Raw genomic sequence first — 72089 nt, forward strand, 5'->3', positions numbered from 1 at the left:
GTGTTGCATACATAAATGAGGCAGACAGCAGAAGTTTGGTAAAGAGTGATATCAACAGGATCGCCAGGATCATGTAGACTCACGTTCAAACCTGTTTCCATGGGAGTGGCAATAGGTTTTCAATCCTCAAGTCCAAACTTACGTAGCAATGTCTCTATGTAAATTTTTTGACACAAGGAAATACCACCATCACATTGCTTAAACTGTATGCCCAAATAATGATGCAATAACCCCAAATCTTTCATCTTGAAAGTAGCATTCAAATCAGTCTTAAATTCAGCAATATGTCTCTCATTTGGTCGAGTGATCAGCAAATCATCTACATAAAGAGAGAAGTACATCACCCTCATGTTTTACATACAATGTGCTTTCTGTTGGACTGTTACAAAAGCCTTGTTTGACCAAATGAGTGTCAGCTTTCTCATACCAAGCACGAGGAGATTGCTTCAACCCATACAAAGCCTTGTTACATTTGCACACTTTGTCCTCTTGTCCTTTCTTCAAAAAACCGCGAGGCTGCATTACATAAACTTCCTCAAATATGTCACCATTCAAGAAAGCAATAACAATGTCTGATTGATGTACATCCCAACCAAAATCAACTACCAATGCACATAGAAAACACACAGTAGTCCTATGACAAGTGGGAGCAAAGGTCTCTTCATAATCTATGCCTTTTTGTTGTGCATAACCCTTTGCAACAAGTCAAGCCTTATGGCAATCGATCTCACCATCCGGCTTGCGTTTCAACTTGTAGACCCACTTCATACCAATGCTGTGTTTGTGCCATGCTTCATATGGAGTAATAGACTGCAAAGCTTTTGTAGAACACCTGTTTAGTACATAAGTGGCACACATGATGGCCTCAAGCCAAAAAGAATGCGGCAAAGCTTGACTTTTGACCATACATCGTGCCATTTCCGTAGGTGACCTGTTTTTCCTCTCAGCAACACCATTTTGCTAAGGTGTATAAGGCACTGTACATTGGTGTTTTATCCCATGACTAGCCAAAAATGCATTGAATTCATGAGACATATACTCCCCCCCTCGATCGGAACGGAGGGTGCCCATAGTACATTTCGTGACATTTTCAGCCATAGCCAGAAATTTTTTGAAGCACATAAAAACTTTGGACTTTGCTTTAAGCGGAAATACCCATGCATGCCTGGAGTAATCATTAATGAAAGCCAAGAAGTAAAGGTAATTGCCAAAGGATGGAGTTGCATGGGCCCACAAACATCACTATGCACAAGCGGCAACCTGCATGTGGCCCGAACTTAGAATGTTGCATCTTACCCAAAATACAGCCTTCACAAACATGTTTGGAAGGTGCTTCAAGAGGCCGCAAAGAAGCAACCATATCAAATTTCTGCAAACGCAGCAAACTGGAAAAATTCAGATGACCAAAATGTGAATGCCAAAGTTTTGCATCTGAAATAGCCCTTGAATCTGCAATTGCATTTGCAAAATTTTGTCCACACTTGTCATACAAAGTGAGCTTATACAGCCCATGGCACAAAAGCCCAGATGCAACAATTTCATCACCAAAACTGAGATCATGAACTGTACATCTGTCATCCACAAATTTGACTACAAGTTCAAGTCTAGCAAGTGCCGATACATACAAAAGATTCTTCTTGATCTCAGGTACATAAAGTGCATCAACAAGTGTAAAAGAACTGCCAGTAGCAGCAATAAGCACAATCTTTCCAACTCCCTGAACCGGATAAGAGGCATTGTTGGCACAAGTGACTGAATTCCCATGAGGGACAGACTCGAGAGAGGTGAACAATTCATGATGTGAGGTAATGTGCTTTGTAGCACCACTGTCGAAATACCACACATGTGAATCTGCAGCAACTGACAAGCATGCATCATGGACATCAGGATTGTAAGTTCACTCTGCACTAAAAGATCATTCTCCATCAACATTAGCAACAGAGTCTCCTTTCACAGAAGACTCAACAATGGCTGCATTTGTAGTGGGACCATCATTTGCATTGGAACCACCCTCTTTCTTCTTAGCCTCTTTGGCCTTCAACTTAGGACACTGCTTGATCAAGCGATCATTAGCTTTACAATAATGGCAACGCATCTTCTTTTTGCCCTTACCAGAAGCATTAGGAACAGAAGTTTTGCCACTTGCAGCAGAACCATAAGAAGTGGTTGCATTGTTGTTACCACCCTTTCTTTGAGAAGAAATAAAAGCATGTTCAACTGCACACTGTCTAGTCCTGTTTTTTCTGGAAAATGACTCTTGCAACAGCAATGTGCATAATGCATCAAACTTGACAACTTCTGGATTTCCTTGGGTCATAAGTCTCCAACTACTAGCAAAAGTCTAGTAAGAATCTAGTAAGGCATCAAGAGCAGTCTGCACAAGGAAACTGTTTGAAATGACTTCACCTGCAAAAATAAGTTGCTCATTAATATCCTTAACACCAACAAGAAAAGTTTCCATATCATCTTCCTCATGCATAATCTTCGACTCCAGCTCTTTACGCAGCAAAGCAATTTTAGCCTCATTGGCTTGCATAAAGGCCTGCTAGAATATCCCAATCCTATTTTGCAGATTTTGTTGAACGGATGTGAGGAACAATGGTGCGCTTCACGACAACGCAATCAATGCATGAGCCTGCGCATCCTTTACATCCCAACGAGCTTGTTCTGTCGTAGACAAAACAACTCTAATAGCAGCAATCCTTGCAGCAAGACCTACAACATCCTCAACATTTCCTACATCCTCAGAACCAGGATGTACATCAATGCCCTGCACAATATTCCAGATGCCCTTTGACACAAGAACGTGTTGCATCATATAAGCCCACATAGGGTAATTGTCTCCATCCAACCTGTCCTCAGCAGCGAACATCTTGAAAACATCTGTGTTGTTGCCAGCCATGGTAAATGCTACACCTGATGTGAAAACTACCCGAAAATAGGAGAAACGGAGCGGGAACAACATGTGCTATATAGCACAAACCGTAGAAGACTATAAGGCACCTGTTATGCAGAAAATGGCACTAGCAAAAATTTTGTACAAAATGACAAAATTGCATGTGCATACCTGTCTGCAGTGGAAACGGAGGCCGAAATGAGCCCGAATCAGAAATTTGAGCAGACTAAGCTCTACAAGCTTACCCAAAATATTTGTCGACCTGCAAACGCTCGCCAAACCTCACTGTAATCGGAGAAAGTGAGCAGGCGTGTGCTGGAGCAGCTGGCGACTAATCCCGGAGGACGTAACCTACTCTGAAGGTTGCTCTGATACCAATTGTTGGAATTAGGGTTGCAGAGAAACACACACAGCTTGGAGAAGACAAAGGAAGCTCAAGGAGCACAATAGAGAGTGTGTTACTTGGTGTGCAATGGAAAGATAGATAGCCCTAGAGTGAATGGCGTATATACAATGCACGGGGGGGGAAAACCTTCTAAAGAGGGAAAAAATGCCCCAACGGTCCTAGTGTGTTTACACACATCACTACCACATGTAAATGGTAACAAACATTAAGTACAACATCGGCTTTGCTTGTTAGTTCATCAATGCAAACCCCCGCATTCCATGGGCATCCATTGCAATTCCAAAAGCATATTTTCAATTGTAACTTGGCCGCATAGGTCGTGCATCCCTATTTGCTCAAGGGACTTGCCTCCTCCTTGGGCACATTTTCTTTGTGGGATATCTCCTTGTTTTTCTTTTTTTTGTTCTCATATGCCTTGCGACGCATATTTTGCTGCTTAGTAGTACGATCTTCACATACAAAACATTTTGTATCCCTCAAATAGATCCAGCTATTATCGAGGATAATCTTTATTTTGGTCTCATCTGGCATGGTGCATACAATTGGCCATTCTCCCGAGCAAGGAGCTCCTTGCTTATCCACTCTATGTGCTCCATGACCATAACTCCGAACATGCCAAAGTGGGTTCTAAAGAGATCTTTGATAACAATGGCAAGAGAAGGAGTTCTCTTTGAGAATTTCACGAGTAACAATGTTCTTGGAACGTCGCTCCCGTTCCTTCAACTCCTCCACGTCCACATCCTCAACATTCTTTGTTTGAGCCATAGCTTGCATGAGGGAGGAATTAGGAACCACATTGCTACCACGCACATAAGTCCAAGACTTGTTTGTGCATACATTTTTCATGTCGCATATATCCCGGCATATGGTATCAAATTTCTCCTCTTTCAATACATGGTCATGCTCTACTTTTCTCATGCACTCCTTCAAAGAATTCAAGTCCACAAGAGAGTGTTTACATATAAGTGGTTGTGTTGCTATCTTCACACTTAGGATATTTTGGATCATTCTCCACAATGGTTGTGGACCTTGTTGAAGAAGAAGAACCCTTGCGAGTGCCGGAAGACATTGTATGTAAAATAAGAGATGAGAGTCAACTTTCTAGAACATGTTCACTTCAAAAATGCTACTACAGAAATGCCTTCCTTAACTATGAAAGTTTTTGTCTTTACATCAATGTGTAGAGAGAGAGAGAGAGGAACTGATAAATAACTAATTGCTAAGGTATAGAACCTAAAATAGTGTCACATATGACTAACGTGGATGCAAATGAGAAGGTTTTGCTTGCATTAAATAGCATGACCGTAATGTAAACACGAATAAAGGATTGAAGAAAATCTCATAGCATGAATGCTAACAACCCATGGAGCCCAATGTGGAATACATGAAGACCAAGGCATTGAGAAACTTCATGCATTATGAATAAAGAGCATGCAATCCTTATCCTTATCCTTCTCTCTCTCTCTCTCTCTCTCTCTCTCTCTCTCTCTCTCTCTCTCTCTCTCTCTCTCTCTCTCTCTCTCTCTCTCTCTCTCTCTCTCTCTCTCTCTCTCTCTCTCTCTCTCTCTCTCTCTCTCTCTCTCTCTCTCTCACACACACACACACACACACACAATCGTGGGGAATAAACATCCAAATTTTGTGATCACCAACATTAAAATCTGTGTGGAAGATTATGCACTCTATCCTAAGAGACATCTCTATGCAAGCAATCAACCGCAAGAAATTTTCAGTGACTAAACTGTAGTAGTACTTCACCTAGGAGTGTTACAACAATGAGCAAATGGTGAGGATTAATGTCTGCTAATTTTTTCTAAGTTGTGGACTATGAAAATTAACCTGCAAAAAGGATAAGACAAAAATAGTTAAGAGTAGATCTCTTAAAAGATCGGTATTTTTGTGCACATGTTTGCGATTTACGTCCAATAGGTTACCATTCTAATGGTAAAAGGAGATAAATACCTATATATATATATATATATATATATAGAGAGAGAGAGAGAGAGAGAGAGAGAGAGAGAGAGAGAGAGAGAGAAAGAGAGAGAGAGAGAGAGAGAGAAAGAGAGAGAGAGAGAGAGAGAGAGAGAGAGATGAATCTGTGTGTAGACATACATGCAAGCTTTCACATGTATCTAAAGAAAATACTCTTCTAACCAACACAGCACCATGCATGTTTTCCTTGCAATAGGAAACCCCCACTACGATGAATGGTTGAATTTATCACAAAGGGTTCCATCTTTTGCGCTTCATTTCTCTTGGATTCAAGGACATTATCATAAGATGGTTACTTGTCTTGATATGTAGACTTTCAGGCGTTGATTTTGCATCAGCCCCATTCAAAACACTCACCATGAAGTACGGGACTATTTCATGACCATCTTTGTCACAAAACTATCTTGTTGGCTTGGTCTCATTTATGCACACACCTAAGGTAGCCAAAATATGTTCCCACCCAAAAGGTTCTAATTCTTCTAAAAAGGTTCTAGAACATAATAGTCATCCTCTATGGCTCTACCTAGGATACATTCCTCTCTCTTCAAAATACTGCAATTTGATCCCCCGTCGCATGTCCATAGATATTTAGGTTTAGTCAACCATGTTGTAGTGGTTTATACTTGTAGTGGTATCTTAATGCCTTAGGTAGATATCATTATAACCCCAATCTTGGACTATCTTAAGTTGCCTTATAAAAGGCCTTCCAAGAATGATATCAAGATTATTCTTCTTTCCAAAGTCAACAATGGAAATGTATGTTCATATTCAATGTCACATGATTCAACCACTCTCTAGAGGTCTCGCAATGCATCCATATGCCAATTGCAATTTCATCCACATGGCTCTAATGGCAGGTATCCCCCATTTTATCCATATGTTTTTGGCAACGGCGACTTCAGCACCGCTATCAAGCATAGCTATGGTTCTTATGCCTTGATACTCTATTGGCAATGTTGTATTACCATATTCTCCCTCGCAATATTTGCCTACTTTGTTTATTAGGATGGCTTTGCATCGTTCACAAGGGTTGATCTTTGTATTTGATCTCTTCTTGAATCCTTGCCACCATTGGGTTTCTCACACCAGATTTCTCTAGACATCTTCCTACTTCTGTCCACATGTGTGGTCTAAGCCTTTGAAATTCTGCTAATGTGATCATACAATTCACAGGTGTAGAAAGGATATATGTGAGTCCTTTTGTATCCATGAAGTTTGGATTACCAAGTCTCTAAGATGGCACCATTATGACATCTGATTTTGCTTCATCCTCACCTATGAATGCTGGTACGGTTCTCAAGGAAGATGGTCAACTATCTTCTCATGCCATTGACCCTATGTCACCATAATGTGATTGTAAATCCAAGTTTTTTGGTGATCCTTCCGTAATCTCATGAATTTGAGGTGAACGAATCTTCATACTCCCCTCTTTTGCTTCTCTCACAACTCTCCATAAATCCTCTGAACATCCATCCTCTACGGCAGGATCATAAGGAGGAATAGTGCCTATAGATGTATTTGTTGTATTAGGCACTATTCTAGGAGATTTTTTTTGTATCCGTTCCTTGCTCATTGGTTCATCTACTACCTTTGGTTCCTCAACTATGATTTCTAGGGTTGGTTGTTTCCTTGAAGGTTCTTGTATCACAACTAGTTCTGGTACCTGCATTGGTCTTTCTATAACAGGATCTAGCACTGGTCTTTCTAATGGTTTGACAACTGTAGTTGGCCATGGAGATGGTCATTCTATGAGAGCTTCTGCTTTCTCAATCATTTGTCTGCACATCTCAAGCCTCTCTTTTTCTAGCTCCGTATATGGATTTGTCAACCATCTATGTTCTTGGGTTTGGTTCTGCTTTAACCTAGTCTCATAAGCTTGCAAGATCCTATCTATTGTCTCATGTACCTTTTTCACTAAGATTGATCCCCCTAAACTAGATTTTCTCAGCTTCTCAGCTTTTTTTTAGCCTTTGTTTCTTTGTTAGCTTCTACTTCTTGGTGCTATTTCCATTTCTCTTGAGCTAATTCTAGCTCAGTTGTTACAGTCTTTTGCTCCCTTTCACGTCTAGCCTTGATTCTTGCCTTTCTTGGTTTCTAGGAATTCCTATGGAATGTACTACTCTTTGTCTTTTGGCTAGTGAGTCCTTCATTGATCTTTTGCCCAATTTTGGCTCTTTGAGTTGTTTCTTTGCTTGTGCTCTTGTGACTATGTTCACTGACACTGTTGGCTCACTTTTCACTTTTTTCTCTCTCTGCATTTCCCATTTGGGAGCTGTTGTTCATTCTTTCTCAGACTCGATTGTAGAACGAAATGTCACATGCCTGTGCTTTTCTCTTCCTTACTGGATTCCTAGGACAATCTTGAAACAAGTGTTTGACTCCACAATCATTACATTGCCCAACTATCTTAACCATACGACAATCCTTTGTGGAATGATCTTTACCACATTCATCACAAGGAGTTCTTGATTGTTGTGTTATCTTAGTTTGGTCTAAGATGACAAGAGTCCTCTTTGGGCAAAGAACATCAATGTTCTACCATTCATCATGTAAGTCTCATTTTCAGGACCACTTTCCACTAGTGCATATCTTGTAGCGACTACTTTCTCTCTTGGTAAGGATTGTGATGGTCCAACCATTGGTTGTATTCTACATGGAACAACATGATCAAACCTTGGTGGTGGTCTCATAGGCATATTATAAGGACATACATGTGTCAGATGATCCCCTCTGCATGTCATGCATGTGCTTGGAGATTCTCTCTCTTGGTCTAGCCTCACTCGCCTCATCACTTCCTCGATAATTTTCTGATGGTTCAAGTTGTTTTTCACTTTTGATCTAGTAGATCTTGATGAGTCATCTGAGACACCCTCTTGATAGATGTCACAGTTATCCACCAGGTAAATGGCTTGCTTGATAGCCTCATCTCAAGTAGAAGGATTCTTCATGTGAAGATCTTTCTTCAGCTATATTTTTGTCAAACCATTGATAAAAATGAATACAACGTGCTTTGTGTAGGCAGCTCGTTGTTGGGGCAATCGTTGATGTATCTCTTAAATTGTCTAGATGCCTTGGATATTGTTTCTCTCTCATTCCGCTTGAAAGTGAAGATTTGGGAAACAACATTATGTGATATTCCTCTCTTGGAGACTCTTCTATGAATTCCTCATACAGGTCCATAATTGCTGTAAAATCTCCTTTATCTAGGCTCTCAAACCACGTAGAGGCATCGTCCTCAAGTGTCAATCCAAATCCTTCATAAAGCGTGTCAAAGTCCGTAATATTCTCAGCTCTAACAACTCTATTGAATTGTTGGACATGAACTCGTGGGTCGTCATCCTCTTTAAATTTCTAGACATGTGAATTGCATAAACATGGTGGATCTACAAGATTACAAACAAGCCGCATAGATGATGTCTACATCCCTCCACATAGTTGTGAGCAAGTGATCTACTTACCAAGTAATTATGAATCAAGGTATTGGCTTGTGATACAAGTCACATCAAACAAGGTGTATATTAGATGATGATCCAAACAAAGAGACTATAGAGGACAAATATAACGATAGTAAAGAAGAAAAACCAAAAAGTGAAGAACCTCCACCACTACGCTTGATAAGGATTTTGATCAGGAAGAACAAACTAATATGAAAGATGAAGACAAGGATGATGAGCTTGAAGAGGAAGATGATGATGTGCTTGAAGAAGAAGATGATGATGAGGATGAACCTCTCAATTCCTATGCTGACTTTGATGAGCCTGGACTCCACTTAGACCACATCATGGCTATGGAACTAGTAGTTGATGATGTAGTGGTTTGTCAAATAAAGCTTTGACCTCTCTTGGTGTGTTCCTATGACATTAAAACCTCTCTCTCTCTCTCTCTCTCTCTCTCTCTCTCTCTCTAGCTTCAAGTCTTGGCCAAATGATTCTTTGAAGTTCTTTGTAATTCTTTCTTTTTTGGTGGGTTGGAATTCTTTTTCTTCTTCTTCTTCTTCTTCTTCTTCTTCTTCTTCTCTCTCTCTCTCTCTCTCTCTCTCTCTCTCTCTCTCTCTCTCTCTAGCTTCAAGTCTTGGCCAAATGATTCTTTGAAGTTCTTTGTAATTCTTTCTTTTTTGGTGGGTTGGAATTCTTTTTCTTCTTCTTCTTCTTATTCTTCTTCTTCTTCTTCTTCTTCTTCTTCTCTCTCTCTCTCTCTCTCTCTCTCTCTCTCTCTCTCTCTCTCTCTCTCTCTCACACACACACACACACATAGGAATTCAAGCCCTCGATTACCCTTTCTATCTTCGTCCATCGATCTTTATCTCCCTGTGGGAAAATGCAAGCTCATGGGGAGCTGCAATTATTTGTGTGTGTGTGTGTGTGTTCCAGTAACAATATAACATAAACACCAAATAATTCTTTCCAGTTACAAAAGACACTAGAAACTATGTCAATGAAAAGGTGGTATAATTCCCATTCATAGTACAAAACAGACTTCATACACAAGTACAAGAGAATCAAGAGCCTGAAGATATATAAATCTATCATCTTTAAGCCAAGGAACTTTGAAAGCCATATTGAAAAGGTAACCCTCGCCTGCACCCATGAAAACAACACAACTTTTAGTTAGCACTGGCACTATATGCAGGTGATGCATGGGTATCCCACATGTTATAGATGTTACCCAACTAGATTGCTTTCAAAGATATATGATAAGAAAGGTAAAGCTACTCATATATTCAGAGATGGTTTCATTTACAAGGGGGGAAAACATTTGGAGCCCCTTTTGCTTTGCAAGCTCTCATGAGATAAGGCCGGAGACGAGTTTTATGAGGCAATTTAGCCGAAGTGGGCCACATATACTTGTTTCTTGACTTTATAGAGTTTGGAATTAATTTTCACTATTTTTTTTGGGTCAGTGACAGTGCTCATACGTGCAGTCAATCTATTGGAGTCACCTGTAACATAAAAAGATGTTAGTAAGTAAGTCCTACACCTCCCTAGACGGAGTCAAAACCACATGTAAGGTAGTAAGCATGAGTGCTAATCCCCTAAATCATACTACCTATAGATGGGATATTCCATAGTTCCACATTTGTTCCAAAATCTAGGGGAGTGAGCCTCCAAGGCCCATAACTTCGATGCAATAAGAAACCATTTTACGGCCTCATGAGCAGCCCATTTACAACCTTATATCATATTCGACAACCCTACACAACCAAATTCGGCCACAATCAATTTTAACCCTTTTCTCACAACCAACCATTTATGACCATATTTGGCCAAGTTGAGCCCAGATCTATATGCACAACACTAAAATGGCATAGACCGTATCTGAGCAAGAATGGTACGCTCGATAACAAACCCAGAGGCACATTATCAGTAGAATAACCACTACGACAGCCTTAACAAAATATATCAGATTGTTGTTTTACACCCCACAAGTAGGTCAACCCTATCATATAGGGTCATTCACCAAGTATTAAGAAGAACTTCTATCATTACTTCTTAGTTAAAAACGAAATTCAAGGCAAAATTTATCCAATATTGAAAGATGATACCACCTTTCAATGAGTTTTTTTATACATTCCTATGACAAGATCGTAGATATGCATTGACGAATATCCCTAAACTTGAAAGGGAATTTCAAAACTAAAGCCACAGATACTAAAAGAGTGCTCATATACATGCTTATGAAAAGTTATTCATAAATTGAGAGTATTTCCTAAACTCAAAAGGCGAGTGAAAAAACAGTGTCGTAGATACAAAAGGTTCAGTAGAAGTTTCCATTCATGTACGCATTCCGGTATATGCATGAGGAATATTACTATAACAACAAGTGCCACAACACATCTAAACAGTTCGAGTAGTAGTCCATATCAATGCCATAAGTCATTGAGATTGAGTTGGAGCAGCAAGCTCCACAATAGCCTACTCTACTTCGATATGAGATGAGATGCCATCGTCCAAGATTATTCAATATGAGTGAAAAAGTTATTAGACATGAGTTATAGGATTAATGTCAAAGATTATAATGTTGAGCTAAAGTATTTCGTCAAAAGATTTTATGATATGAGCTCAATGTCACCATCAAAGATTACCAAGTCTGGTTCAAAGATCTATTGGACACGAGCAGTATTATTGTTATTGTTTCATCTATAGTTAATATGAGCTCAATGTTCAGTGTCAAAAGATTTTCGTGCACGTATGCTATGTGTTTGACATGTTGCTTGTGTTTGTATTGGATATGCTATGCAATTGGTGTTTAGTACATTCATTGTGTCTCTATGTCCCCTTCAAAGAAGGACATTGAGAACTCTCTCTTGAGACATTGTACTCATGCTTCTTTTTTTTTAACAAATATATCTTATGTTTGTAATGTTTCCAAGTCAAAATTTGCAACGAACTTCACCAATATTGGCATGATTCAAATCTCCAATAAAAGCTCACTCACTACAAACTTCTCATTATTTGAATCTTTTACAAGTGTTTTGAGGCCATCATTGTAAAAATGGAGTGTTGTAGATCCTCTATCAAATTCTCTAGTTTCTATGATAGTTTAAAATCACAGTATAGATTTACATATATTGCTATGGGTTTTCTCCCAATCCACAAGGATTTTCAAATTTACAATAAGGGACACACACCTATTTGAGCAAGGAAGTTGGAGCTATGTGTAGAGCACCGCCATATAACCTACTACAATGCATATCAATTACAGGCATTCTACAAATTTTGGGGTTCCAATATCATGGTCACAACTTTCTCTTCATCTCCTCCCCCATCATCTTAACACGCTTTGTTTGCCAAACATGCCGAACCTCTTCGAATGACCTCGTATTTCCTTGTTGGAATGTGAAGTCGTGCTTCAAAGAATTAAATCTGAAAGCATGTTACAAGCCCCTTAATAATGTATCTCGGTACCAGACTTCTATACTATATCATTCTTCCAAGAATAATGTGTGCTTTGTATGGTTTTGAGTTGTAGGGGTTGAGAACATGACCTACATACCTTTTCTGTAACTAGAAACACCTATAATAACATCAAAACCCTTTCATACAGGTCTTCTTTCACAGAAAGGTGAGGCTTTGAGAATGGTGGATATAAACAAGTGTTCTATTTGCACCCAATTTGTGCTCATCTCAGTATGCCTTGTTAATGCTTGAACATTTGTTGTTCCAATGTTCCTTTTACCCTTTCTTTTTTGTATCTAACCCTTTCATAAAGAGCTTGTTCCATAGAAAGGTGAAGCTCTGAGGATGGTGTAATCTAAACAAGTGTTATAATTGCACCCAATCCTAGTACTTTGTGCTTATCGTGGTATGCCTTGTTAATGCTTGAGCATTTGTTATTCCAATGTTTCCTTTACCCTTTGATAAAGGTCCATATGCATGAACCCATCAAAGGCACGATATCAACTTTCGTGTTTATTTGCTTAGAAGTGTTGGCCCTGCTGGGTTTCAACAAAGGATAGAATTAGCCTACAAGTAACGAAGGTTTAGAACAACATGGTCACATCCATCAGTTCAGCTTTATGGGATCCTATTCACATTTTCCTGTCGACAGTCTTTTGCTAATGTCTCAAAAACTAATCCAATTTGTGGTACATGAACAAGCTCTCTCACATATCCTAACAACTTCCTCCATTTCATTCCACTCTCACAAGCATGTGCTTGCTGGGCATTGCCCACAACAAACTCTTGCAACTTCCCATGATGGGCATAACCTGACATTAAAGAGCACCAAGATACAAGGTCTCTTCTATGCAAGCCTTTGAACACAATGTGAGCTTCCTTGAGATGGCCATACTTAGCGTAAATATTAATAAGTGAATCAGATTCAAATCCACTTTTGATTATCTCATTGCAGAGCTTCCTACCCTCTTTTATTGTCTGCAACGTGTCCATGCCTAATATACATCAAAACAAGTGCAGTACCCATTAAGAAGTCCGAATCAAGTTCAAATAATGTAGCATGGTAGTGCACATTTTGGCCATGTGCTAAGGTGTTGCATGCTTCCAAAACATGAACTAATGTAGACCTCTTTGGAGAAATACTTTCGTGATGCATGTCACCAAATAGCTCAAAAGTAAGGGCTGCCTTGCCACAATGGACATAGCCAACAACCGTTGTGTCATATATGATGCTAAATGCCATTGTGGCAATCCATCAAATATCTCACGTGCATCTTTGAGACAGCCACATTTAGTGTACATATCAATCACAGCATTACCAATGATGCAATCCCTCTCCTTGGCAATGAAATATTGTGAATGTAATGCTACTCCCCGATCTAAGGCCCCTTATAGCCCCACAAGCTCTCAAAGCACATGCAACAATCACTGGATAACCCGAGTGTCCCACAAGCTCTCAAAGCACATACAACAATCACTAGATAACCCGTGTGCTATACTTTGAATAGTGGCAAGTATTGGCAAAGCCCCTCTCCCAGTGGGGATCAACGGTGGGCATGTAAGGTGCATCCAGAGCCGTCCGATGGGCAAGGGGAATAATTTAAGATTCTAAGGAATCTTTTTGGCCTTAGAAAGACAAAAACACCACCCAGGTGAGTCACTAGGTTTCGAACTCACCACTTTGAGCTCTCCAATCCAATGCCTTACCATTAAGCTATTTGTCACGAGCTGAAAGGGAATGCATAAATGAAACATATAAAGAATATATTGGATTTTGATGTTTTGTTGATCACAAAAAAATCACATCTAGATCACGTTAGGATCACATCCTATGCGTAGCTCGCATGGTGATCACATTTAGATTATAGCAAAATCACATTGTGATCACATCATGTAATGATCACGTTGTGATCACAATTGAGCACAACCGCGATCCAATGGCGTTGATGAGCATTGCCCGTGCCTTTTGACATGGACTATTGATCCCTCCTGGGGAGGTCCATGTCAATTAGTCCTGAGGGTGGCAAAGGGATACTGCCTCGAAACCACTCGCCATGGTCCCACTGCAGTTGAGCTAGCGTTTGAGCTCCAAAAGCCCATAAATGCTAGTCCCCACTGACTGCCTCCTCCACTCGGTCTGGAATCTAGATCAAGCAACCACTAACGTCCATGTGAGGCAAGCAAACCAGTCCTACCACATCCGCCTTGCACTAAAGGAGGGACAATCGACCCTCCCCCCTGCATTTCAAAGAAATAGGACTCCCTCCTCCTTCGTGCGCGCTCTGTGAGAAGGAGCTCCTTCCAAGGCTTGCACATGAAGGAGACCACAAACATTTGTGCTTCTCTAGTAGGGCTTCTCAATGAGGCTGAATCAATGAGCCCGAGAACCCTTAGCTGTGGGTAGTGTGATGACCAACAACATGTGTGCCAGATCATAAGAATTTCATGATAAGTTGTTGATGCAGGAGCTCGAAAAGATCCCCAACAAGGCCGTCACTAACTTGCCAACGACGGCACTGCCTGTGTGTGTGTGTGTGTGTGTGTGTGTGTGTGTGTGTGTGTGTGTGTGTGTGTGTGTGTGTGTGTGTGTGTGTGTGTGTGTGTGTGTGTGTGTGTGTGTGAGAGAGAGAGAGAGAGAGTGTGTGTGTGTGTGCGTGTGTGTGTGAGAGAGAGAGAGTGTGTGTGTGTGTGTCAGAGAGAGATTTTTTTCTCAATGTGTTGCCTTGGTGTGTGTGTGTGTGTGCATCCCCATAGCTGAGCTATGTGTATTGTGTGTTTTCTTCTTCATGTGTGGCCTTGGGGTGTGTGCACGCGCGCGGGGATCGCAATAGGTTACCTGTAGCGTGTTATGTGTGGTTAGGGTTTTTTGTGGAACCCGGCCCTTTGCGTCTAGGGTTTTCTACAACGAGAACAAGTCCGTGCTGTGTATATCCTGCCGACACAAACCCTAGCTGTGTTTTCCCATCTAAAATTATTTTACGCACTTCTGTGTGCGCTTGTGGAGTGTCAATGCTTTTGGACTCATTTTTAGTTGTGTACAGCCTTTGCTGGCACTGCATTTCGGCAGAAAGGGAGGGTATATGCAGAGTGAGTTTCAACCCGCGTACAACGAAGCACCCTTCAAAGTTTGAAATGGATGTTTTATTTTTCTCCTCTTTAATCTATGGTCTCTCTTCTTCTTCTTCTCCCCCCTTCCCCCCCCCCCCCCCCTCCCTTCGTCACTAATTGACACCTCCCTAGGGAGGTGGGATCAATGGCCCACAGTAGGCGTCGCGAGGTGGGTGCAATCTGGGCCGTCCGATTGCCGTGTGAAAAAGGTGTGAACTAAGAGTGAACTCAGGAGGTATGTGCACCACACCAAATTTGGTGTGAACTCAACATGAACAAAGTGTGATCTTGATGTGAAGTGAGAAGGGTCTGCACACCACACCAAATTTGGTGTGAACTCAATGTGAACTCGGGTATGAACTAGGTGTGAACTTGTCCGTCGCTACGCCTTGATCTAGAAACTTACCACACACACACCTTTCAACGAAGGCGCGATAGCCTAGTGGTTAGAGTCAATTTCGTGGGGGAGAGGGTAGTGAGTCAAGCCCCGGATCCGAAAAAGTGGGAATCTTTTGCATTCCATAGGAAATCCAACGGTCAAGATCAACCGGTGATTGTGAGCCATTGATCCCACCTCCCAAAAAGAGGTGTTAATTCGTAACGAGCCCCCCCCCCCCTTCTCTTTCTCTCTCCGAAGTGAAAGGCACTACCAACGTCTATCTCCTAACACTTTGTTTTTTGACTTTCTATAAGAAGCCTTAGAGAAGTGTTGGGTTAGGCATACTTTCAATGTTTTCAGTGATGATTGAGACTCACCTTAAATGTTATTTTGGTTCTAAAGTATTAAATGGATATTTTTAATTCTCCTTTCATTTCATTTCTTGACTTCTCTTGCATTCTATTCTTTTAGAATGATAAAATGAAGCTAAACCTTGCATAATTTTAGTAAGTCACATAATATAAATAAGTAAATATATAATATATGTTAATGAATTTTATTTATTATACATATAAATTTATTTATTTATTATCTATTTATATATACACATACACATACACATTTATCATGGTAAAGAGAAGAAAAACCGGTGCAATGATGTCAAAACTTAGTTTAAAAATTCTACAAAATTTTAAAAATTTTGCTGGTACTTTGGGTTTGCTTCGCAAAGGAGGACATTCGATCGCTTAATAAAAGAGACATTCTCGAACAGTGCTTCACCTTATATACATAAAACTAAACATAGTGATGTCACTTTCTTATTGTTTTAGAAAGCCATTGTGACTCGTTTTTTTTTGTAGCTCTGTAGTCTTGAAGAGTTTGCAGGTGAGAGTAAGTGGGCATGAAACGTAGTTGCATAGCTTGCTTCGAGTGGTGACATAGTGCTTCTTCTAGAGCTGTTGCACTTTCATGACGAAAAACCCCTGCATTTATAAAAGGCGCAAAGCGATGGACTCCTCATCGGCCGATGCGGATGTCCCTCATCAAGGAATGCTTACATGGTCACCATGTTCGGGGCCAACCCTTGGATATGAGATAGAGCATGACAACTTTGGGAATGTGAGAGAGAGAGAGAGACTTCATTTGGGAGCTGATTAGTAGCCTTGGCCAGTTGTTTGTATGGCGGGCCCGCTGCTTTAGAGTGTTTGAGGCCAAACTTGGGCCTCCAGCAGTAACAGTTGGTTGCTCTCCAACACCGGTATGATAGGATTTAGGGCAGCTCAAAGGCTTTCATCAAGCTACGGCGGCCAAGGCCTTTCTTTACGGTGGGCTAGGGCATTCAATGGCATTCTCAGTCACCTGTGTGGCTCTTCCCCCACAACCCACAAAAGAAAAAATATGGGAGGCATCTGGGAATCTTCTACATAGATCAAAAATGTTCAAAATGCAACATAGATGTGAAAAATTGAGGGACTATATAACATAAGGTAGCACTTTTCCTGGTGCGTTATTATAAGAAAAGCTAGGTTCCTAATTATCCCCTCAGGTTATGAGAGAGGCCAACCTGAATCTTAACAAACCTTTAAGAATCGCGTTTCACTCAAAACATCACCAAACTTAAAGTTTATGATGGATACACTGCTATTGTGAGTTGAAGGCCTTTGAATGCAAACAAGCAGTGAAGTTTCAGATACTTATTGTCAGATTGTTCCTAACAACATAAAATAAAGCCCAATACATTGCCGCCGGCATTCGAACGTAAAGTGGAGATCAGCTTGGCACAATTTCAACTACAAAGATCATAAAAGAAATGAGCTATTAAAAACAACACATTGCATTGTTGGTTGGATACTCATTCTCAGATGGTTTCTCAAGAGCTTTACTTAAGCCCAGAAGATTGCCATAGGCATTCAATTGAAAAAATGGAGATCAGCTTGGAGCAATTACAACTCCAAATATCCCCAAAGAAATGAGTTCAAATATCCTGTGATCCAATTCCAAGGCCATGTGTGTGGTCTCTTAGGCCACCAGAGAGGCAGACTATCCTTTAATAAAAAACGCTTTGATACAACTTCACACATTACATGCCACAGCCTCATTGCCTTTTGTTGTCAATCCAATACATTGCATGGTATCATAAATCCACAACCTTCGACTCCTACCTCTTCTTTCATGGATTAGCAGGTCAGGGAAAAAGCTGAAGCTTAAGCTGACAAAGTGAACTCTCTCAAAGTGAGCACCCTCACCACAAGAGCTGCCGAATCGCTGCCTTGGCAACAACATGTGCAGAAACAGGGCATTTGCCTGAGCTTCTGATACAAAGAACCAAGTCATCATTCGAAGGCACAAGATCCTTCCATTATACACCATCAACATATGGCATTCTGACGCGCTTCCCTTGTGAGATGTGCACCGCTTCCTCCCTTCCTCTGGCAATACCATGCATTTCAACCCATTCTTCAAAGGGTATCCACAAACCAACGACAAGCTACCTTCATCAAATTCACATGTAAGCTTCTTCGCACCACTATCATTACAGGCGTGACCCACTGCAGAATGCTTCCTTATCGAAGAAGCATTCCTTATCGAAGAAAATTCGTTAGCAATACCCCTGCCATCTACCCCATTTACACTAGGCTTCCTTAGTTGGTCTAAGACGTCGCCTCATTCCTTTATGCGCCTCACATCGTTTCCTCCCTGGTGGGGGTATACTTCTGCAGATGTTACCACTGCCATCCATGATCCCACACACAACGTTCTTACTATGTGCGCAACCATCGTACTTCTCACTACAGATTAGCTCAGAAGAAGGCAAGTTCTTCTCCATTGTTCCTTTCTTTTTCAAACATATTGGCAGTACTTTGAACATTTGTACAGTGTTTTTATCAGGAGATGAAACGCTTGTTGCTTGATTATCCAGTTGTTCACGCAACTTCTGCAGTTTGTTGATCCATTTGAACAGATTATACCAGCTCCTTGCTTTGCTGACGTATTGCAGTTTTTCAAATGCATCCCCAGGTCTTCGATTTCCATTGTTCCCTTTATTCCAAGCATAGTCATAGCTCTGCAGTAAGCATGCCTCCAAAGCTGCAGCATCAAATTTACTTTTTGTCTGGAAATAGGTTAAAAAAATTAACTCTCTCTCTTCTCTCTCTCTCTCTCTCTCTCTCTCTCTCTCTCAAGGAGAAACATACCCAGCTATATCTTCTCCAAGCTGTGAAGAAGAAAAGAATCTCTCTCTCTCTCTCTCTCTCTCTCTCTCTCTCTCTCTCTCTCTCTCTCTCGTGTACCTGTTGCTGCACCACCCCGCGTACCTGTTGCTGCTGCTGTAGGTTCGCGACCAACTGCAGCTCCCTCCCGCGTACCTGCTGCTGCTCCACCCCGCGTACCTGCTGCCTTTCCCCACCCGCTGCTGCTGCAATCCCACGACCTGCTGCTGCTGCAATTGGCCCCTGCTGTACTGCTGCCCACTGCCTACGTGCGTGCTGCTGATAGCTACAGTGCAGTGCACACAGAGCAAGAGAAAGTGCATAGAGAAATACATATAGAGAGACACTCACAGAAGATACCAGCCGTGATTCAGCTGAAGTGAAGGACACAAGGAAGTGAAACAAACAAGCAAGAAACATAGCGGCGCACTTCATGGTCACAAGCAAGAGGATGACAGCCATTGAAAGATAGTTGAAAGAATGCAAAGTGCACATGGAAGAGTGGAAGAAAGAGAAGAGTTCACTTCTTGAATGGAAAGAGGGAGGAAAAGGCGAGGGAACTAGAGCGCAAAGAGTTCCGGGCTGAAATTCAAGCTCTAAAAGGTAACATCTCAGCCCTTCGGAAGGAACTTGCCGAAACTAAAGAGAGAGGACGCCTTAAAGATAAAGAAATTCAGCCATCAATGATAGATGAGCTGAATATTACACGAGCGCAAGTCAAAGAGATAAAGGAGAAAGGAGAAAAGAAGACCTCATGGGTGGAGGTTCTCTCCAAAACACAAAAGAAGGTGGAAGAGGCTGAAAAGTGGATTGAAGTTGTCAAGAAGGGGAAGGGCAAGGACATTCCGGCTACACCCGACATCATCAACAAGACACTTGAAGAGGAACAACGAAGAAGGGTACGCGCTCTACACGTGAGAGTGACCGACCTAAAAGATTCAAATAAGGTAGACCAAGAGGTGAAGAGCCTCATGTCAATGATGGGGGTGGAGAAGCCCTCACACACACAAGCTTGGAGAGTGGGCAAGAAGAATGAAGATAATGGGGTGTAAGGTGCAGTGGAAGTGAATGTTGAACTTTGCTCAAGATGAGTGCTCCGAACTGTGCTCAAGGATTCCTTTCACTTACGGAAGGGAGAGCCTTCCGTTCCTTTCGTGAGAGAATGCAATGGACACAAACAAAGTGGATGAACACTGTGAATGAAGGTGTTGAGACTGAGAGATAGAGAGAGAAGAATATGACACCAGAATGTTGTCAAACCCTCCTCCGAAGGCCCCACTCTCTATGGCGAAAGCGATCTACTATTGATTGCACAAATCTCTACAATGCTTGGACTTGCCGACGATGAGGACGACGACGAGACGGGCTGAAATCTAAGAATGCTAAGGACTGAAATCTGCAAATCTTTATCTGCTGAATTCTGACTCTATGTCGGTTACAATGTCGATGGCGACGACGCGCTGAAAACGCAGATGCTGAAATCTGCATTTTCCAGGCTGAAATTGTAAACTTTGATGGATCCCACCGTGCGGCGAGGAACTGCTGCGGGAAGGTAAGATCTGCGAGGTTCGAAACTTCTTCTGCGATATGTGACTGCTGAAAACTGAAAACTGAAAACGTTGAGTTTAGGGCTGAATCTGTCGCGATGGAATTGCAAAACGCTAAATGTCCTGCTGCTCCAAAAACGCTAGGGCTGAATTCTGATGTCGCTATGGAGTCTGCTAACGCTAGGGCTGATATGCTATCTGCGGGGGAATCTGCTAACGCTAGGGCTGATATGAGGTTGTATTGTCGCAGAGAATCTGCAAGTGCAAAAACGCTGGCTGATCTGATGCAAAAACGCTAGGCCTTCTGGTGAGTGAAAACGCTAGAGTTGTCGGGGGGGGGGGGGGGGGGGAGTGGGGAGGGAGTCTTGCTGAGAAGTTGCATGATGAACAAATTGTTCTTGCTGCCTCTTCTGCCCATAAGTTCTAGCGCTAGGTTTCTTGATATACTTGCTTAGCAGAATTGCCCTACCTAGTTTCCAACAAAAGTCACTTAAAATTAATAAGTGAAAAATGTCAAAAATAGGAAAAATAGGTCTATGCACTGTAAAAATGCTTTTTTACTACTGATGGGTTCTGATGGAAATCTGATGATCATGCTGTGTGCAACCACAGGATATGCATCTAATCTAAGCGTCTAGACATGCATGGTCTGCGAACAGACTCACAAAAGTGCGAGATCACTTCCTATTCTAGACTTGACTGATTGAACTGAACCCATGTCTTAAGGTAGCTTGTCCACGTACACATAGGGTTAGATGTGCACGTGACATCCCCTCCTTTTCAAAGTGAGGTACTGATACCGAATTGTATGGCGTCAAGGGAGATCGCCAGCAGCGTCTGGCATCTTGGAAAAGACTCTTCGCCGGCCCACTCTGATGTGTGGGTCATGCGATACTTGAACTTCATAAAGGTCTGCAAGGCTTGCTTCTTTGGGCTGCGCCGAAAGCGACACAGTCTTTTGTGGCTCCTTCAATGCTTCAACTTCGTCAAGAGTCATGCGTTTACCTTCTTCAAGAATCTCCGAGGCTGAGAATTCCTGAAACCACTTCCAACACAAAAACATGAACATACCCATTCCATGTAAAGTGACTGGAAAAATTCTAATCTTCTTTAAAGACTGTGCATGCAATGTAGATGAACATATAGACGGAGTGCCAAACCGTTCATCAGACACACACAAACAATGAGGTCAAATCTTGACTTTCTGATCTAAATCAATCAACTCACAATGAAAATGCCTATGCCTGATGCTCAATCTTTCTTGTGCTCTTTCAGATACTGTGGCATGCCAAGGAAGAGACATGGAATGTGAGTTCCTTACGTGCAAACATTTCAGCTTTTCATGAGTAATCCACATACATCCGTGCTCATTCGTGAGTGAATCGTGTTCAACGTACAATATGTCATGCCTATGAAAAGGGATCACATAAAGACGGTGACTAAAATACAACAAAGCATCACGAATGAAACACTCGAACAATGCGTGCTGACTAATCATGCGAACACATAGTACTTCCTGTGGGGGCTCTTTGGACCTAGGCTCGAGAGCCAAGATCGGTTCTTCGTGTTTGATTGAATTTTCCTGTGGAGGTTCTGTGGACCTCGACTCGAAAGCCAAGAACGGTTCTTCGTGATTGATCGAATCTGTAACGAGGTTAGCTTCACTAGAAAAAGTATCTACTAACACATCATCCTTGTGAACAATCACATCATCTTTATGCAAATCATCATTCTTGTCATTATCAGGCAATTCATCATGCTTATCATGTCATTCAAATCATCATGCTTATCATAATCATACAAATCGTGTGTGTCATGCTTGGGAGAAGAAGAAACGGAAGGAGTCTCCTTTTCCCGAAACTCTTGCATCTGTGCCTGCACTTGAGAAAAGAATCGCAACATCTCTTTCATGTGTCGGTTGTTCATTGCTTTTCTTGCTTTGTTCTCGCGATCAAATTCTGCTTCTCTTTCTTCGCGCTTGCGATCAAATTCGGCTTGTCTTACTTTGGCTTCCAAGCGTGCTTGCTCGCGCTCACGCGCTATAGCTGCCATTCTTTCTTCGTACTTACGATCAATTTCTGCTTCTCTTTCTGTTGTTCTTGCTTCGCGTTCTAACTTCCTTGCTTCGCATTCTAACTTGCTATCGATAAACATCTGCTCCAACTCCTCCATAGGAGTTAATGCAATCCTTGACGTAGATGGGGAAGATGGAGGGTCAGAAAAACCTCCTGGTGGGGAAAATTCTTCTGCGCCAACTCCATGCTCATCACCTTCATGCAAAGTATCCATTCTGCTTCGGGTGATGACCATCCACTGAAGTCTTGGGTCTTAAGTTCACGAGGAACTTGGGTTCTTGTGGGCCTTGGGTTCTTGAGGTTCTTGTGGTTCTTCTTTCGCTTGCAGTCTGTGTTAGAGAAGGATCTTCTCTTCACCCGAGTTCTTCTCTTTCCCGCGGGGGCACCCCTGAGCGGCCTTCCGCTCACACCAAGGTTGCTTTTTCCCACCTAACGTCGATTGGCCGGCCGCTAAGTGCACGGTCCGCTCTCAATGAGTGAAAAGAGGCACAAGGGGAGGCTGGACAAGCCCTTCTTTCTTGGGATTCCTGTCACTCTTCAAAAACACGATTAGGAATCGACACGCCCAAGAGGACTTGGGTTACGTGCGACCGCAACAAGCAAAAAAGAAATATGTGGTTCTTGTGGTTCTTTCCTTGAGTGATACAGAACACTGCCAAAGCTCTGATACCAATGTAAGGTGCAGCGGAAGTGAATGTTGAACTTTGCTCAAGATGAGTGTTTCGAACTGTGCTCAAGGGTTCCTTTTACTTACGAAAGGGAGAGCCTTCCGTTCCTTTAGTGAGAGAATGCAATGGACACAAACAAAGTGGATGAACACTGTGAATGAAGGTGCTAAGACTGAGAGATAGAGAGAGAAGAATACGACACCAGAATGTTGGCAAACCCTCCTCCGAAGGCCCCACTCTCTATGGCGAGAGCGGTCTAATATTGATTGCACAAATCTCTACAATGCTTGGACTTGCCGACAATGAGGACGACGACGAGACGGGCTGAAATCTGAGAATGCTAAGGGCTGAAATCTGCAAATCTTTATCTATTGAATTCTGACTCTATGTCGGTGACGATGTCGATGGCGACGACGACGCGCTGAAAATGCAGATGCTGAAATCTGCGGGCTGAAACTGTAAACTTCGATGGATCCCACCGTGCGGCGAGGAACTGCTGCGGGAAGGTGAGATCTGCGAGGTTCGGAACTTCTTCTACAATGTGTGACTGCTGAAAATTGAAAACGTTGAGTCTAGGGTTGAATCTGTCGCGATGGAATTGCAAAACGCTGAATGTCCTGTGGCTCCAAAAATGCTAGGGCTGAATTCTATTGTCGCTGTGGAGTCTGCTAACGCTAGGGCTGATCTGCAATCTGCGAGGGAATCTACTAACTCTAGGGCTGATCTGAGGTTGTACTGTCGCCGAGAATCTGCAAGTACAAAAACGTTGGCTGATCTGATGCAAAAACGCTAGGCCTTCTGGTGAGTGAAAACGCTAGAGTTGTCGCGAGGAGGGGAGTCTTGCTGAGAAGTTGCTTGATGAACAAACTGTTCCTGCTGCCTCTTCTGCCCATAAGTGCTAGCGCTAGGTTTCTTGATATACTTGCTTAGCAAAATTGCCCTACCTAGTTCCCAACAAAAGTAACTTAAAAATAATAAGGGAAAAATGTCAAAAATAGGAAAAATAGGTCTATGCATTGTAAAAATGCTTTTTTACTACTGATGGGTTCTGATGGAAATCTGATGATTATGTTGTGTGCAACCAGAGGATATGCATCTAATCTAAGTGTCTGGACATGCACGGTCTGCGAACAGACTCACAAAAGTGCCAGATCACTTCCTATTCTATACTTGACTGACTGAATTGAACCCATGTCTTGAAGTAGCTTGTCCACGTACACATAGGGTTAAATGTGAAAGTGACATGGGGAGAGTTCAAAAGAACGGGCGACTTTTTAAAGAAGAGGCCAACCCTCAAGAAAACAGGTATCTTTTTAGAAGATGACCTTACCCTCTCACAGCTTGCACATATGAGAGAGGTCACGCCGGAGATTAGAGCAACAAGGGAGAAGGGAAAGTTAGCCTTTTACAGAGATGGGCGAGTAGTTATTACAGAGCACCGCTCTACATGACGATGCGAGATCTATGGGACCACTCTCAGGATAACGGTTTGGAACTATAATGGTTCATATAGACTTGATGTGGGGGCCTTTGAGGACAACTTCAGAGACAGTGACATTGTTTTCTACTTAGAGACTCATCAGGCTCCAAGACAATTGATGCCGCATATATCAGGATACAGATGGGAGACAGCTTGCCGAACATGCACCAAATCTGAGCATGGGGCTAGTGGATCAGGAGGTGTAGCAGTTCTTTTCAGAGAGGAGCTCCAGCCACTACTGCACATAGTTCGGAGAGATGATCAAGCCAGATACATGTGGGTGAGGCTGAGGGCAGAGACTGGACGTTTCTTGTACATCGCCATATGCTATTTTCCTCCCAGCACTTCAATATATGCTTCACCCAGAGAACAGTCTCCTTACTCTGTACTTGATGATGATATTTGGGAGTTCTCCAAGGATGGAGACATCATACTATTGGGGGATTTCAATGCCCGTACAGGCATTTCACAATGTCACAAGACGGGCACCACGTGTCAATAGAAAAGAACAAACTGAACAGACTTTTAGCACTTCAATAACAACTGAACTAAAAGAAAGAGAGACGACACGCGACACAGAGTGGCGGAATTCCACCCCAGAGAGTATTGGCCCCAAACCCTGGTGCCCCTTTCGGTATTTCTTTATATTGCATCAACACAATACAAGCCGGTACTCCAGACTCTGCACCTTCTCCAGGAAGCATGCCAGAGAATGAGCCCTAACCTCATATTTAAAGGCCCTTGGCCTAAAAAGCAATCACAGTGGAAAGCCTTCAAAACTCAAAAGCATCTGGTCCAAAAGCAATGCTCAAAAGCTATCAGCATAAAATCCGGAATTCCGTACAGCTGCCACGTCAACAATCAACGCAAAATGCGGAAATCCATACAGCATGCCACGTCATCTGCTAGCGTGATTTTCGGAAATCTGCCACATCATCAACAGCTACGCAATCTTGTGTGTGTGTGTGTGGGTCTTGCTTTATTTCCTTCATGTCACTTGGGGCCCCATCGGACAGGGTCCCCATAAGTTGGGAGGACTTCTTCTTCTGTTACTTGTTCTTCTTAGGGTTTAGGCCCCTCGGCCAGCATCTGCAAGTTGGCTCCCTTCTTTAGGGCTTTGACACGTCAGCAGTTTGTGACATCTCCCCTTCTTGAAAGAGAGTAATGGTCCGCGATTACAGCATATCTGCAAAACAACTCAAGTTAGCTCAAAAAAAGTTTCCGAGGGACAATCAGTTTGCTCTTTTTGTTAAGGAGTTAGCTTCTCCTTTTGGCTCTTTCGATCAAGGAGTTAGCTTCTCCTTTCGTCCAGATCGGAACTCTTGATATTCCGGCGTAGTAAAATTAGCCATCACACCCAGACCGCACTGATCTTCCATGGGTGTCTTGATGCACTAAAATTACATACCCAGGCAATCTCATCCAATTAGGAATATTCAGTAGTTGGCACATCACAATGCAACACAAATGCTCACATATGCATGTTACAAGACATAGAAACATAAAGTCGCCGATGAACACTCCTCCCGCATAACCTAACAAGGTCCGGGCCGGGAGATATTCAACGACTCCCTCATCACTCCTCCCGCATAACCTAAAAAGGTCCGGGCCAGGAGATATAGAGGCCTTTTACAACCAAACGTCCCCCAAACCGTAGCCTACGTCGTTTGGAGGTGCTAAGAGTAACCACTGCTCAGACTTCTTAATACTCCTCCCGCATAACCATCCAGGTCCGGGCCGGGAGTCACAACAACAATTATTTTACAAGCATACAACCAAACACTCCCCAAGCATCGGCCTGCGTCGTTTCGAGGTTCAAACAATACCGAAACAATATTTCTCACGTCTCCACCCGGGAGTAAAATCACCAATCATTGAAACCAGTATTAAAACCAGAGTCAAATCGATACCAAGACAAGTTTAAAACAGATAGCATCCATTTCAAACAAATTTCAAACAACACTTTCTCAAACAATGTTCAAAAGTATCTAACTAGAAAACAACTAGAGAGGTCATTCAGGGTTTTGTTCGGACAACCGAACTTTGAGGACAACGGGCTTGCCCTTCTGCATCACGATGATGGTTCAGTTCCGGACCTGGAGAGTTGTATCATTCTTGTCGTGCCAGGGCATGCTCAAGAGAACATCGCAATTGTCCAACTTCATAATGTGGAAATCGGCTTTTCCATGATAATTTTTTATAGTCACTAGAAGTGCACCAATGAGCAGTACCACTTTCTGAGTTTGGCCCGTGGCTAGCTCAACTTCAATTTCTCCACCCTTTGCATCATAATCAAAGTGCATCTGCTTTAAAAATTCTGGATGAATGAAGTTCTTTGTAGCTCCGGGGTCAAAGAAAATAAGGACTTTGAAGCCATTGACTTTGCCATATGCTCGACACAATTCATTTGTACTCTCAAGGCGTATGCCATAAATATCACGAACTAGTCCAATAGCGGGTCTAGCTCTCTTGGCAGGAAGTGTCGCTGGGGTTCTGTCGACCGTTGGTGCGGGCGTCAGCTCCTCTGGTCTATCAATGTGTTTGGGACAATTAGAATGATTATGCCCTGTTTGAAAGCAACCAAAGCATCGGCCTTCTTGTAGTAAGGTGTCTCGTTGTTGGGGCGTCAAACGAGGCCTTTGTGGTTGACTTTCACGAGACTCGAGAATTTGTTCTTTGTTGGCGAGAGTTGTGGTTCGTGGCCAGCGATTCTTCTGTGGTAAACTCTAGCTTTCCCTTCATCAGTTTGTAGCCGACCGCGACATGGTCCATAAGTTCTTGCATGGTAGAGACTTGCTTGGATAGACAATATTCCTGCAATGGTGATGGTAGTCCAATGGTGTATCACTCGCATTGGGCCTCCAAGGGAACAGATCTAAAGAAGGAGACCGGAAGGTACACGTCGAGAAACCTTTGGTTATATTCGTCCATGGTTTCGGTGGCAAGCATTTTCAAGTTGCCCCACTCTGCCAAAATCCGGACTTCAAACATAGAAGTCATGTAACTACGTGCAAAAACTGTCTTAAAAGCTTGCCAAGTCCTTAGAGCATGCGGTTGTGTTGCGATTGAACTCCACCATTGCATAGCATTATCTTTAAGAAATCCGCTGCTCGAGAAATCTTGGATTCTTTTGTATAGTTTTCTAAAGCATAGATGTTGTCGAATTGTTGTAGAACTGCAATGCTTTCTTGTGATCTTTCACCCCAGAAAAAGTGAAAAATTTGACTGTCGTGCCGCCATCTTTGAAATCTTTGGGTTGGTTAGGCACATATCCCGGGTATGGATAATAAGGGTATCCATATGGGCTCCAACCATTGTAGCCTGGTGGTGGTGGTGGTGGTGGAGGTGGAGGCAATGGCGGTGGCAAAGGCGGTTGCACTGGATCAAGGTCAGATGGCTGCACCATATTCCTAAAGACTCTCCCAATCGGAAAAGACGGCTGAGAAGTTTGCCAGTTGGAAGCTCTCGTACTTTCTGTTGCCAGAGGAGGAGGTATCACCCGGGGCATCACAGGGGGTAACATGTAGTTCAAAAATTGTTGAAAACTTTGCAGCATCGAAAGATTCTGCTGAGGATGCCGCGAAAGAATGTCATGGAATTCGTTGAGCAAAAACTGCAAATATTCTGCTGAATCCATGAATACCAAGTCTTGGGTTCTTTATGGCTTATGCTCTGTCAGACATGAGCGGTGAAGACGGCGAGAGCGCGCCCAATGCGCGATGAAGTAAGGGTGGAAGTGGCTAATAAGTCCGGGTTGGAGGGCGAAGATACCTCAAATAAAGCTTTGTCTGCTCTTTTGTGGGACCGGTATGCTTTCAGAAAAGCTCACACCTGATGCTTTGATACCACTATCACAAGACGGGCACCACGTGCCAATAGAAAAGAACAAACTAAACAGACTTTTAGCACTTCAATAACAACTGAACTGAAAGAGAGAGAGAGAGAGAGAGAGAGAGAGAGAGAGACGACACGCAACACGGAGTGGCGGAATTCCACCCCAGAGAGTGTTGGCCCCAAACCCTGGCGCCCCTTTCGGTATTTCTTTATATTGCATCAACACATTACAAGCCGATACTCCAGACTCTGCACCTTCTCCAAGAAGCATGCCAGAGAATGAGCCCTAACCTCATATTTAAAGGCCCTTGGCCTAAAAAGCAATTACAGTGAAAAGCCTTCAAAACTCAAAAGCATCTGGTCCAAAAGCAATGCTCAAGAGCTGCCAGCATAAAATCCGGAATTCCGTACAGCTGCCACGTCAACAGTCAGTGCAAAACGCGAAAATCCGTACAGCATGCCACGTCATCTGCCAGTGTGATTTTCGAAAATCTGCCACGTCATCAACAGCTACGCAATCTTGTGTGTGTGTGTGTGTGGGTCCTGCTTTATTTTCTTTATGTCACTTGGGGCCCCATCGGACGGGGTCCCCATAAGTTGGGGAGGACTTCTTCTTCTGTTACTTGTTCTTCTTAGGGTTTAGGCCCCTCGGCCAGCATCTGCAAGTTGGCTCCCTTCTTTAGGGCTTTGACACGTCAGCATTTTGTGACACACAGACGGTTTTCTATGACACCTCAGAGGAGATGCTCAGAGAGCTAGAGCCAAAGGAGATGGGACTTGAGAGATGCTCATTCGACAGAGTGCATAGAGAGTATGGGAGATACCTCAAGGAGATGACAACTACTCACAGTTTAGCCATACTGAATGGCTTACCGACCTTCCCATCATCTACAGGTTTTACTTGTTTTCCAATCAGACATGGGGCCAATATTGTAGATTATGTTCTAACACATCCGAGCTTTATCTCTCACATTCAGGATTTTACAGTCGAGCCCAGGCTTGTTGGGATAGCAGTAGATCATGCACTTATGACATCATCAGTCTCCTTTGAATACAATACATCTCAGGCCTCACGGGGTGGTAGACATCCACGCTATACTTTTACACCAGAGACTGACTCAGTCTATGCGGAGGAGATACATAGACTTTTATTCACATCAGAGCCAGTATACACAGTGGAGGAGATCATCGTCTATGCTGACAGTGACATTACATGGAGCAACAATAGAGGCATACCCACACACTCAGCATGGTCAGAGACGTAGTTCTGGGCACATGTCACAGAGGAGAGCTCAGATCCAGCGGGAGCTTGCATTGGGAGTGATCACCTATAGACAGTCTCGTTATTGCTACACAACGACTAGTACGACGGAAGAAGCGAGCTTTCTTGGTCCAGATGGAGCAAGGTTTATATCAACTCTTCCTTAGTAGAGATTCAAGAGAGGCTTGGCGTCTATTCCATGAGCAATCTCCCCACCAGTGATTACTTCTACGGAGATTTGGGGGCAATATGCAACATCATTAAACATTGCACCTAGACAGCCACCACTATCGGATCCACCACAGCCATGTCCGGCTACGAGCACCTTCTTTACCACTGAGATGGTAAAGGAGGCCATTGACAAGATGAAGACCAGACGGGCACAGGATCATGAGGGTTTGGTAGCAGAGCACATTATACATGTTGGGACTTGTTGGCAGAGATGCTTGCACGTTTGTTCAACCGTGTCATGTGTGAGGGCTTTCCTGAGTCTTGGAGATTGTCTACTATTGTACCGATCTTCAAGACAGAAGACCCCACAGTGCCGCGGAATTACCGTACTATCATAGTAGGACACACATTGGCACGGTTGTATGCATCCATCCTTGAGCATAGGTTGAGCAGTTGGGCAAAGACTATGGGCATACGGGCACCTGGACAGACTGGTTTCAGGAGGGGTTTTTCCACATTGGATCATGTCTTTACACTCAAAGCTATCATTGAGGAGGGTCGAGCACATGGTAGACGGATATATTGCAGCTTTGTGGACTTCCGCAAAGCTTTTGACTCAGTACCGAGGGCCAGATTGATGTGCCGAATTATGGAATTAGGGGTACCCACAGAGCTAATACGGGGGATTCTGGCATTGTACAGTTCAGTGATGGGTCATGTACGCACCCCAGAGGGGATATTTGACATAGTTCACTCCACTATCGGAGTGAAACGGGGATGCCCATTGTCCTCTACTTTATTTGATATGTATGTTGATGAGGTATCTGATTATATTGACAGAGGAGGAGATAGAGGTGCTCAGCTTGCAGGGACATGGATCCCTCTTTTATTGTATGCTGACGATATCGTGTTGATATCAGACTCACGAGAGGGTATGCAGAGACATTTGGACGCATTGCATAGTTTTGCAGGGGATAGTGGATTGTCTGTCAACCTTGGTAAAACCAAGATCATGGTATTTAATACCACGCCACAGTGGGTCAAGAGATCAGCACCTACATTCACATATGGTCAAGACAATATGGAGTACACTGATGCATACACATATCTTGGGGTGGTCTTTAGTGGACGGAGGTTCACACTGAGAGCAGCAGCAGACACTAGATTGACTCGTGCCTATGCAGCCCTACGCGGTTTAGAGAGGATTTGTTCGCAGGTTCAGTTCCAGGAACCTCGAACAAAGCTTTGGCTCTTCGACACTTTGGTCACTTCAGTTATGCACTATGGGGTTCAGGTTTGGGGACCATCTTTGACAGTGCTGGATGGAGTAATATGGAGAGGCCCTTGGTATCTATGATTTCTAGGCTGATTAGAGCCAAGGCCTCAGTTCCACATGACATCATACGAGTGGAGCTGGCTGCCCCACCGATGGAGATTGAAGCACTTACCAGATCAGTATCATCTATACACAGCTTATGGGACACCACCAGGGATAGATATGCTAGGCTTGCTCTTGAGTCGTCCAGACAGCTGGCATTACAAGGAGATACATCATGTTGGTATGCACAGATGAGCTCATGGTTTCAGAGGCATGGTTTCAGGATGGACAGGCTGCCCCCTTTCCAGTATTCTCTCTTGATGCACCATCTTTGGCTCTTACACGGATGGAGATTACTAGTCATTCGGTAGGATCTTATCCAGCTTGATACTAGGAGGACATGGATAGAGCCATCACGGGAGTTGGGTACGAAGAGGGCTTTCTATAGAGAACATCTTCTCCAACTCATGACAAACGGATTTGTCACACGGCCCGGCTACATGGACACACAACTATCTCATGGGTTACGATGTGCCATAGGCCAGATACGCACATCTTCACACCAGCTTGGGATTGAGACAGGTAGATTCAGAGGTATACCAGCAGACAATAGGATATGTCAATTATGCCATGCGGAGCCAGAGACAGAGCTTCACTACATATGTCACTGCACAATCTACTATGACATACAGGGACGCTTTCACTGCTTATTCAGAGATGGTTTTGACTCGTTAGATAGAGTCATGAGATATCAGGATCAGAGATGTCTCGGATTATTTCTACTTGAGATACAGAGACACAGACTCTCTATTGAGAGGGCATAGACAGAGACAGTCCCAGAGACGCATCTCAAATTTCTTCAGTCCAAGTACCACATAGGCAGAGGGGCCACCACCACCACAGAGTTCGGTTCCCACCCATACACTCACTAGTGGTACTCTCATTGACCGAGCTATAGAGTTGGGGAGATTGAGACGACCACGACTGAGGAGGGGAGCCACACAGCACCGACGGAGATTGCGGCAGAGGATCCACAAGATTCTAGCACGACACCCAGAGTGTCGATCAAGATAGACTTCATGCTATTGCTATATTGTATCATGGTGACACTTATCCCCATTTTGTACCTTTGTGGCATTATACCAATGCTCAGCTTACCAGCCACCCATAGGAGTCGGTAGCACTCCTATCTCAGTTTCTAGTTTGTAGTTTTCTTTGTTTGTACCCAGACTTGGTACTAGACTCACCTTGTAATCAGTTTGGTCTCATAGGTCATTTTGGCCTTTTGTAGACGTTAATATATCATTTCATTTCTGCAAAAAAGTGGGGCTTTGACCCTTTGCATTACATGAAAATCGACCATAGGTCCATATACTATCATATACAAGAGGTGGAAAACCCTTCTCATACTCTGTAATCAACACAGCAAAAGGAATATTATCTCTTGTATAACAATCTAAAGGGGAGATGAGAGGAAGGAGGTAAAACGTCTGAAGAAGAGTGTGCCTGAGAAGGATCTGGAATCGTATGAGTGGAATCCCTACGCCTGTAAACCTTAGTAACTTGAGGCACCTTTGACTGCCTCTGTCTCTTGCATCTCCTGCCTCTTCTTCTGGATCTCTCTGCCTCTGATCTGACTCGGTGGTAAGTACCTGCAGCAGAAGACTCCTCGAAGCCTCCTGCCGCTCTCCGTGCTCAATGCACTATCCTACGAGTGCAAGTTATAATTTATTGCCATGAGACCAGGTCTCCCATAAGCAAAACAATATCCAGGAAGCCCAATCAGGCTTGACACGTCCGAGCTTTCGATGCTAGTATAGTCCCATGTTAGTCCAGTACGAAATGGACTAAGCCAAAGCCAGTATGAGACGTACAATAAAAGAAAGAGTCTCTAGAAAAAGCTTAGGATACCAAAGTTGAAAGGCCCAAATGGCATCTTCGCAGCACATGAGTCTTGAACTTTATCCCCACACCCTTGAGCCTTCGACCTTGGACCATTGACAATACTGGCCTAAAAGGATCAAAATTTGCCCAAAACAACAGCTGGTCAGTGAACGGTCAACCTGATCAAAAAACAGCTGTCCCCAAGTTCTGCAAGACATTGTTTGCGCTTCATCCACTTTTATCACATCACAATGCTGTAAATGGCTCATTGTGGAGGACATTTGTAAACATATCCTTTACAAGAATGTTCTTGGATCCAAGAACCAAAACAACAATGAATTCCTCAATGATAGTACATGAAATCCATCAGCTGTATGTGAATACAGATGGTGGATCCAAGAATCAAAGCAACGATGATTCCTCAACAATAATACATAAAATCCACCAGCTGTATGCGAATACAAATTGAATGTGATCCAAGAAAGAGACTACTTACAGGTGTCCAACGAAATGCAATGGAATATCCTTCATCAAAAGATCTCGTCAATAAGCGGGGGGAGGAGCAGAGTTCTTGATTGGAAGTAACAACGATTCTCTCCAAAGATCCAAGATTAGTCTGGTACACAGTTATGTGAGGATTTTTACATTGCTGACACTTCCTGTTGGCATGTGGGCACTCCAAGTGAGACCCATCGCGTCCATAATCTTGAAGTCTTGCTCGAACATTCTCAGTGTGCCCAACATAGACAGGCACAACACGGGCACCCTTCTTGATGGAGCGAGAGGTGCTTTTCTCAAGATAAAGTGCGAGTTCATACACTCCGGAATGAAAACAATTTTTTGTCGGAAGGTTGTGCAGTTTGTATCTTTCTGCCCCTTCTTGGCCATCATAGTAATTTTGCCAGTCATCAGGTCCCAATAGCACCTGCAAGACATATACCGCCATGAAAGTATGCTCTTGAAACAAAAGCTTCATCTTAATTTTCTCTCAGATCTCACTTAAGCAAGCACATCTCCAATTTTGACTTGATAGAGGTATCTGCATCTAGTCACATGCATGTGTGTGCGCGCATGCGCGTGTGCATGCATATAAGAGGGTGTGACGATGTGTACATTCTGGCTGTCTTTGTAGGACTGCATAGACGTGGAAATATACTTTGTGCATTTTACATGTGACATTTTCAGATTGCAGCAAAAACTATTCGTTCATGCTCAGGAAGAATGGCGAATGAGGATGGGTCTCATTGTTGAATGGACCTACAAAGGCAACTCCACACTTAATAGCAGAGAAAATGAAATGAAAACTTGCCTTCCATTCCGAGAAGAGCTTGTCAAGAGACGTGGGTAGGTTGAGGTCTTCTCTGCGTTGACGAGATTCGAAACCCTTTCTCAAATCTCTTCCATCTGTTGGTGCAGAGATAACTCCCATCTACAGTGTGGCTCTCTCTCTCTCTCTCTCTCTCTCTCTCTAAAATACGCGGACATTTTATTTTGAACGAGAGTTAATTGGATTGCATTCACAATGTGTCCGGACAGATCTCTCTCTCTCTCTCTCTCTCTCTCTCAGAACTGAATAGGGTTTGAGCAAATGCTATGAAAGACCACTCCCACATGATCCAACACTAGAATGTAAGTGGGAAGATTTCAAGCAAGTCATTTGCTCTTGTGTGGAGAAATCTGTTGCCTTGAAGCGCACGTCTTTGTGACTCAAAGAAGAAATGGTTTCATACCAATGTAAAGAAGTCCGAAAGTACTTGATGAGTTTAGTTGCTAACAAAGATAAGGAAGACTATATAAAGCATGCACATACATACAAGGTAACTCAAGCAAGTCATTTTCTCTTGTGTGGAGGAATGGGTTGCCTTGAAGTGCACGTCTCACAAAGACGACCAGAAAGGTAACTCAAAGAAGAAATGGTTTCATACGAATGTAAAGAAGTCCAAAAGTACTTGATGAGTTTAGTTGCTAACAAAGATAAGGAAGACTATCAAAAGCATGTATATACATACAAAGGATTTCATCAATAAAAGAAAAAAAGGTATGCATTCAATCCATAATTTTTTCAAGCTCAAGAGAATGTTGGGTATATGGCCTTTGGCATGTGCTCCAATAAATGGTGTGTGCCTTCCACAGTTTAGTCACTATCTTAATTGGCAGCTTATCATGTGACTTCTTTGTGAGCAGAAACCCATCCAAGCAAGTATGGCATTTCCTTTGGGAAGACTGTCGGGTTTCAAGGGCACAGTTTAGTGCGGTGAGCAATAAGCTCCTTGGCAAAGGGAACTCCAAAGGGAAGGCCGAAGCAAGTCCTAGAATACCTGAGTGTCTGACCTAAGGAACTTGGTCACTGTCATGCCCATAACTTTCAGCGATGTGGATCTCTCAAGGGCTCTGCTCTAAGAGAGTATATAATCCTGGCCTCTTGGGGAGATGAGTCCTCACGTAGTCTAGGGGAGACTAATGACAAAACTAGACTATATAATCCTCGCCTCTTGGTAAAATGAGTCCTCACGTAATCTAGAAGAAACTGGTGACAAAAGTGTCTGCCCTAGGAGTATGGGTGCAATTAAAGTCTTTGTCATCTCTTTCCCTTTCGTTTAATTTGTATATACATCTTTTTTTGTTTTGTTTTGGGGAGACAATCCGTCCACGACTCCTAAAACAAAAACTTGTATGTGATGTGTGTGACATGTACTAGCATCTAAATGAGTTATACAATACATGAGTCTAAACCTCCTCCCTAACCTCATGGGTGTCATTCTCATATTTGTAGGGCCAATTTGAGGGTGAGTAGGAGTGCTTCCTAGGGTCAAATTCATTCACACTGCTACATTGTATTACACTAAGTACTTCTACTTAAGTATCTCATCTTGTCATGCTTCTAGTGTGAATCTATGGTCAATAATCTAATTCATTTTTAGTTTTCTATGACTTGTTTGTTGTGCAATTGATCATTACTAAATTATCATTATGCATGTTACACTTATCAAACCTCCCTAATCCTAGCAACTAGTATTAGAGCCATGAGATGTAATTAAAATTTTTATTGTAGCATTTTAGCTAGTAGCTATTCTCACTAACCAGGCATTTGATTAATCATGTGTGGGCATGCTCTTGGAAGACCCAAGTGAGCCACTATTGTTAGGCCTACGGTAAGACCAGACAAGACAAGGGCTAGGATATACATGCAGTAAAGGGGTCTTATAAATAGCATGGCCAAGGGCCAGGACAAGCATGCAGTAAAGGGGGTCCTATAAATACCATAGCCAAGGGCCTATATAGGGTATGGTTGGGTGGTGATTTGCATGTGCTAGTCCCCATAGTCTTAGATTGGTATCAGAGCTCAGGGGAGAACGTGATGGAGGAGGGGAAAGAGAATGAAAGGTGCGTCGAAGCTTCATGGACGCTTGCCTTATCTCTCTCTCTCTCTCTCTCTCTCTCTCTCTCTCTCTCTCTCTCTCTCTCTCTCTCTCTCTCTCTCGCCATGAACTCTCTCTTGCCATGAAGACAAAGGTAGGACATTGGAGATGATGGGTCGGGAGTGGCTACGTGCGGCGGTTCATAGCCGAAGGATGTGGGAACGATTGCTTGCAAAGAGAAGAGGCCATGGAGCCAAAGGGTGCGATGCGGGAACAGCTGCATATGGAGAGAAGAGGCCATGGTGGACCTGCATGGTTTGTGGCCAGTTTTGCAAGACCCATGGGAACTTCCTAAGAGATTCTTCGCCATGCCACCCATTATATAGGGCCTTGGCCATCTTCTATAGAATCCCTTGTCCACACCTATCAGCTGGCCCTTGGGCTAGGTTCGTGACCCCCTGGGTTTTCCCTTGGCATTACATTATTCCCCCCTTGGAGAAGCATTTTTGTCCTCTAAAACAAAAGTGGTTGTATCTTCATAAGAGCACTAATGTTTTCCATAGTGGCATTCTCCAGGGATCCAATTGTCCAGTTGATCAGAACACGGTTTAGTAGAAGGTTTCATGAAATCAAGAATAAGATCTTGATTTGCCACATTGTTGTCCCTTTGCAACCATTTTGTGTAAGCGGCCCATATCTAACCTAGCGTATAAACGCTCTTTAGAACTCACTTGAGTATGTAAAATGAGTTATCACAACTAAGATGTACCCCAAAGAGTACCTCTTTTTACTTTCCATGAAAGTAATTGGCCAATGTAACCCACCAACAAAGTATAAGTCCTTGACTTGTTATCATTTTTCATCAGTAAACAACCCCACCATAACTAGTGTTCAAAGTTGAGAACTTGACTTAAACATGAAGAGACTAAACCTAGTCACAAACATGCTTCCTTATGGTAAGAAAACTCCAACTAGAGCAATACATGCTTTCTAATTGGATTGCTTGGTGCTAACGTATGCGTTTCACATATCCTTTAGCACAAGATTACACTTGTAATGTGTGCATCCTCTTTGGATAAATGATAGTATTGAGGTGTGTTTTCTCACCGTTTACAAACAGTCTTCCAGAATGACTTGTAAATAGGGATCGCACTGCCTTACAATATTGTTAAGGAATCAACAATGCTATGAACAACCATCTTGGTTAACTTGAAAGATCCACAAGCACCCAAACCGAGCCATGACCTCTATTGGTGATTGATATATCAAAAATTATCCCATAAATATAATGCATAAAGTGCAAGATGCATAGAGTGCAAGATGCTTCATAAGCGGCTAATGTCATGAATTTGCCTGCCGCTCTAATTCAGCCTTTACTAAACACTAGGGCCCATAACACGTAGTGTGCATGCATTTAGCAAAAACAAAATTCAAACCCGCATATCCATGAACCTACTTGCCAATGCTTATGGCTAACGTTATCCTCATAGCTCACAAGGAAAGAACTAAATACTTTCCATGGGAGAGCCATGTGAACATATTTGGACCATTGTAGAATGTGAAAATGGATCACAAACTAGGTACCAAATGAAACATGTTCATTAACGAAACATAGTTTGGCTACATGTATAAACAACCATCCATTAAAGTTGTTTAACAACACCTGTACATTAACAAGTCTGACTAGGTATCCGATAATGTATGGCCACTGAAATTGTTCCTAATATGATGAGCTCAAAATGGTCTAATAAACAGATTGGACCAGCACCCAGGGACTTTGTCGCGACACATAATTCTAATAAACGGATTGGACCAGCACCCAGGGACTTTGTCGCGACACATAATTCAAATAAAGGGCACCAGTGTTAGTCCCAAAGACTCATATTCTCCAGATGTGGAATATGTCTCGCATAAGGATGTCTGAAAGAAGAACATCCTTCAAGTACGAGATGTAATTGTAAACTCTCTGCAACATGAGTGAGAGGGACCCTCATTAACCTTGCTCCACACTAACTAAACCGAAATCCTTGAGTTCCTAGACCATGTTGTATCCCATGTGACAACATGTGGCAAAGAAAACCCTACATATAGATCCATAACTGCATAATGCAGAAATGTATATTAGGACATTGTGGCCCAAAATTCTTTGCTCTTACATGACCTTATCATGTCTCTGAAGAGCCAAATGAATGAAATCATTAAGCTTATTCGTCCGACTTTGGAAAAGTCAAGCAAAGCATATTCAAAAATCAAATAAACCCAAATCATATGCGTATTTGGAGGTTGAACACAACGTTCACTTATCCATAGTCCCATTCACTTTGCAAACGGAAAAGGTACAAGTGGAAAGGTGCCTTACAATAAAACCAGCCTTAAAGAGGTAGTATATTAGTGACTTGTTGAACACTAAATGAAAGATTAGTGAAAAGCAAGCATTAGAAACTAGTAACCCTGGGTGTTGCCTTTGCAATCCAAACCCCTTGGTTAGCTTCAACAATGTCAAACCGTTTGGTTAGACTTTGCATGAAAACTGCTCAACCTAGCAGCCAACGGTGACGAACACAGTCTATCGTGGTCAAAAATGTTTGGAATCAACTGGGAAAGTTGAATTTTTCCACTATCCCTTGGTAGATTACAGACTTCATGGACGCTTGCCTTCTCTCTCTCTCTCTCTCTCTCTCTCTCTCTCTCTCTCTCTCTCTCTCTCTCTCTCGCCATGAACTCTCTCTTGCCATGAAGACAAAGGTAGGACATTGGAGATGATGGGTCGGGAGTGGCTACGTGCGGCGGTTCATAGCCGAAGGATGTGGGAACGATTGCTTGCAGAGAGAAGAGGCCATGGAGCCAAAGGGTGCGATGCGGGAACATCTGCATATGGAGAGAAGAGGCCATGGTGGACCTGCATGGTTTGTGGCCAGTTTTGCAAGACCCATGGGAACTTCCTAAGAGATTCTTCGCCATGCCACCTATTATATAGGGCCTTGGCCATCTTCTATAGAATCCCTTGTCCACACCTATCAGCTGGCCCTTGGGCTAGTTTCGTGACCCCCTGGGTTTTCCCTTGGCATTATATTATTCCCCCCTTGGAGAAGCATTTTTGTCCTCCAAAACAAAAGTGGTTGTATCTTCATAAGAACACTAATGTTTTCCACAGTGGCATTCTCCAGGGATCCAACTGTCCAATTGATCAGAACACGGTTTAGTAGAAGGTTTCATGAAATCAAGAATAAGATCTTGATTTGCCACATTGTTGTCCCTTTGCAACCATTTTGTGTAACCGGCCCATATCTAACCTAGCGTATAAACGCTCTTTAGAACTCACTTGAGTATGCAAAATGAGTTATCACAACTAAGATGTAACCCAAAGAGAACCTCTTTTTACTTTCCATGAAAGTAATTGGCCAATGTAACCCACCAACAAAGTATAAGTCCTTGACTTGTTATCATTTTTCATCAGTAAACAACCCCACCATAACTAGTGTTCAGAGTTGAGAACTTGACTTAAACATGAAGAGACTAAACCTAGTCACAAACATGCTTCCTTATGGTAAGAAAACTCCAACTAGAGCAATACATGCTTTCTAATTGGATTGCTTGGTGCTAACGTATGCGTTTCACATATCCTTTAGCACAAGATTACACTTGTAATGTGTGCATCCTCTTTGGATAAATGATAGTATTGAGGTGTGTTTTCTCACCGTTTACAAACAGTCTTCCAGAATGACTTGTAAATAGGGATCGCGCTGCCTTACAATATTTTTAAGGAATCAACAATGCTATGAACAACCATCTTGGTTAACTTGAAAGATCCACAAGCACCCAAACCGAGCCATGACCTCTATTGGTGATTGATATATCAAAAATTATCCCATAAAGATAATGCATAAAGTGCAAGATGCATAGAGTGCAAGATGCATAGAGTGCAAGATGCTTCATAAGCGGCTAATGTCATGAATGTGCGTGCCGCTCTAAATCAGCCTTTACTAAACACTAGGGCCCATAACACGTAGTGTGCATGCATTTAGCAAAAACAAATTCAAACCCGCATATCCATGAACCTACTTGCCAATGCTTATGGCTAACGTTATCCTCATAGCTCACAAGGAAAGAACTAAATACTTTCCATGGGAGAGCCATGTGAACATATTTGGACCATTGTAGAATGTGAAAATGGATCACAAACTAGGTACCAAATGAAACATGTTCATTAACAAAACATAGTTTGGCTACATGTATAAACAACCATCCATTAAAGTTGTTTAACAACACCTGTGCATTAACAAGTCTGACTAGGTATCCGATAATGTATGGCCACTGAAATTTTTCCTAATATGATGTGCTCAAAATGGTCTAATAAACGGATTGGACCAGCACCCAGGGACTTTGTCGCGACACATAATTCAAATAAAGGGCACCAATGTTAGTCCCAAAGACTCATATTCTCCAGATGTGGAATATGTCTCGCATAAGGATGTCTGAAAGAAGAACATCCTTCAAGTACGAGATGTAACTGTAAAATCTCTGCAACATGAGTGAGAGGGACCCTCATTAACCTTGCTCCACACTAACCAAACCGAAATCCTTGAGTTCCTAGACCATGTTGTATCCCATTTGACAACATGTGGCAAAGAAAACCCTACATATAGATCCATAACTGCATAATGCAGAAATGTATATTGGGACATTGTGGCCCAAAATTCTTTGCTCTTACATGACCTTATCATGTCTCTGAAGAGCCAAATGGATGAAATCATTAAGCTTATTCGTCCGACTTTGGAAAAGTCAAGCAAAGCATATTCAAAAATCAAATAAACCCAAATCATATGCGTATTTGGAGGTTGAACACAACGTTCACTTATCCATAGTCCCATTCACTTTGCAAACGGAAAAGGTACAAGTGGAAAGGTGCCTTACAATAAAACCAGCCTTAAAGAGGTAGTATATTAGTGACTTGTTGAACACTAAATGAAAGATTAGTGAAAAGCAAGCATTAGAAACTAGTAACCCTGGGTGTTGCCTTTGCAATCCAAACCCCTTGGTTAGCTTCAACAATGTCAAACCGTTTGGTTAGACTTTGCATGAAAACTGCTCAACCTAGCAGCCAACGGTGATGAACACAGTCTATCGTGGTCAAAAATGTTTGGAATCAACTGGGAAAGTTGAATTTTTCCACTATCCCTTGGTAGATTAGAGACTTCTTTCCTTGAAAGTATAATTGTGCTGAGCTCAAATCATGACTCTCAACACCTATGCCTGAAAATACCACTCCTAGAGACATAATGAATGTTGCAACTAAGCAACATTCAAAGACCTATGCCTGAAATCATGACTCTCAACACCTATGCATGAAAATACCACTCCTAGAGACATAATGAATGTTGCAACTAAGCAACAAATCTTCTGCAGTTGGAATCTTATTCACAGCTAAGCCATGAGAGAATATTCTTCCTCCATGAATAGAGGAGAACAATGTTGAAAACCCCTTAAGAAAAGATTCATCTAGATTTTTTTAGGTGTTTACACAAGAGATTACTTGTGTGGAGGCTCTCTTAATGTATTCATGGCTTCCCATAAATCAGCTACTTGATAGCTAGGCCATGCCTACTTGCTACCCATAGAAACTGTCATTGGGATTAGCTGCACCTTGTGCATAGAGCCAATGATGTAAAGAGCTCATTGCTATATAGATATACACCAATTGGAAGCCCATCTACCAGCCTCAATTCTTCTTGGATAGAGGAGCTGATGTTATTGTGGAAGCATATACAATGATGGGGTGTCTTACGTCCATCTTACAAGTATGCCATGCATATATATATATATATATATATATATATATATATATATATATATATATATATATATATATATATATATATAAGCCCTTGGCTTCAATGATAGTTTCAATCGTGTGAGCCCCTGCTATATGTGCCTTGCACGATTACACTGGCATGAATACATCATAGTGCATCGTTGCCAAACTCAAACTGTGAGCTTATATCCACTTAGTGCCAAATATGTGTGCCATTATCCTTGATCTGAAGTCAAATGATAGTACCTTGGCACATAAGAGAAGCCTTGCTTCACATGAAGTCTGGCAAAGCACTTTGTGTTGCATAGTATAGAAATCTTTTTGAAATGGAAGGTTAAATTGTAGGAAAAATAAGCATAACTTGAAATTTACTGACCTTTTAACCCCTCTGAGATGAATGGTTGTCACTTGAATCTGGCTTATAACCATGTATGCTGAGAAATTTAGAGTTATCAGATGTACCCTACATGCCATCGTGGCTTGGGTCATACCAACCTCTAAGAGAAAATCAAATAGACATGGTGCCAAGTTTCCCAAAGTCCGTATGCTAATAGCATATTCCAAACTTTGGAAACTTCTATGCAAGATGCTCTGAAGTGAATCCTTGCTTCACATAAACATCAAAAAGATGAGATAGAACGTAGCATGAGTGCTAATAGGTGCTCCTGGTGAAGTAAAAAAGAGTCGACCTGTCGAGATTGCATAGAAAATTGGCCTTGCCTAAGCGTGCATCTTATTGAGAATCCTTAGATTGCACTATCTTGAAACTAATTGCCAATCTCAACTTGCTTGAATTGCCACCTTTGGTGCTAGAATTCATAGCATTTTTTTGGGGTGATTTTCTTGGCAAATGCCACCGCTTGTCAACCTTGTCGAGTAAGATAGCATACTGGAAACATAAAAATATCGAGAGTAATTGCACAAACAGAACACAACTGAGTTTCTCAATGCTTCTTTGCATGTACCCTTTACTAATTATCATTGATCATGATCGTTGTTGACTGCATTGCGATCTAAAAAAACTTGCCTAGGAGCCATGTCCTAGTAAAAGTGCAAATCCAAAACTCCAAATTAAAGAGAAAACATGCTTGTCAGCTTCTTGAATATCTTTGTAGAGCAAGTGCTCCTTAACTCAAACATAATCACATGTCCTTGTTCTAGCCTCTTAGTCTAAACAAGCGGTCTACCCAAGCCTTGCTCGTGGGCAGTTGCATACAAAGTCGTACTCCATAGTCAAAACATGACCGATGTACCATGGTCATATGGATCCCTACTCCACTCTGATGACCCTTGCATTGTCGATACATCCATATGTTACCATGTGATTAGAATCAAGATAGTTTTTAAAGAGAATTACTTGTTGATCCCCGACTGTGTCGAATAGGACTCCGTATTTGAAGCATAAAATTTTGATAATCAATATCTAGCTTAATTTTTTGAACAAAGCGTACCTGGGGTACAACTCTTTGCCATTGCTAGTCTCTTATCAACAATTCGTTGTCGGCTAGGCTTGCACCATGTTGCCTTGCTTTTGACATGTGGCACCTTGCTCTTGAGGACCTTCCCCTTCCTCACAAGGCCTTGCTTTGCTCGTGGCTATAATCTCTCAACCTTGAAGATCTGCTCAAACTCTGAGGACCTTCCCATTCCTCACAAGGCCTTGCTTTGCTCACAGCCATAAGCTCTCAACCTCAAAGATTTGCTCAAACTCAAAAATTGTCCATGGCAAAATTGTGTGTCCACGACGAAGCTGTGAAGCTTCAATGGCTTCACTCTTGCTTGCCAAATATGCCCAATTCACATGCTTATTGCAGGACTATACATGGGTTTGTTCGAACATTGGTGTGCCAAACATTGATGTTTGTACTCTCAAAATTTGTTGAGTTCCATAATTCTATAAGTTTTGCCATCTTGTGTACCAACTGTAATTCAAAAACACCACATGTCATTCCCGTGCACAAGCTCGTCGAGGGAAGATTTGCTTGGCTTGACCACTTGACCATGGGCTAATGCCCTTAATTGGGGGGTACCCAAATTAGGGCGCCCACCCTAAAAACTTTGAGAAAGATGGTTGTAAGAGCGATGCAGGCAATGAGTCGAGGGAAAACCAGCAACCTAGCGCCCTCTCTGGGCCGTGGCATGCTAAGGTGATTTGATGAATCCGAATTCCCTCTCTTGGGCGATCTCACCTAGATGTTGTGCTGTCAATTTCATGCCGGTGTGCCCTAGCTCCCTCACCATGCAAGCGGTCGCTCCCGCGGTCATGCGCCTTTGGCCACAAGCTTCAAAGTTCTGCAAGCGGCTAGTCCCATGCCCACCCAAGCAAAACTAAGAGAGAGAGAAGTGCAAAGCTCATGCATCACCATGACCCTAGAGAGAGAGAAGGCATGCACCATGATCTTATACTAGTGTAAGACCCGTGGGAGCTGCTTGAGAGATTCTTCGCCATGCCACCCATTATATAGGCCCTTGGCCATCTTCTATAGAATCCCCTATTCACACTTAACAATCGGCCCTTGGCCTAGGTCTGTGACCTCCTTGGGTTTGCCCTTGGCATTATAAGTGTTGCACCAAAGGCGGACGCCCAGGTGAGTGCAACATTCTTCCCTTCTTTTGCCTTCGCTGTTATGACCTGCACTGCGCAGCGCAAGCAAATCCATCTGTTGGTTGCCGTTTCGCCATTGCCAGAAGCGTACCTTCGTAACTTTTTAACATTATGCTAAATTGGGCGTCCTATTTTGGGCACCCTTCCCTGTTAGGGGTGGAATCCCATAGCATTTTAGCATGCCCTCATCAATGGGTCATTGTAGCCATGCAAGACGAGACAAGGGCGTGTTCGTACATTAGACACAAGGGTGTTGCAATCATAATTGTGGACAAAATTAAGTAGTCTTGGGCCTGGGGTAGCTACAAGTAACCCTAGACTATTCAAGAGAAAGCACGTCATAATCATACACATTATTAACAACCCTAGTTGGTCAACAAGATCGTAGGTACGCATATTTATTTCAAGCTAACTTGATCTTGAGTTTGTTTTTTTGTTTTTCAGTAGTAGTATGCCACGAGCTAGACAACCATATCAAGGTTTATCATGTTCCTTCACCTCTATTTCAACACATGATCATGCTTGGACAAAGGAGCAGGCTTCATATCTTGTTGCTACAAGACAATTTTTTTCTCGAAAGAGGCCATATGGGCTCCAAGCTAACGGGAACACGGTAGCTTTTTTAATTTTATATCAATTGACTACAATCATAGCTAATGCATGTAGGCAAGGTTGCTTAGTAGTACATGCATGCCAAGCATGGGCGATGACTTGTAAGGAAAAGGTACTCGGCAAGACCAATCTTTAATTACAAATTCAAGAAGCCAATAGGCATCTTTCTCTCTAGTTTGGCATTTTGAATTAGCTAGGGCATGGCTGCTTGGCAAGTCTTTTGAATTGATGCAATGAGAAACAGTTATGGTCATTAGGTATGCTATTTCATTTTTGTGGATGTTTTAATCCATATAGAAATGTAAATTATAGCATTCTACGGATGGATTTCCACAAGTTATATTTTGATGCAACGGCAAGAACTGTTGCTAGTTTTGGTCATGCATGAAAGAGGAGCAAGGATCCATAGACTATTTGTTCATAGAATTTGTTGGACAATATCTCCTTCATATGTCCTCTTTGTGCTATCAAGCGGAGGGCAACATCAAGGCTTCAAGGATCCCAGGTCCATATGCATTGAGTGCATGGTCACTTCAAAGCATATACGGATTGCCAAAGTGCAGGAAAAATAAATGCACGACACACATTGGAAGCATATTGACATCCACATTTATGAACTGAATCCAACCTCGACAACCACACTACAAGGTGCTACGACTTTTGATCCCAAGGGTAGTTCCAAAAAATCGGTAAGTATGTTAAATTCAAGTTTCAAATTTTGAACTTATTCAATCTTGTAGAATAACTTATACTTCCAACTTGACAGGCAAAGGTTGCTTAGGTCAAGCAGAGTTTGGCAGTTAGATGAAGTTCGATAGCTATGTTTTTTGAGCTATCTATTGTCACAATTCATCAAGGTCGATTATCGATGAATGATCCGACAGGGTTGATTTCAATTTTTCATGGCATCTGTATCTCAACAGAAGCAACCACTAGCGATGATCACAAGCTCTATACTACCTTATTTTTTTTGTTGTATTTATGCGAAGGAAGGCTTCAATTTAGGACATCTTGCATTAAAGCTTCCAAAGTTTGGAACATGCTATCAACATAAAAACTTGGGGGAAAACTTTGCAACATGTTTGAATTCTTTTTCGTTTGATATGAACCAAGCCAGGAGGCATGCATGGTTTGTACGACACCACTCTATTTTTTTGTATACCTGATTATGAGCCAAATTCAAGCAATGAAAAAAGGCTCAGAGGGGTGACAATGTTAGACAATTTCAAGTTTTTCTTGGTTTTTTGTCTTTAAAATTTTTATTTGAAAAAGATTTCCTTGTTTGTGCTAGCAAAGTGCAAAATTTTGTGAACAACGGATACCTTCTTATTTTGCTATCAACTTTTCGAGAACCTTGATAAGTTTGCCAAGTTTTGGAACCCAAGAACCTTGACAAGTTTGCCTAATATTACTAATTTGTGCTAAATTACCAAGACCTTGAAATTGTGTGAGGTTTCCCCTTCCTCTTCCCCTTCCTCATAGCTTTTTCTTCCTACACAAATATGAGAATATTCATAAAAAAGATAAAAAATGTCACCTTTGAGTCTTTGTCTGCCACAAGATCCAAGCTTTTCATGTTACAGCCTTATGTGGATTCTCTAAAGCTTTGAAAATCTTTGCAACCCTTTGCAAACATCCAAAGCTGATTTTGCGTACCCAATTTTTAGGATGATATGCCCGTGCTAACCCCTTGCATTAAAAGCCCTCAAAACCTCATGTTTGGCTACCATGCTACAAGTCCAAGACCTAATTTTGGATATGGCAGGAACTTCCTCTTGCTGAGATTATTGGCAAAGTCTAAAAAGGGAGGCCCCTCTTGAACACAAGGTAAATCAGTTAATTAGCATGCAACATTTTGGTGGCGCAGAGAGAGAGAGAGAGAGAGAGAGAGAGAGAGAGAGAGAGAGAGAGAGAGAGAGAGAGAGAGAGAGAGAGAGAGAGAGAGAGAGAGAGAGAGAGAGAGAGAGAGAGAGAGTCATAATGCTTGTTGCCATGCTTGGCCGAGGTTTCCCAAGAAGTGAAAAATTCTTCCAAGAGCCAAGCGACCAAGTTTGCATGTCCTCTTGCTAGCCCTTCGACTTGTGTCTATGACTTGTGCCCCTCACGGACGCCACCGTTGAAATTCTTGTATGAGAGAGAGAAAGAGTTCATACACATTCAACTCATGAAAGTTTCATGCAACTACTGGAATTAGGGTTGCACGAAAACACACAAAGCTTGGAGAAGACGAAGGAAGCTCAAGGCACACAACAAAGAGTGTATTACTTAGTGTGCAATGAAAAGATAAGATAGCCCTAGAGTGATGGGCATATATATGATGCACGGGTGAAAAAACCTCCTAGTGAGGGAAAAATGCCCCAGTGGTCTAAGTGTGTTCACACACATCACTACCACATGTATATGGTAAAAAATCCCCCCTGGGAGCGATGCGGTGGATGCGAGCTGACACCTAGAGTATAGGGAAGTGTCATTCCCTAAGGACATAATCAATCCACAAAGCTTTGCGAAAAGCTGGAAAGGACTTTGTGAAAAGATCTGCAAGGTTGTCTTGTGTTGGCACATAAGCCAAGCTGATCTCTCCTGCTAAGAGCCTCTTCCTGACATAGTGGTAATGCACCTCAGTGTGCTTTGTGCGAGCATAAAAAACTGGGTTTCTTGCAACTGTGAATGCACTTTGACTGTCAGAGTAGATAGTGTTGGCAATGTCATATCTAGCACCCAAATAAGCCATAAGGCGTCTGAGCCATACACAGTCAACCATAGCTGTGAAGACTGCCCTGTACTCAGCCTCACAACTAGAAGTGGCCACATCATGTTTCTTCTTGCTCAACCATGAGATACATGAACTGTCGAACATGAAACAAAAATCACTTGTGGACACTCGCGTATCAAAACAACCAGCCCAGTCTAAGTCCGAAAAAGCATGTAAGTCTAGCGGCAATGATCCCCCCTTGGGATAAAACAAGCCAAGATGTAAAGTGCCACTCAAGTAGCGAAAGTTACTCTTGACAGCCTGCCTATGCATAAACCTACTAACCTGTGAGATTACAAACTGAATATCTGGCCTTGTGTTGCATACATAAATGAGGCATCCAACAACAGCTTGGTAAAGAGTGACATCGGCAGGATCACCAACATCATGGAGGCTCAATTTCAAACATGTTTACATGGGAGTGGCAATAGGTTTCCAATCCTTAAGTCCAATTTTACATAGCGATGTCTCTATGTAACTTTTCTGACACAAGGCAATACCACAATCACATTGCTTAAACTGTATACCCAAGTAATGATGCAACAACCCAAATCTTTCATCTTGAAAGTAGCATTCAAATTATCCTTAAATTCAACAATTTGTCTCTCATTTGGTCCAATGATCAGCAAATCCTCCACGTAGAGAACCAGAATAAGAACTACATCACCCTCACGCTTTATATACAATGTGATTTCTGTGGGACTATTACAAAAGCCTCGTTTGACCAAATGAGTATCGGATTTCTCATACCAAGCACAAGGAGATCACTTCAACCCATATAAAGCTTTCTTACATTTGCACACTTTATTCTCTTGTTCTTTCTTGACAAATTCACGAAGCTGTGTTACATAAACTTCCTCAAATATGTCACCATTCAAGAAAGCAGTAACAATGTATGACTGATGTACATCCCAACCAAAATGAGCTACCAATGCACACAAAAAATGCACAATAGTCATACAACAAGTGGGAGAAAAAGTCTCTTCATAATCTATACCTTTTTATTTGTGCATAACCCTTTGCAACAAGTTGAGTCTTACAGCGAGCAATCTCACCATCCGGCTTGCGTTTCAACTTGTAAACCCACTTTTCACCAATGGCCTTTTTGCCAGGAGGAAAATCACATAAAGTCCATGTGTCATTTTCTACAAGTGCATCATATTCAGATTGCATGGCAGCCATCCAATTTTTTGAATTCTGTGTTTCATCAAAAGACAGAGGTTCCTCAAAAACATCATGTAAGCTAGACACAATCAAAGCATAACAATCTGATGCATAAGATGCATGGCGAGAACCTGAACAAGTAGGACTAGACAAAGGTGCATCCAATTTACTATCATGCAAAGTATGCACCAATCATTTAGGTATACCTCTAGCCTGCTCATTCTCATCCCTTTCCTCGTCAAGTACATCATGTACATCTACATCAATAATAGGCTGATCTATAACATTTTTAGAAACCCCCATAGGCTATACATTTGCCTCATTGGAATTTACATTCAAGTCCACCACTGAAAAGAGGCAACAAAGTGTCATAAATGTCCTGTGAGCTTACATTACTGTCTCTAGAACATGACAACAAGGGCTGAACAGAATCTTCTACAAACACAACATCCCGTGAGACCAAGATACACTTTGTTTGCGGATGATACAACGTGTAACCTTTGCTTTCAGTACTATAACCAACAAAAATACATTTGACAAACTTATCATCTAATTTATGCACTGAGTTTGTGGCACCAAAGCATATGCCAAACAACCAAAAACACGTATGTGCTCAATAGAAGGCTTTCTATCGTGCCATGCTTCATATGGAGTCATAGATTGCAAAGCTTTTGTAGACATCTGTTAAGTACATATGTGGCACACATGATGGCCTCAAGCCAAAACAAATGCGGCAAAGCTTGACTTTTGGCCATACATCGTGCCATTTTTGTAAGTGACCTGTTTTTCCTCTCAGCAACACCATTTTGCTGAGGCATATAAGGAATGTACATTAGTGTTTATCCCACAACTAGCCAGAAATGCATTAAATTCATGAGACATATACTCCCCCCCTTGATTGGAACGGAGGGTGCCCATAGTACATTTTAAGACATTTGAGGGACAGACTCAAGATAGGTGAAAAAATCACGATGTGAGGTAATGTTCTTTGTAGCACCACTGTCAAAATACCACGCATGTGAATTTGTAGCGACTAAAATGCATGCATCATCATGGACAACATGATCATAAGTACACTCTGCACTAAAAGACCATTCTGCATCAACATTAACATCATAGTCTCCTTTCAAAGAAGACTCAACAATAGCTGCATTTGTAGTGGAACCAGCATTAGTAGTGGAACGAGCCTCTTTCTTCTTAGCCTCTTTGGCCTTCAACTTAGTACACTGCTTGATCAAACGATCGTTAGGTTTATAATAATGGCAACACATCTTCTTTTTTCTTTTTTCACCAGAATTACCAGACGAATTGCTGCCAGAAGAAGCATTAGGAACATTTGATTTAAGTAGAAGAACCATGAGAAGTGGCTACATTGATGTTACCACCTTTTCTTTGAGCAACAATAAAGGCATGTTCAACTGCACGCTGTCTAGTCTTATTTTTTTTGTAAAGTGACTCTTGCAATAGCAATGTGCATAATGCATCAAACTTGACAACTTCAGGATTTCCTTGGGTCATAAGTCTCCAAGTACTAGCAAAAGTCTGGTAAGAATCTGGCAAGGCATCAAGAACAGTCTACATAAGCGAAACTGTCTAAAATGACTTCACCTGTAGAAATAAGTTGCTCATTACTATCCTTGACACCAGTAAGGAAAGTGCATAATCTTTGACTCCAGCTCTTTACGTAGCAATACAATTTTTGCCTCATTGCGACTTGCATAAAGACCAACAAGAATATCCCAAGCCTGTTTTGCAAATTTTGCTGAACGAATATGGGGAGCAATAGTATGCTTCACAGACAACACATTCAATGCATGAGCCAGTGCATCTTCTACATCTCAGCGAGCTTGTTCAATCGTAGGCATAACAACTTTGGTATTAGCAATCCTGCCACCAAAACTTGCAGCATCCTCAACATCGCCTACATCCTGAGAACTAGGACGTACATCAATGCCCTGCACAATGCTCTAAATTTCCTTTGACACAAGGAAATTTTGCATCAAGTAAGCACACATAGGGTAATTGGCCCCATCCAATCTATTCTCAACAACAAACATCTTGAACACATATGTGTTGTTGTCAGCCATGGCAAATGTTGCACACCTAATGTCAAAACTACCCAAAAAGAGGCGAAATGAGGCGAGAACAACACGTGTTTTCTACATAACAGGTCCCTTCCAGTCTTCTAAAGATTCATTTAACCGTAGAAGACTGACTGTAAGGCACCTCTTATGCAGAAAATGGCACTGGCAAAAAATTTGCACAAAATGACAAAATTGCCTGCGTAGTATTGTCTGTAGTGGAAATAGAGGCCGAAATGAGCCCAAATAAAAAATATGAGTAGAACAAGCTCTTAGAGATTACCCAAAATAATGTTTGACCTACTGATGCTCGCCAAAGCTCACAAAAATTATAGAAAGTGAGCAGGAGCGTGTTGGAGGTGCTAACGACTAAGCTCGAGAGGATGCAGCCTGGTCTGATACCAATTGTTGGAATTAGGGTTGGAGGAAAACACACACAACTTGGAGAAGATGAAGGAAGCTCAAGGCACACAACAAAGAGTGTATTAGTGTGTAATGGAAAGATAAGATAGCCCTAGAGTGATGGGCATATATACAATGCATGGGGGAAAAAACCTCCTAGTGAGGAAAAAAATGCCCTGACGGTCCTAAGTGTGTTCACACACATCACTACCACATGTATATGGTAACAACAACTCCTCTACAATCCTCTTTCCCTAAATTCTTCACTATTTTGATACCACTATGAGGATCAAGAACCTACTCATGCTATTCTCCACCCAACCTCCTCCTCTTTTAGACCCTTAGACCTTGCATGCCTAGCATGCCTTCCCCCCGGTCTTCCCCTTGTTACGATGTATGCACAACCAAGTCTTGGGCTGATGTATGTAGTCACAATATGGTCTAGAATTCATTTCTTATGTAAGTTATGGCACAAACAAAGAATATTGAGAATGTGGATATAGAGGAGTTGAGGGAAAAGGGCGGTGTTCCAAGAAAATTATCATAAGTGGAATTTCCAAAGACAAGTTGGAGACACGTTCTTCTATTTCCATTGCTATTGTTAATTTATTAAAACCCCTTGGCATGTTAGGAGTTATAGTTTATGGGGCACATACATTGGGTGATCAAGAATCTCCTCTCTTAGCTAAAAGATCAATCGTAAAAGCACTATGTCGGATGAGACCAAAAGAAAGATTGTATTTAGTAATAGTTGGTGGATATATTTGAGAGATATAAAATTATTTGTATATGAAGATTGCTTTATTATACAACAAAATGCAGTTGCAAGGAATATGAGGATAGGAATAAGAAAATCAAGGATATGTCTCATGAAAAAAACATGCTCAAGGAGGAGGCAATTCCATCAAGGAAATAGGAACACGTATATATGAGGCCAAGTTACAATTTTGAAATTATGCTTTGGGATTTGCAATGGACACCCATGGAATGTGGCGATTGACATAGATGAACTAACTAGCAAAGCCAATGTTGTATTTTTTGTTGAAGCTTGGGACAGTGAAGCTCAAAGGATTAATGAGCTAGAAAATTAAAATTTACATTCATTGACGTGGTTAAAAAACCTCAAGCAAAAAAGAGAGCTAGGAGGGGTAGCATGCATGATTAAGAAAGGATAGGAAGATTTTATATCAATTGTAAAAGATAACAAGCACAAATGTCATATATAATTGAAAATTATGACATCAAAACGAGGACGCATTTTTCTGGCCGGTTGCAACATTCCTCATTATGATTCCCCCTTTTATGATTGCATGGATAGAGAGCAACCATTTGTAGATTTAGAGAAGTACATTTCTTATTTTAAATGAAACAGTGAAGTTATTATCTTTGGCGATATGAATGCTTGCATTAAAAATAATAACATGACTCACAAAAATTTGATATGTAATACATTTCAAGGGATCTGGAGAAAGTTTACTTGTATGATCGTACTTCAATGGATGAGAAAGAAGTGTATCACTATGGAAATTTACTTTACACATGTGCAATAGTACATGTATACTCAATTCAAATGGTGTATCTTTATGGAGAGGAACTAATGAATTTACATGTAGAAAATACAATGGGGATATTTTGATTGAAAATATGACACTCTCTAAAGCCCTCATTTATTGTATGAAGAGTTTTATGTTTGGCCAATGGAGTCTAGAATCAAACCATTCAGACCTTATGCATTGACCTTACATGTGGAGAAACAACTAATCATGAAGATCTCAGCCAAAGTGAAGAAAAGTTGTTACTTTGTGTGGATTTCAAAAGAGCACTGACACAAAAGTTATGGATGATAAAGCTCCAACGTGATACACCATTGAAACTAAATGGTAAGCTTTCAAGAAATTTATTTGTTCTTCGGTCGAAGAATTCTTTGCCATAAATCATGTCAAAGGCATCAACAAGGTACATCACATAAGAGGTAGTTTGATCAAGAGTGTCAAGATGCTCAAAAGTCCTTAGTAAAGCTAGATGCAACTAAGGACAAAGATAAATATCAAAGTCATTTGCATGCATACAAGGCGCTAATTCACAAAAGAAGAGAAGAAGTTGGGAAGTCAATTCAAAAATTTTTCTAGTTCAAGAAAAGGTAGTGCCTGTGGAAGATTTTGAAGAACCTAAAGGGAAAGCGGATTGAGAGTTTTGGTAACTTTAGCCTTGAGGATATGTACATGCATTGTAGGCAACTATATGAGAAACCAAATGCCAGAAAGATGCCATGCCAATGGTTCACTATTTACTCACATATATGTTCTTGTTTTTTAAAGTATTGGAGACGTATGCCATGGGCATAATCTGTGCTTTTACCCGTAAATAACCCTTGAACTATAATGATTAGGTATATTATGAAAAAGTTATTTGGGTGCATAATGGAGATAAAATTGAGTGAATATGATCAAAAGAATAGCAAGGGTGCAAAAGGACAAGCAAGATTTTGTCAATGTTATGTACCATTAATCATCTTATCTCTCTTCTTGTTCTCATGGAGGAAAGCTAGTTAAAAGGTAAGTGATTGAATTGTTGCTTTGTGGATTTCAAGAAATTGTAGAATTTTTGGGGTTAAACAAGGATGTTCATTGTCATCAACTCTCTTTGGTCTATGCATCGATTAATTGGAATAGATGATACTTGACTTTATGCAACAAGAAGGCATTGAATGGATTACTATTTGCAATGCGATAATCATGCTTTTGCTATATGTGGAGGATGTAGTGCTTCTAGCACATACTTTAGGGGATGCACACAAGCTTATGGTTTTTTTTTAGAACTTTTTCTTGCATAGTGGGCTGATTGTAAATGAATCCAAAACAAAGGTTATGCTTGTGAAAAACAACCATAAGACGAAGCCATGCACTACGCCAACAACAAGACACTTGAAGTAGTTGAGAGCGTTAATTACCTTAGCCTTGAGGTTTTTCACAAGTGGCGTGAATGTGCTATGCATCGTTTGGAAGCTAAAGAGAGTGTAGTATGCATTTGAGAACATGTGTAATGCAAAAAATGTCACATGTTGGGTTCTCAAGCAATACCTTTTTGATACATTGATGACACCAGTTCTTATTCATGGAGTTGGAATGTAAGATAAAAGCATCTCAAAGTCCACTTGGAAAAAGTTTGAGAATACTCAAAAGGGCTTTCTAAAGACACAAACACTATATATGCTCCTACTACTTGAGTTGGGATCTCTTCCAATTGAGGTAATGGGCATGGAAAGGGTTTTGGAGTACACCATAAAGATGCGTAAAAAAGGCTCGCATTTACTTCCTACAATTTCATGGAAAGCAATCAAAAGAGTTCAAAAGGAAGATAAAAGCAAAATCTTGAGCACATGATGCATGCAAGAATAAAGAAGTGGTTTAGGAGATGGGCTACATGACACTTGATACATGATGCCTCAAGAGGCTCCCAAGTGAATGAAATTTTTTTGGAACTCCAATGTATTATGGAATCCGGTGGGTCACGCTTCATACATTACACCACCCATATTGCCCTCAACTTCAAAACCATCTTCACTGAAAGAGGAAACATACTCACTCTTATATGCTTAAGCGTAACCCCTTGTCTGCGATATGCACTATCGTAACCATTCATCTTAGCTCCCACTCCCTCTGATGCAAGACGGGGTGTTGGGACAATTGAGAAGAGTCCCATTGGTACATCACACTACTAGAGTGCTCAGATTTCATGAGCTTGATTCCCTCACATTTTCAATCATGACTTAGACCTACACACTTTCCTCTCCTAGTCACAGTGTAGACTCAAATGTATCTTTGGTCCCATAGGTCATATTTGACCTCCGAGGACAACAATAAAATCTCTCTCTCTCTCTCTCTCTCTCTCTCTCTCTCTCTCTCTCTCTCAAAAGCACAAAATTTCTCTCTCCCATGGGCTCGATAAGCATCTCGACCTCTTTATTGGTGTCTTTTCTTTTTCTTTTTGAGTTGTTCTTTTAATCCACCATTTCTTTATATTGAACATGTGATGGTAGAAATGGTGCACCATCCCCCTCAAGTGCCTTTCGTTGGATTTAGGAAGATCCTAGGAAGGTACTATTAATGGATACTTTGAGCTAGATTTAAAATAGAGGAGGGTACTTAAGAGCTACTATTATGGAGGGCTAGCAAGAACTAAATAACAGCTAGAGAAGAATGAACAATAGTGTGTCATAAAGTGTTCTAATTTGAGAAGGGACTAAAAAGGGGCAAGGGAAAAAATGTAGAGGCTTCTCTTAGTGTTTGATAGAAAAGCACTCTCTAATGGCAACAATATGAACACTTAATTATTGCAATCGGTCAACACTCTAAGAATTATTGCAATCAATTAACACTCTAATAATTCTAGCTAGAGGAGGGCTACCAATCACAAAGGGCCAATACGATGCAGGAAAAAAAAATTCAAAGAGGTTTGCTTGAACTTCTTGACAAGAGATCACTCTTGAGTACTTAGCTATTGACTTGCTGTGAACATTTTGGCAAAAAATATGTTGTAACTTCGCTATTGTTCCACATTAGCTATAGGGCACTGTGGGCATTGTAAGTGGGATGCACATTCCACTAAGCTAAAGAGCCAAAAGGATAGCAGAGGGATATAATAACTTATCCATCTTACATACACATTCGATAAAGAGGTGTGGCATAAGTTTGTTGTGTAGGAGGGAGAATGACCAACTCAAACGTGCATCCTGTCAATGCAAAAGAGACATAGTGTAAACATGAATAAATAACTAGATATAAAAGTTCTCACTTTCTTTATTTGATTTAAATCTATTTGTAAGCAAACCTCTAAATGGCAAAAGTGATGTTGCTGCAAAGTTGCGAAGGGTTATGTTCTTGTATTCTCGAGGAAGCTTCTCCATGGATTGCACTTGGAATTTTGTAGGGAGTTTCCATGCTTGGGATGTGGTATAACCAATGTTCTTCTCTATAGCTGAGGGATAGAAATAGTCAAAACACCAAGTAATAATGTTAGTATATGTACAACATTTGCAAAAAAACTTTAAAAGCAAATTACCCACTACTTGCGTGGCTCATTAAAATTTTTGTAAGTCGACTACAAAATTCTTTTTATGTAGCACAATGGATTTGGGGGTGGAAGTTTTTCTTTAAGAGTAGTACAATGGTTTTGGGGGTGGAAACATTTCTTTAAGAGTAGCCTCTTGCACCTATTAGCATGTGAGACCTAGCCTTCTCTAAAATACAGAAAATATAGGGCATAGCCTACCTTATTGAAAGGGGGTATATTTGGTTGCAATTGGTCATGCAAATAATTGTGTAGGCCATATTTATTAGCATTTACTCCAATAATCCAAATTTTACCAAGAAATTTTCATAATCCCATCTAGAACCATAGATCCCCTAAAAAGCCATCATCATCTAGGGTAATTATGAGGCATGCTCCGGTAGGAAAACATATATATCCCCTAGCAAGAGAAGAAAAATGCAATATGCTTGGGCATCTTGCTTATGTGTCCTTTTGGGATTCACTAAAAAGTGTTCCTAGTAGGCTTGGGCCTTTAATGTCTTCAAAACATCTCAAAAAGTAATTTTCCTCAAATAGAGCATCTAAATAATTTTAATTCTTTTGACAGACCAAAGGGCCCATAGGGGGAGGTGCTTATCCCTTCCAAATATTAGCCATGTTACAAGAGCCACGCGTAGGCATCACCATGGCCACCTAATTGATGTACCACGTGCTGGGAACAACAGAGAGAACTCGTAGCAACCAGCTAGGAACCTCCTCCTCGAGTGACCCACCCCAAGAGGAGGATGCACTCAAGTGTCCAAAGGCAAGAGCCCTAGAAACGTGAACACTAAGTGAGCAAAAGGTGTCCCTCTAGAGTGTGACCCAACGGGGGATTTGAACCCACAACCCGTAGGTTGAGAGGCCAAAGCATTACCGTTAGACCAACTCTTTGGGGACACATCTAAATAAATTTAAAAAACCGTCAATGATAATTTTGTTTAATTCGTCCTTTCATGTGACAAATCTGATGCAATTTTCACATACAAAAGTGATTAGCAAAATTCTCCCCAAAAGTGTACTATCTACCCTATTGGAGCATGGTCTTCTTTCCCTTCTTTCCTCCACTAGAAAAAGCAACTTGGCAAAGGTTACATCGCATTATTTCAATGTAAAGAATAAACATAGCGCTAAGAAGGTTATGGTGATTTTCAAAATGTTGTTGGAGAATGGAGGACACAAGGGGGAAGCTCTTAGTGTTAGGTTGATAGTATTTGGAGCCCCTTACTTTTTCCCAAATTTTATTTAGTTCATTGACTTCAATACATTTTATTTAAAGTTAAATATTTTTTAAAATATAAATTTTCTCAAATTATATTTAGTTCATTGACTTTAATACATTTTTTATATTTTCCATGAGCCTTACTTTTATAGTTTTGGTAGCATCTTCTTTGCTTTTGAATCCACTCTATGCCTGAGACATTGTTTGTACTAGGGATAAATGTACCCTTTGATCCCAAACTGTAAGATATTAAGCTGGTTATAGCCTTTATTATGTTCATTTATTTATATTAAATATGTCTTTCAAGTCCAAAAGTTAAACAAGACAAGTTATTTAACATCTCCTGCTCTAGAGCATGGGCTAAGCTAAGTTTAGAGACATTCCTCCCCCCCTTAACAAAAAGCAAATAAATCCACACTAAAATGCATACTTCCTGGGATAATTGATGACTAGACATGCGGCCATCTTCTCGAGTATAGATTCTTGTGATGATTAAATACTAGTTACACATATTTATGAAAAACGATAGCATAAACTTTAGCTTAATTTAGAGTTTACATATGATGCATTGACTTATGGACTTTGGAAGAGGAATAAGAAATTATCATATTTTAAATTATTTTAACTATTGATATAGCCTATTTCACACACGGTTACATAAGTTGGAGGGCTTTCTTAAATTTGCAAACGAAGATCTCTTTCAAGTTCCTTAAAGCCTCAAAACTCATGAAGATTTATGTACGAACGTGGTACAACCATATTTTGAACATGAAATGGTGCATGTGCTTTTCTTGTGCTGTGTTATTGTGTGTATTTCAAAGACACTTCTGATGGCCAACTTGGAAGAAAATTGTACTTTAAAAAAAAGATTCAATTAATGTCTCAATGTTGAAATCGCTTTAGAAAAATAGCATAAAAGATGGGCAAAATTTCCCAAAAAAGGTACGTACTGGCCCCCTTCCCCCCGACACTTGACGGCAGGGAATGGTCCCTTGCAGACCATTCACCCGGAATCTACGCTCCCGCACGGCTCCCGGCCTCCGCCGGTCGCCATGCAGTCGCCTGGATTCCAGGGAATAGTCAGCAAGGGACCGTTCCCTACACCTTCAAAGGCAGGGGTCGGGGGGCTGAGCATCTCAGCCCTCCATCTACTTTCAATTCCCAGCAGCTGTTGGATCTACGACACATCAGCATGCGGAATTTCTTGTGCTGTCGGGTTCTTCTCCAGCTGACACGTGAGCATTCGGAATGCCGTCCCCTGCTGACACATGAGCATAGGGAATGCAGTCCCCTGCTGACACGTGAGCATACGAAATGCAATCCCTTGCTGATGACACATGGCCATACACACACAAGGCACGTGCTGCAATTCTTCGCCTGATGCACACACAGGTCGCATGATTGCTGACGATGAGTGGACATAGGAGCAATATGCACAGCTAGCACTGTCCGCCCTGCCGCCTAGAGCTGGCCACACTGTCAGAGCTTCTTGGCCCCCCCTCCCCCTGGCTTTGAAGGCCTGTGTCACGTGACACATCCAACCCTATGTGTCCGTGGACAAGCTACAGCATGATCAGGGTTCAGTCAGTCCAGTCAAGTCTAGATTAGAAGTGATCTGGCACTTTTTGTGAGTCTATTCGTAGACCGTGCATACCCAGTCGCTTAGCATAGATGCATATCCTCCGGTTGTACACAGCATGCTCATCAGTATTCTCATCAGAATCCATTAGAATCAGTTAGGAGAATTTTCCAATGCATTTAGCCTATTTTTGACATTTTTCACTTATTAATTTAAGTGACTTCCCAACAAAAGTAGGTAGGGCAATTTTGCTAAGTTTGTATATAAGCAAACCCAAGTTAGCACTAAATGGCAGAAGAGGCAGCAGGAGCTCCCCGCTCAACAGGCACCTTCTCAGCAGGAACCATCAAGAACCTCTACACCCTCGGCGTTTGGCCAACCTCAAGCCCTAAGCCTAGCGTTTTTGGTCTTCACCAACATCTTCCCTAGCTCTGGCGTTTTTCAGCTTTGCAGTCATCGCCAGCTTCCCAGTCTGCCTAGCGTTTTTGCTAGCGCTACCCCAATCTGCCATCGTTTTCATTTTCAGCCTGAAGTGAAGCATTTGCAGCAGCGTTTTCAGCATTCCATACAGCAACAGATTCAGCCCTAGATGCATGAAGAGATCCCCATTTTCAGCCCTCAAAAACGCAGACAAAACAGAGTTTTCAGCCACCCGAATCAGTCCCAGATTTTCAGCCATAGCGTTTTTATGGACAGCAGATAGAAGACCGCAGATTTCAGCCCTAGAGTCGTCGTCGTCACCGGCATAGTCCCAAGTTGCATCAGTCCATTGCATCGTCATTGTACCACTTGTGCAATCAATAAGTAGACCACTCTCGCCGACGAGAGTGGGACCTTCGGAGGAGGATTTTACAACGTCTCTTGTGTCGTATCTTTCTTCCCTCTCTATCTCTCAGTCTCATACACTTGCACGCACAGTGTCCATTCACTTTGTTGTGATCATAGCACTTTCCATTAAGAACGGAAGGCTCTCCCTTCCATAAGAACTAAAAGAAACCTTGAGCACAGTTCGGAGCACTCATCTTGAGCAAAGCGCAAACAATCATTCCACTGCACCTAACATTGGTATCAGAGCTTTGGCAGTGTTCTGTATCACTCAAGGAAAGAACCACAAGAATTTTTTTTGCTTGTTGAGGTCGCACGAACCCTAAGTTCACTTGGGCGTGTCGATTCCTAATCGTGTTTTTTGAAGAGTGACAGGAATCCCAAGAAAGAAGGGCTTGTCCAGCCTCCCCTTATGTCTCTTTTCACTCATTGAGAGCGGACCGTGCACTTAGCGGCCGGCCAATCGACGTGAGGTGGGAAAAAGCAACCTTGGTGCGAGCGCAAGGCCGCCAAGGGGTGCGCCCGCGGAAAAGAGTAGAACTCGGGTGAAGAGAAGATCCTTCTCAAACACGGTTTGCAAGCAAAAGAAAACCTCAAGAACCTCAAGATCCTCAAGAACCCAAGAACCTCAAGAACCCAAGTTCCTCGTGGACTTAAGGACCAAAGATCATAGTGCATGGTCGTCACCCAAAGCGGAATGGATACTTCGTATACAGGTGATGAGCATGAGAGAGGTGACGAAGAATTTTCCCCACTAGGAGATTTTTTCGACCCTCCCCCTTCGCCATCTACGCCACCAAGTCTACCAAACCCTATGGAGGCAATGGTCCAGCAGATGATGGCCATGATGGATAACCAAGAAGCAAATCGCATTGCTAAGGACCGCGAGCAAGAAGCAAATCGCCTTGCTCTAAAACGCGAGCGCGACGAACGCAAAGAACGAAAACAACAAAGAAAGGCGGAAGAGGCAGCACGAAGCGCGGCCTTAGAGGCCGAGCGTGCAGCTCAAAGAGTGGCTTTGGAGATTGAGCGTGGAGCTCAACAAGAACTACACACTCAAGAATTGATTCGACAAGTACTTGCCTCGAAGTCCGAACCACCCAAAGATCGTGGGAGTTCATCAAGTGGTGCAAGCCACGATGCGGATTCCAACCATCCAGTCACAGAGAAGTTGACTTTCAGTAAGTATGATGGTAAGATGGATGCTACGGTTATTCATTCTTGGTTGCATCAATTTAATGCTTATTTTGCGACAACTAAGAAGGCAAAAAATAGCAAGGTTTTGACGGCAACTATGTACCTTGCCGGTGATGTCATCAATTGGTACCACGCATGGCAAGAGGCACAGTTGGCCGCTCACCTAGAGGAAGCCGACGAATTCACGTCCCTTTCCTTCAATTGGGCTGATTTCCAAGACAAGCTCAAGGCGCGGTTTATGCCACCTCAGTACCTCGCACGATTGAAAGACGATTGACGCGCTCTCAAACAAAATAGTATGCCGGTTATGTCGTTTTCTAATCGTGTTTTGCAGCTAGGTACCCAATTACGCAAATCGGATGATGAACGCAAAGAGGCATTCCTTTTTGGATTGGACGAGTATATCAAGTACGATGTCGAGGTACTCGATCCAATCGATCTCAACAAGGCGGTAGCGATTGCTCTCGCACAGGAAATGAAGCACAACAAGGGAAAGCCTAAGGAGAACAAGACTTCCACAAGTACCTCGCAGACTTCTCAGAACCCTCAGAATGGCAAGAACGGTAAGAATGGTAACTCTTCTAACCAATCTTCCAACAGTCTCTCAGAAAAGAACTCTTCCAATGAATCTAAGGGTAAGGCTAACACAATTGCTAAACCTAAGCTTACTCCAAATGAAAAGGTAGCACAAGGAATTGTAGGAGGATACATCACGTCGGAAGAGCAAAGCACTTATTCTAAGGAAGGTCGTTGTTTTCATTGTCACATTAAGGGTCACATAAAAAGAACATGTCCTAAGCTTGAATCGAATGAATCTAAAGAATCCACAGAACCCACTTCCTCTGTCAATGCAATTAATGATAACATGAGTGTGCCCCAAGTTTCTCATGACCCTCCCATTGATGATTCTCTCATTAAATGTTATGGTCGTACGTCGGGGCAACGTTTTGTCATATTGTTTGACCCAGGTAGTATGCATGATGTGATCAGTCCCTCTCTTGTTGAGAGAGCCCGCCTCGAAGTTAGTCTAAGTCTCCTATGGAGGTCTCTTCCTTTCTTCCCGGTATGGACGCTCTCATCACGGAGGAGTGCCTTGATGTGTTGTTTGCAATTCAACAAGCTGCCTTCACTAGAAGATTTGTTGTTTCTCCTCTCTCAGGATGTGATTCTCCCATTGTCATTCATGGAGAGGACATTGTTCATTCTCCATCTCTCATTGCTAATATGCAGGACAAGATTGAACGGTTTCATGAAAGGGAAACTCTCTCAGTCTCTTTTACTCCAAAGCATGACACACAGGATTTGATTGACAATGATAAGCATGATGATTTGAATGATAATGATGAGCATGATGATTTGCATGCTCAAGATGTGATTTCTCACAAGCATGATGAGTTGCATGTAGAAGATGTGATTGTTCACAAGGATGATGAGTTAGTTGATGCTTTGTCCAGCGAAGCTAACCTCGTTGCAGATTCGATCAATCACGAAGGATCGATCTTGGCTCTCGAGTCAAGGTCCAAAGAACCCCCTCAAGAAGAAGCGATCTTGGCTCTTGAGCCTAGGTCCACAGAACCCTTACAGGAAGTATTATGTGTTCGCATGATTGATACGCACGCATTGTTCGAGTGTTTCATTCGTGATCGTTACCTGTATTTTAGTCAGCATCGTTATGTGATCCCTTTTCCTAGGCATGACATATTGTATGTTGAGCACGTTTCTCTCATGGATAAGTACGAATGTATGCGGATTTTTCATGAAAAGCTGAAAAGTATGTATGTAAGGAAGTCACATTCCATGTCTCTTCCTTGGCATGACACAGTTTCCGAACAAGCACATAAAAGTATGAGCACCAAGCGTGGGCATTTCCATTGTGTTTTGCCATGGTTGATTGCTCTAGATCATAAGAGAAAGATTCGATTTCATTGTTTGCATATGTTTGATAAACGGGTTGTCACTCTGTCTCTATGTTCATCTACATTGCATACACAGTCGTTAGCAAAGACAAGATTTTTTCCACTCACTTTACATGGAATGGGTATGTTCATGTTTTTGTGTTGGAAGTGGTTTCAGGGATTTTCAGCCATGGAGATTCTTGAAGAAGAAAGAAGCACGACTCTCGACGAAGTTGAAGCATTGAAAGAGCTACAGAAAACTGTGTCGCTTTCGGCATGGCCCAAAGAAGCAAGCGTTGCAGACCTTTATGAAGTTCAAGTACCGCACGACCCACACATCAGAGTGGGCCGGCGAAGAGTCCCTTCCAAGATTCCCGATGCTATTGGCGATCTCCCTCGACACCATACAGTTCGGTACCAGTACCTCACTTTGAAAAGGAGGAGATGTCACGTGACACATCCAACCCTATGTGTCCGTGGATAAGCTACAGCATGATTAGGGTTCAGTCAGTCCAGTCAAGTCTAGATTAGAAGTGATCTGGCACTTTTTGTGAGTCTATTCGTAGACCGTGCATACCCAGTCACTTAGCATAGATGCATATCCTCTGGTTGCACACAGCATGCTCATCAGTATTCTCATCAGAATCCATTAGAATCAATTAGGAGAATTTTCCAATGCATTTAGCCTATTTTTCCTATTTTTGACATTTTTCACTTATTAATTTAAGCGACTTCCCAACAAAAGTAGGTAGGGCAATTTTGCTAAGTTTGTATATAAGCAAACCCAAGTTAGCACTAAATGGCAGAAGAGGCAACAGGAGCTCCCCGCTCAACAGGCACCTTCTCAGCAGGAACCATCAAGAACCTCTACACCCTCGGCGTTTGGCCAACCTCAAGCCCTAAGCCTAGCATTTTTGGTCTTCACTAACATCCTCCCTAGCTCTGGCGTTTTTCAGCTTTGCAGTCATTGCCAGCTTCCCAGTCTGCCTAGCGTTTTTGCTAGCGCTACCCCAATCTGCCATCGTTTTCATTTTCAGCCTGAAGTGAAGCATTTGCAGCAGCGTTTTCAGCATTCCATACAGCAACAGATTCAGCCCTAGATGCATGAAGAGATCCCCATTTTCAGCCCTAAAAAACGCAGCCAAAACAAGTTTTTAGCCACCCGAATCAGTCCCAGATTTTCAGCCATAGCGTTTTTATGGACAGCAGATAGAAGACCGCAGATTTCAGCCCTAGAGTCGTTGTCGTCATCCCCGTCGTCGCCACTAGCATAGTCCCAAGTTGCATCAGTCCATTGCATCGTCATTGTACCACTTGTGCAATCAATAAGTAGACCACTCTCGCCGATGAGAGTGGGGCCTTCAGAGGAGGGTTTTACAACATCTCTGGTGTCATATCTCTCTTCTCTCTCTATCTCTCAGTCGCATACACTTGCACGCATAGTGTCCATTCACTTTGTTGTGATCATAGCACTTTCCATTAAGAACAAAAGGCTCTCCCTTCCATAAGAACTAAAAGAAACCTTGAGCACAGTTCGGAGCACTCATCTTGAGCAAAGTGCAAACAATCATTCCGCTGCACCTAACAGCCTGGAAAGGACCTCCACTGTCCTTTTTCCCCGTTGCTCCCACCATGGCCTTGGCCTCCGCTGATCGCCATGTGGTCGCACTAATTACGGGGAAAGGACAGTGGAGGTCCTTTCCCTACACCTTCAATTGGTGGAGAACTCTTTGCATCAGGTAAATTTGCTAACCACCAAAATATGTCTTGTGAGAAATTGAGATTTTTTGAATGGTTAACTTCCCTAGTGGAGCGCTTTCCATGCATGAACGCCTAAGACCCATTTTAAATAGCAATAAAAGTTGACTCTTAAGGATAAAGGTAAGGTATTGGCAGGTTAGATGAGCAATTATTTTCAAACAATAATAAATCTGTGTGGGGCTATCATTTTAAGCTCAATGGCCCTCGCAATCTAAGCCGTTTTATTTGGCTCTAGTCTTGAATGCCTTGCCAAGCTTAAGCCTCATGCTGTAATTGATGATGTTTCCACTTTTTCTACAATTTGACTCCATATCACAAACAAAGAACTGAAGAGCTTGACGTACAAGGATGAACTAACAGGGGTTTAACTTAGAATCAAAGGATAAAAATAAAAATAATGTTAAATCTCATGCTATGCATGTTGTCCACATGTCAACTTGCAAGGATGAAATTGCTGCCCCCCCCCCCCCCCCCCCCCCCCTCCAAAACACACGTACACACTCAAATGGAATTATGCAAATGTTAAAGGATCACCAAGGTCATAGCTCCAATAGGACATTGTTCTATAATGGTGATGCAATAGGTGCTCTATGTGTGAGCTCAAATGGTACTACGCAAGCATAATAGGACATACAGGGCCACAGCTCATCTAGGACAAGGTTCTATATGTTGATGCAAATAAGTGCTTCTCTTGCTTTACTCAACCACTATCTTTACAAAGTCATTGGAGTCGAGCTTTGAGATTCAAGACTCAATTTCAAAGATTCATATCAAGCACACCCTCCAATTTATGGAAAAGCAATGACGAACTTTATTTGGTTCTTTTTTAATTGTTGCTTAATTGATGCAGTGGCAGCCATAAGTACAATTGCAAAATATTTGCTTCAACGGTTAGATGTTATATTACGGAACAAAGCTTTTAGCATGTGATGAGTGTATGTAACTATCTTGGACACCCCAAGTCTGGAATCTGTCGCGACACGAGAGAAAGATTTACTTCAAAAACTTCACAAGTATAAATCACAGTTCAATTGAATTGACACGGCCCGGTGTAGTTTTGTGCCCAGAGAGATTGTCCCCAAAGACTGACGCCCCTTTCGGTATTTCTTTTTGTATTAACAACTGAGCAAGTACAAGTGCCCTGGCTCTCCTCTGCTCACCGGCTCGTCAGCTCTAAATGAGCCAGAGAGAGAGAGCCTAGGGTCTTATTTAAAGGCCCTTGGCCTTATAAAAGCAGTATACATGAAAAGCTTCAGTTGGTCCAAAAGCTAGCGCCCAAAGAAGCCAGCGCAATTCACGGAATTCTGTACACCTGCCACGTGAGCAGTGCAAATTGTAGGCGTCCATACAACCAACCATATCATCAGCTCCACGCGATTTTGGGTAAGTTATTAATCCTTGTGTCCCTTTGGCTGTCACATAACTGCTGACATGTCAAGTCACTGAAGAACGAAGCGAACTTGCAGATCCTGGCCGAGGGGCCTAAACCCTAGAAGCAGCAGAAGAAGTTGAAGTCCTCACCAACTTACAGATCCTCGCAGAGTGGGTCTATTTTTAAAGAAATTCCCGCCAACTTATGGGACCTCGTCCGATGGGGCCCAAGTGACATAAAGGAATTAAAATAAAGCAGGATCCACACAAACACAAAAAGACTTGCGCAGAAATTGATGACGTGGTAGCTGTACAGACAGCCCGGATTTTTCGCTGACTGCTGACGTGGCAGAACTGTATGGATTTCCGCGTTTCACACTGACAACCTATACAGATTTTCAATTTTATGCTGACCTACTGACGTGGCAGCCTGTACGGATTTCCGTAATTTACGTTGGGCAGTTCTCAGTGCCAGCTTTTGGGACCAGTTGCTTTTGAGTTTAACTGCTTTTCAAGGCCAAGGGCCTTTAAATAAGTGCAGAGGGCTCAGTCTCTGACACGCTTCAGAGAGAAGGTGCAAAGCGCGAGTACCGGTATTATACTGAGTTCAAGTAATATAAAGAGATACCGAAAGGGGCGCCAAGGTTTGGTGCCAATACTCTCTGGGGTGGAATTCCGCCGCTTCGTGTCGCGTGTGTTCTCTCTCTTTCAGTTCAGTTGTTATTGAACTGCTAAAAGTCTGTTCACTCTGTTCTTTTCTATTGGCACGTAGTGCCCGTCTTGTGACAGTGGTATCAGAGCATCAGGCGTGTGCTTTTTTGAAAGCATACCGGTCCTATTAAAGAGCATACAGAGCAAACTAGAGGCAACTGGAATTTTATTTGAAGTATCTTGGGGCCCCAACCCCTGACTTATTAGCCACTCCCCCCTTCTTCGGCTCTTTTGTTAAGGAGTTGGCTTCTCCTTTCGTCCAGATCGGAACTCTTGATATTCCAGCATAGTAAAATTAGCCATCACACCCAGACCGCATTGATCTTCCACGGGTGTCTTGATGCACTAAAATCACATACCTAAGCAATCTCATCCAATTAGGAATATTTAATGGTTGGCACATCACAATGCAACACAAATGCTCACATATGCATGTTACAAGACATATAAACATAAAGTCACCGATGAACACTCCCCCCGCAAATAACCATCCAGGTTCGGGCCATGAGCTGTTTAACGACTCTCTCATCACGATTCACGCCTCCCGCAAATAACTTAAAAAGGTCCGGGCCATAAGATATAGAGGCCTTTTACAACCAAACACTCCCCAGACCGCAACCTGTGTCGTTTGGAGGTGCTGAGAGTAATGACTGCTCAGACTTCTTAATACTCCCCCCGCAAATAACCATCCAAGTCCGGCGGGCCATGAGTATGAACTAGCATTCTCAAACATCATTTCTCACTACTCCACCCAGGCGTAAATCACCAATCATTGAAACCAGTATTAAAACCAAGAGTCAATTCAAATCGGCACCAAGACAGGTTTAAAAAAGATACCATCCATTTCAAAAAAATTCCAAACAAATTTTTAAACAATACTTTCTCAAATAGAGTTCAAAAGTATCTAGCTATAAAACAACTAGAGAGTTCATTCGGGGTTCTGTTCGAACAACCGAACTTTGAGGACGACTAACTTGTCCTTCTACATCACGGTGATGGTTTGGTTCCGAACCTGGAGAGTCGCATCATTCTTGTCATGCCAAGGCATGCCCAAGAGAACGTCGCAATTGCCCAACTTCATAATGTGGAAATCGGCTTTTCCATGATAATCTTGGATAGTCACTGGAAGAGCACTAATGAGCGGTACCACTTTTTGAGTTTGCCCTTTGGCTAGCTCAGCTTCAATTTCTCAACCCTCTGCATCATAATCAAAGTCCATCTGCTTCGAGAATTTTGGATGGATGAAGTTCTCTGGAGCTCCTCGGTCAAAGAAAATTAGGGCTTTCAAACCGTTGACTTTGCCATATGCTCGACACAATTCATTTGTACTTTCAAGGCGTATGCCATAGATGTCAGGTACTAATCCAATGGCTAGCTTAGCTCGTTTTGTTGGAGATGGTCCTGGGTTTCTGTCGACCGCCAGTGCGGGCATCGGTTCTACTGGGCTCTGTCAGTGCGTTTGGGACAACCAAAATAGTTATGTCCAGTTTGAAAGCATCCAAAACATCGGCCTTCTTGTAGTAAGGTGTCTCATTGTTGAGGCGTCAATCGAGACCTTGCGGTTGACTTTCACGAGACTCTCGAGAATTTGTTCTTTGTTGGTGAAGTTGTGGTTCGTGGTCGGAGGTTCTTTTGTGGTAAACTCCAGCTTTCCCTTCATCAGTTTGTAGCCAACCGCGGCATGTTCCATAAGCTCTTGCATGGTAGAGAGTTGCTTGGAGAGACAATATTCCTGCAATGGTGATGGTAGTCCAATGGTGTAGCGCTTGTCACAAAGTGATGACATGGCGGACAACAGAAACCCTAATTTTTGCTAGAGATCGCGGAGGCTTTTTTTATTTTTTTATTTATTTTTTATTTTTTTGGGAAAATGATGAGCGACGCGAATTTTGCTTTTTTTATAAAAAAAAAGAGAAAAAGACTCTCTAAGAGAGAGAGAGAGAACTGATGCTTTTTATTTTAAAAGCTTTTGGGGCTCTGCTTTTGGGCATCCCTTGTAACCTTTAAATTAGTGGTGAGGGCCTCACTTCTCAGAGCATCTGGACGCAGAGTCTGAGAGTGAAACCCTAACCGCTCTCTTGTACTTTGATTTGATTAATATAAAAAGAAATACCGAAAGGGGCGCCAGTCTTTGGGGCCAATATCTCTAGGCAAGGAACTCCGTTGGGCCAGTGTACATCTATTGTGATCTGTGATTTGTTTTGAAGTGGTTATTTGGTGCTGTCGCGGTTGATTCTTGACTTGGAGTGTCCAAGTCTGTTACAGTGGTATCAGAGCACGGCCGATTTCTCTTCTACGGGAAATCCGATCCCCGAATTTTTTTCCGCGGCACCTATGGCTTCATGCAATAATCAATCGACTCCCTCTGCATCTGGAGATGCAGGCTGGGATCACAACGAAGATTCTGGCAGAGAGTATGGCCCGCCTCGGCCTACTCAAGCGGAGCAAAGAGAGATGACGCGTCGTCAATTGATCGGCGATGCAACGAAGATGATGCTCAGTTTTGCCAAGGACCCGAAGATGGCAAAATATATGAACCAGACCTCTTTGGAAGAGGTATAGATGGAGTGGCAGAGAACCACAACATCACTCCCGAAACCCGCTCTCAAGAAACCTTCTGCCTCCAAGAAATATACGGAGAAGGAACTGGAGAACGTGGTTGATGCACGGATTGCTCAGCTTTTTGACGCACAAAAGAAAGCCAAAAAGCACCGCAAAAAAAGCAGAAGAAAAGCGCTGACTTCCCGGGATATTTGGGTCATCAATCGACTTTTGACAAGGCAAAGAAACAGAAGAAGCGTGTTCGATTTGAAGGAGTACCCAATTCTTCTTCTTCTTCTTCTTCTTCTTCTTCTTCTTCTTCTAACAGTTCTTCTAGCTCTTCAGATTCGAGCGAAGAAGACAGAAAAGGTAAAAAGCAAAGCAAGAAACAAAGCTTCGGAAAGGGCAAGAAAAAGGCAAAGAAGGCTACATCTCGCCCAAAGACTGACAATTCTACTGAGGACTTGTCTACAGACAGCTTAGATTCCGATGATGGAAACTTTTATGCGAACAAGAAGAATTTTTTACAAAGCCAACCAGTATGACTTTCTCAAAGATGAAAGCAAGAAAGTCCGAGAGTTTAAGGAAGGTTGCCACTCGATCAAGTTTGATACTTTTTCAGGATACTCGGATGCTTCGAAGGCTTTGTCTTTTTTCAGCAGTTTGACATCGCTTTCGCGCGAGGACGCTATTCAGAGCACTCCAAGATTCGGAGAGCTGCCTCTTACTTTAAGGGGAATGCTCTTACTTGGTGGTCCACGCTTCTATTAAGCAAGACTGTGCCAGTTACATGGTTGAAATTCAAGAGGCTTTTTATTTCTTCTTGGTTGACTCAAGAGTTTGAGCGAGATATACGAGCTGTTTGGAACCATCTCCGGATGACCAAGAGCGATACAGTGAATTCTTATTGTGAAAGATTCTGGAGCTCTTTTCTACCCGCCTCTTCATTCAAGAAGATCTCGTTCAGAGAACAGATTGAGCGGTTTACCTTGGGTCTACCTACAGAGATCCGAGATCACTGCTTGGAACAGAAGTCAGCTTCTATTCAGGAGTTGATGAGTCATGCGAAGCGGGGCTTTGCCATTCACTCTGGCAGTTTGACCTACCCCATAGATAAGGCCATGACACAACGAGCCGAACAGACTTCTGGGAATGAAAGTAGAAAGAAAAAGAGCAACCCAGAGAAAAAAAGATGCACGACCCAAGCTTACTCCTGAGGAGAGAGCTCGCTTCATCAGAGAGGGGAAGTGCTTTGGATGCGGGGAACATGGACATATCTCCGCGAAGTGCCCTAAAAAGGCACAGAAAGAACAGAATGATAAAGATGACCACAGGTCTGAGAGTTAGAGAGCAGCTGAGGAATGTGGCAGAAAAGGCAGATAGAAAAGCAGAACTGGTACCACATGGCGTGGGACTTGCACCGAATCAAATGAATGAAAGTACAAACTTTGTCGCTTTTTGGGGCAAAGTGAAGGATCAGGAAGCTCTTTTGAAGGAGCCAAGGCCAACTTCTTTTCACTTGGAATTGGCGGCTCGATTTGGAATTACGCCCGACAGACTGACGCCACAGGCGGAGGTAGTTCGACTGGCACCCGGATGGGATGTTGCCATTACACAGAGCATTGGCAAACTTCGTTTGCAATGACAGGGGTGTTCAAGGCACACGAGTGACGTTCTACTCAAGATCCCTTGGTACCACAAGAACTATGCCGTGGTTGACTACCGGGCCGAGAAAGCGACTTTGATAAATGAAGGGCTTAGAGATTGTACTTGATGAACTTCAGTTTCTTACTCATTCTTTTGGAAGAGAACTGAACGATGGATAAAGGTTGAATATGTTTTGACCTGATCAAAAGAACGCCAAGATTTTTCTCCACACTCATGCCGATTGCTTTTCAGAGGGCCTGAAGATCAAACCATTGATATGATACCTAGAAGCACGCCACCGAATCGGCCACCTTATCGTGTGAGCCGAGTACAGAATGAAAAGATTATGAACCCAGTGA

General features: G+C 42.2%; 1 protein-coding gene across 1 annotated transcript; it reads right to left on the bottom strand.

Annotated features, from left to right (window-relative positions):
* Nucleotides 1–17540: 17540 nt before the first annotated feature.
* Nucleotides 17541–34845, bottom strand: LOC147420142 (protein EFFECTOR OF TRANSCRIPTION 2-like). The gene is made up of 4 exons (XM_086504125.1): nucleotides 34434–34845; nucleotides 33621–34049; nucleotides 18363–18789; nucleotides 17541–18295 (listed from the first exon to the last, which is right to left on the bottom strand). The coding sequence occupies exons 1-4, from the start codon at nucleotides 34551–34553 to the stop codon at nucleotides 17751–17753; spliced, it is 1521 nt and encodes a 506-aa protein (XP_086360251.1). The 5' UTR covers nucleotides 34554–34845; the 3' UTR covers nucleotides 17541–17750.
* Nucleotides 34846–72089: the final 37244 nt, after the last annotated feature.

This window comes from Adiantum capillus-veneris, chromosome 28 (assembly GCF_014529385.1).
Source record: "Adiantum capillus-veneris isolate H3 chromosome 28, ASM1452938v2, whole genome shotgun sequence".
NCBI classification, from domain to species: Eukaryota; Viridiplantae; Streptophyta; class Polypodiopsida; order Polypodiales; family Pteridaceae; genus Adiantum; species Adiantum capillus-veneris.

Excerpts from the sequence above, each read along its gene's own strand:
- LOC147420142 (XM_086504125.1), bottom strand. The coding sequence starts at position 34,553 with ATGGGAGTTATCTCTGCACCAACAGATGGAAGAGATTTGAGAAAGGGT. Across the intron at positions 18,790-33,620 it reads TTGCATTTCGTTGGACACCT|ACAAAAAGTAAATTTGATGC; the intron begins GTAAGTAGTCTC and ends ACCTATTTCCAG. Across the intron at positions 18,296-18,362 it reads CCCACCAGGGAGGAAACGAT|ATGGCAGGGGTATTGCTAAC; the intron begins GTGAGGCGCATA and ends TAAATGGGGTAG.